This window comes from Nelumbo lutea, chromosome 1 (genome assembly GCF_056320005.1).
Source record: "Nelumbo lutea isolate HS-2025 chromosome 1, American lotus-T2T, whole genome shotgun sequence".
Classification (NCBI taxonomy): domain Eukaryota; kingdom Viridiplantae; phylum Streptophyta; class Magnoliopsida; order Proteales; family Nelumbonaceae; genus Nelumbo; species Nelumbo lutea.
In genome coordinates this window covers 178,150,113-178,222,201 of record NC_142684.1, presented here as the reverse complement: position 1 = coordinate 178,222,201, position 72,089 = coordinate 178,150,113, and the positions used below count along the sequence as shown (strand labels likewise).

General features: G+C 35.8%; 3 protein-coding genes across 5 annotated transcripts in view; 1 reads left to right on the top strand and 2 right to left on the bottom strand.

The window, feature by feature from the left end:
* Nucleotides 1-11,490: 11,490 nt before the first annotated feature.
* On the bottom strand, nt 11,491-20,086 carry LOC148879481 (disease resistance protein RUN1-like). 2 transcript variants are annotated; one of them, XM_088961019.1, is made up of 6 exons: nt 18,997-20,084; nt 17,435-18,533; nt 16,948-17,304; nt 15,417-16,808; nt 12,486-13,283; nt 11,491-12,049 (listed from the first exon to the last, which is right to left on the bottom strand). In XM_088961019.1, exons 1-6 carry the CDS (start codon nt 19,584-19,586, stop codon nt 11,594-11,596), a joined length of 4,692 nt encoding a protein of 1,563 aa, XP_088817145.1. In that variant the 5' UTR covers nt 19,587-20,084; the 3' UTR covers nt 11,491-11,593. The 2 variants fall into 2 exon arrangements, with proteins under 2 accessions (XP_088817145.1, XP_088817146.1); XM_088961020.1 differs by lacking the exon at nt 12,486-13,283 and having other exon boundaries at nt 18,997-20,086.
* A 7,194-nt stretch (nt 20,087-27,280) lies between these two features.
* LOC148879480 (uncharacterized) lies at nt 27,281-49,985 on the top strand. 2 transcript variants are annotated; one of them, XM_088961016.1, is made up of 6 exons: nt 27,281-28,542; nt 28,669-29,761; nt 30,713-31,033; nt 31,188-32,603; nt 40,726-41,397; nt 49,529-49,985. In XM_088961016.1, the coding sequence occupies exons 1-6, from the start codon at nt 28,046-28,048 to the stop codon at nt 49,811-49,813; spliced, it is 4,284 nt and encodes a 1,427-aa protein (XP_088817142.1). In that variant the 5' UTR covers nt 27,281-28,045; the 3' UTR covers nt 49,814-49,985. The 2 variants fall into 2 exon arrangements, with proteins under 2 accessions (XP_088817142.1, XP_088817143.1); XM_088961017.1 differs by having other exon boundaries at nt 27,369-28,542; nt 40,726-41,383.
* Nucleotides 49,986-66,552: 16,567 nt separating this feature from the next.
* The window catches only part of LOC148879479 (fatty acyl-CoA reductase 3-like), a 6,108-nt gene continuing 571 nt past the window's right edge, over nt 66,553-72,089 (bottom strand). The window contains exons 2-11 of the mRNA XM_088974504.1: nt 71,545-71,665; nt 71,305-71,408; nt 71,009-71,211; nt 70,526-70,626; nt 69,855-70,047; nt 68,706-68,867; nt 68,501-68,582; nt 68,149-68,418; nt 66,982-67,109; nt 66,553-66,827 (exon numbers count right to left, since the gene is read on the bottom strand). Of these exons, the coding sequence (XP_088830630.1) occupies nt 66,671-66,827; nt 66,982-67,109; nt 68,149-68,418; nt 68,501-68,582; nt 68,706-68,867; nt 69,855-70,047; nt 70,526-70,626; nt 71,009-71,211; nt 71,305-71,408; nt 71,545-71,665 (1,521 nt within the window). The 3' untranslated portion in view covers nt 66,553-66,670. The remainder of the gene's footprint in view (nt 66,828-66,981; nt 67,110-68,148; nt 68,419-68,500; nt 68,583-68,705; nt 68,868-69,854; nt 70,048-70,525; nt 70,627-71,008; nt 71,212-71,304; nt 71,409-71,544; nt 71,666-72,089) is intronic.

Sequence of the window (72,089 nt, the reverse complement as noted above, 5' to 3'; positions counted from 1 at the left end):
GCCTCCTTCATTAAATCTTCCCAGACCAGTTACAATCGTGGTTCTCCTCAGAAACCTCCCTTGAAATTGTGACGAGCCCAGACATCCCCTGCACGTCAATCAGGTCTAGGCCAGGACCTAGTAAGTATACCTTCTACTTTCTTCTATTGATTCCCTTCCTTCTTTGTTATATGTACACTTTGATAGTATGAAATGACCAAAGTCTAATAGTGAGTAGGGGAACTACCGGAACCGTCGATGAGATTTCATCATACTATTTCCGGTAGAACCTCTAAAGGGTGTTAAATTTTCATGTCTCCTACCTATGTTATTTTATTTTTGTTTCTTCTCAGGCTATTGTTTTTTATCGATTGGTTAAATAGAAAATAGTGTGTAGTTTTCTCGTATACCAGCTCTGTTCTTCACTACATTAATGTTAGCTATTCGTTTAAGTATTCTCGCCAATATTGCATTCCATCCTATGACTGACAATATGGTTGTCATATGATTACTCTGTTATGTTTTGTGTGAAGATTGAATGGAAATTGATGGCAGATTGGTAGTTTCAGTTTGTGATTTCAGTTTTTATGTATAGCTCATCTTGATCTATATGTTGTTATTCCTCGAAGATGTGGTGTGTTTTGGCGACTATTTAGAGGTTCAACTGCGTCATTTTTTTTTGTCTGCATCTTATTGTCTCGTTCCGTTCATGATCATCATCTTTCATGAAAAACGCCATTCTATCACCTAATTTTGTTTCATCGATCGTCGAGATTAGTATTCTACATGCTTTGTATTTCCTTTGTCTACACTTTAATCAAATAGCCTACTCTATGAATGAAAATAAAAATGGATTTCTCGGTAAGTTCGACTTCAATCAAGGCAAATTCCATTCGAGCAACCTTTCTTGGTGGGTTTCCTGGTTTATTCATGCTTTTAGTTTGGTTTTACTGATTATTAATTGCTCTTAGTTAGTCAATGAATTACTTGTTTTAATTTGACTATTTGGGATATCATGTGGACCCCACCTATTGGACCCAGGAGAGGGGTGCCTAATTCCTTCCCTCTCCCATCTGAGTCTTACCCGGACTAGTTGGATCAGTGCCTTGGGCTTTGGAGTCACTATTAAAACAAATATTTTAAAAATCACTCTCGAAGATCCTATCACCTCCGTTTCCTTTTTTTATGGGTGGCGACTCCATTTCTAGCCCAAGTGGCAAGTGAGTCATTTTTCCAACACTCACAATAGACATTCCATGTCATCATCTCATATAATTTTGGATGAAATTACCCCCAACTTTATAGACCTATAATTCTACAGGTTGTTATGTTACATCTAAAAGTTAACTCCTTTTCATTGTTCATGTCTTGTTCTTCGAAGCTAACTACAAATTGTTATGGTACATTTAAAATTAGGGTAAATTTCTTAAACTACCCTTATTGTTTGTGAAATTGACTAATTATACCTTTACTTTGTCTTATCCTACCCTTAGCTTCTAAAAATTGCCATTGCTGTTAGTGTTAACATAAAACAATGAAATGTCTAATTTGCTCTTCACTATTCCTCAAATTTCAAAATAAAACTCAAATGATGAATACTTGTGATGATGATGCTTAATCCCTTTTTCTGGTGAATTGTGTGTTTCACCGCGGAAGACGGTGGTAGCGGCGGCGGTATCGGAGCCACGGAGTAGTCCAACTCGGTGAAATTGTGGTATGTTCTGTTTCCTAAAGTTTTGAGTTTGACAAGGTATACATGGTGAGCAGGTGGGACCGAGGCTGAAGACTGACATAGAGAGGTTTTCTCTGAACAACGTCCTACTTATGCTGGCTGAGGCTGGTCTACTGTGAATGGGTCGGTCAGGTTTCAATGGTGGCGCCCCTTACGCAGCGAATATCATGGCTTCTTCGCTGTTGGTGTGCTATTCTAAGAAACCGGTTCTGGTGAGAACATTCCTTACATTGCTGAGATCTCTTCCCTTGGGTGTCCTCCCAACGCCTTCACACACAGAAAAAGAAAAAGAAGAAATCTGACTCCTCGCCATCTTCTTGTCGATCCATTTCATGGGGAGGTATCACCTCATCGTCATCTTCATCATCACTAGCGCAACATTACTTTCCCCATCATCATTAATAAAAGCATTACTGTAACTATAACTACCACCGTCAGCCCGTGAACCATCATTGCTGAAGCCATGGCCGCCGAACCCCTTTGAATTCTTCTTGTATGTCTTTGACTAGTCAGGAATGTTTACAAGTGTTTACTGCTGCTGGTGAGCTCTGGCATCGTGTGTGGCATTATTAGCTGCTCTCGGTATCATTCTTGAAGCAGTGGAAAACCGCCTTAGTGTTGGACTAGAAACAGAGGATTATTGATCTTTTGGTTTTCTAACCCTAGGACCGGTATCCTTTCTATCTTTCACAACCACCCAAGCATCTTCTTCCTCAAAACCTTCATTTCTGATTGATCTTCTACCACCATCCATGTTGAAAAAGTCATAACCATCTTCCATTAATGATTCACCTAAAGCCCTAAAGTGGCAGTTTCTGATCTCAAATGGGTACTATCTAAAATCCGCAACCTCAGAATATGGGGAACGGAGAGCTAGGTTGTTGTTATCAGGAAAAATATATAGACAGAAACGAAATTCCAGAATCTACGTTTCCTTTGTTTGAAAATCTCCCAAAACCGCAGGGTTGTGAAAGATTTTTCAAAAGGGTATGTTGCAGAGGCCAGACCCCAAATTTACACAGAGTAAAGTACAGAGAAATTGCAGCCGATTTTGCAGAAGGGTATGTTGCAGAACCCTTAGCCAAACAAAGGAAAGGAAATGGTTGTAAAATTCCAGGAAGCCGTTTAACCCAACCGGTTAATTCAAACCCTTTTGAGCAACAAATCTTCCCCTCATCGCAAATGACGGTGAATTTTAAGCAATCCAGTGGGTGTAAGCTTGTCGTATCAAGGGGTTAAGCAATCCAGTTGTGAGTTCTAGAAAGCTCATGCCAGGATCAAAGGGATGGAGTCGCACTCATTTTTTTTGAGGAAATTGGCCTTTATTTTCAAATTTGATACATTCAACTTAAAGTCATTTGCTAGTAACTCCATTCTCCATGCAGAAAGCACACAATAGAGATTTTGGGTCCCAAGGATTGGACGAAGGAAGGTATTAGGCACCCCTCTCTCCAATCTGCTATACCAACCCATTACGGGAGTTGTTTAAACCCAATTTCTTTTGAAAAAAAACATAAATAATTGCATGAATTTCTTAAATCTAGAGGAATATGCTTTCAACTTCTCTTAAGATCAATTTTGATGTGATGTCATTGGGTCTTAGGTACTGATTTCTCCAAGACCATCACCTATTTGCCTCTATTCTCAGTAAAAAAGAATTGAAAATAATGGTTCTCCAATATTTTTAAACCTCGAGTAACTCAGAAAAACTAAAAAATACATACCTTTCGTATGTACATTGTCAAAGGTTTTCCAGTAGTTAGAGATGAGATAAAATGAAGTTTAAATGGATTCTTAAGCTAAGGAGTGCTTCTGGTTGCAACAATTTCCGCTTGAAAATGGAAGAGGCAAGTTTGGAATCTAGGATTCAGAGTACCTCCAAATTTCGGGTGAACAGGAGAAAGTATATGGGCTAGGAGAAAGCTTTTTTCTTTCTTTGTCTCTCTCTCTCTCTCTCTCTCTCTCTCTCTCTGGGGGCCCTCAGGTTTCCTCCCTCTTCTCCTTCTTCTCCACTTTTGAGTTCAAATTATATCAGTATTTATATAGGAAGAGAGGTGGATCATGTCTAAATTTGTTCAACTACAATGCCTAAGACTCAGTAGAGGTTTTTTACACAAATAAGTAAAGATTTTTCAAATAAATAGATGCCCAATCAAGCTTTCATATTTGGTAACATTTTCTTTGATTTGGAGTGGTTTTCATGGGTTTTGTGCATGCAATGGGAGCTTGGGACATGCTTATCATGGCAGTCTCGTATTTGGGGCTATCAATGGCAGAAAATATAAAATTGATCAACTTTAAAATGTTATTTTGTCTTTTCTTGGCCTTAAGTATGGATATCTTGGGTTTTTTTTTTGGCTTTTTGGGACTATTAGGCTCTAAGTGTTCTAATGAGTCAATAATGGGCCTAACATCAACCATCGCCATTTTGAGGCTTTAGGTTGGGATAGATGATGTGGCAATTTAATCTGGTGCATCAAAATGGTATCTTTCTAGTTTAACTGTCAAATGGATGAGTTTAGTCATGAAATTTGGCATGTTAGGATTTTTTTTTTGGTCTTTGGGCACAGTTGTGAGGCCTGATCACAAAATTATGGTCAAGATGATTGAGATCTATGGCTGAGAAGTTTGGATCAACAAGATTTACTGAAATAAAATCTTTGTTTAATGAATAGTCAAATGGGGGAATTTTTGGATGAAATTTGGTGGGTTCGCACTCTTAAATGTCCCGAATCTGATGAAAGTGATGGGTATTTGGTCAGAGGTGTAGATTGATTGATTTAGTTCAGATCATGGTCGTAGCTTATGGTTTTCCAATCAACGATAAGGTTCAAAATGGAATCTTACTTTTTCAATGGTCAAATAGAGGTGTTTGGTTGTAAAATTTGGGTTTCCAAACATAGTGAGAATGTTTGGTTGGTCATATGAAATTGGGATCACAAATGGTAAGCTCTAATTAATGAGATTTGTTAAAATATGGTCTAGGCTTAATGGGGGTTAAATGGGGAAATTTTGAGATATAATTTGATGGGTAGGCATGGATTAAGGTGAAGATGGTTCTGATCTAATAAAGATAGGGTCCATCTTGGTAATCATTCAGGGCCATCAAAATAGAATCTTGATGTCTATGCGGTTGGCTGTCGTAGATTTGTGTTAAGATTTGTTAGCTGATTGTTTCCTAATGATTTTGAGCAGTCGGAGTTTGAATATTACACAGATTGAGGCCGTTAGAAAGAGAGTTGGCGTGATGAACGATGGATCTTTGGAGTTTAGTCATGAAAACTAAAGTGTAACTAAGTTATAGTTTTCCAAATCTGAGGATAATATTTTTAAGTTAATTTGGTTGTGCTTTCAAGCTTTTGGGGTCTAAGAGGAGGGTACTAAGAGGTTGGGTGAAGGGACTAAGCAAAATTTGGGTGCTAATAACTACCCCTCTTTGTTGGATGTAGCAAATTGTTGAACAATAAAAAAAAGAGAAGCACAAGAAGATTTTTGTGAGGGCCAGGAGTTTGGAAGAAGAGATTTCACTACTGGAATTTCAGTCAAGGTTGAAGTTGATGTAGTGCAAAACCTTTGCTTGGAAGGTGTTATACCATCCTAAGCCTTAGAAGGCAATTGCAATTGTCAAACAAACACGAGAAAAACATAGTGGTGTCATCCCAAAAATAGCTAGCATTAGTTGATATTTGATTTTTTTTATGTATGCATTGGTGATTGATGATTCAAAAGATTTGATAGGTTTTGGTATTGGATGAAGCAGGATAAGTTTTTTTTTATGGATTTCAAATTTGTTATTTGCTGGATGCTTATAGGTAGGATTTGATTTTTATATGTTGTGAAGTTCGAATTTGTGATTTGATGAAGGCTTATAAATTCTGATTTAAAAGATTGTTGAGTTTTTTATGGATTTAGGTTTTTGATAGTTGATGTTATGAAGTTTGAATTTGTTAATTGATTCAAATGTTTAATGGAATTTTACTAAGTTAAAACATATTTTGGTTTTTGACTTGAATTTTTTATAGGTCTTGATTATTTAGATATTTGATGGATTTTGAATTTGGATTTGAATTTTCACGGGTTTTGATTTTTGAAATTAGTTATTTGATTTAAATATATGAATTTTTGTGGGTTTTAGTTATTTGATTTAAATGGACTTTGGCTTTTGATTTAAATTTTTATGGGTTTGATTTTTGAAATTGGTTATTTGATTTGAACATTTAATGGATTTTGACTTTTGATTTTAATTTTTTAAATTGGTTGTTTGATTTGAATATTTGATGGACTTTGACTTTTGATTTAAATTTTTATGGGTTTTGATTAGTTACTTGATTTATGGATTTTAATTATTGATCTGAGTTTTACAAGTTTTAATTTTTGAAAATATTTGATGGATTTTTATTTTTGTTTTGCGTTTTACAAGTTCTTATTTTTGAAATCAGATATTTAAAATATTTGATGGAAGTTTACTAATTTAATATGGATTTTGACTTTTTATAGGTTTTGATTTTTGAAAATATTTGATGGAAGTTTAATATGGATTTTGATTTTTGTTTTTGGTTTTTATGGGTTTTGATTTTTGAAATCAGTTATTTAAAATATTTGATGGAAGTTTACTAATTTAATATTGATTTTCATTTTTTTATTTGAATTTTTACAAGTTTTGATTTTTGAAAATATTTGATGAAAGTTTAATATGGATTTTGATTTTTTGTTTTCAGTTTTTACGGGTTTGATTTTTTATGTTTGATGTTGAAATCATTTTAGAAAACCATTTTGAAAACTTTACAAAGGTCCTATGATTGCTATAGCGCATGTTGTCACTCTGATAAGTAATAGGATCCCTTTAGATAGGATTTACTTGCGCATTAAAACTTCGATAATTCAGGTGACAGATACTATACAGTTCATGGTGTACAATGTTAAAGTAAGTCTAATGCCCCTAGTAACGATTGAGATTTTATAAGGGTGGTTTCAGGATAAGGTGGTATAATCACAACTTATCAAGCTTTTTGTGCTTCTAGACATCATGCATTAGTGGCAAAAGATTTTTGAACTCCACAATTGATTTTAGGAATGCTCTAAGAGTGATTTACCCGAAGGTAGCTCACACGAGATTTTTTTTTTACTTGGGTTATGCCAAGTGAATTGATTCCAAGATTTTGAGCGAAGGCAAGCCACACAAAGTGATAGATTTTGATGGATTTCAATGGGTAATCGATTATTCCTGAAGGTAGATCGCACAAAATGAAAGATTTTGATGAATTTGGATGGATATTTGATTATACTCGAAGGCGTATCGCATGAAGTAAGAGATTCCGATGATTTTCAATGGGTATTCGATTATGCCCGAAGGCGGATCACACAAAGTAATAGATTTCGATGATTTTTTTATGGGTATTTGATTATACCCAAAGGCGAATCACACAAAGCGAGAGATTTCGATGTTTTTCGATGGGTACTCGATTATACCCAAAGGCGAATCACACAAAGCAAGAGATTTCGATGTTTTTCGATGGGTACTCGATTATACCCAAAGGCGGATTGCACGAAGTGAAAGTTTCAATGAATTTGGATGGGCATTTAATTATGTCCAAAGGTGAATCACATGAAGCGAGAGATTTCAATGATTTTTTTATGGGTATTCGATTATGAGTTGATGAATTCCGATGGGTATTTGATTATGAGAGATTTCGATGAATTTTGATGAATTTCAATGGGTAATCGATTATGAGAGGTTTCGATTATAAGTTGATGAATTTCGATGGATATTTGATTATGTTCGTAAGAAAATCACACGAAGTGAGAGATTTCGATGGATTTTGATTGATTTTATAAACTTTGGATGTTTTGGATGAAAGTCTGTTGGATGACTTTTGGATTTTGACAACTTAGATGAAGCAATTTGCACTGAAGGATTATGAAAAAGATTTTTAGGTGCCTTTGAATTCAAATAGATGATGCAAAGAACTTTGGATTATGTTCATGTCAAAATTTTGGATTTGATGAAAGATTTTTGGATAATGAATGATATTTGTATGAAAATTCTTGGATGGTTGAGATGGAAGATTTTTGAATGATTTTGGATTTTTTGGAAAACTTTTGGATAATGTGAAAACAAATTTTTGGATGCTTTACATGAAAGAAAAAGGATGTTGTTGAGCTTTTCGCTATGCCATGATGCGAGACAATATTAATTTCTTTGCCACAAGGGACTTTGATGTCGCAAGGGACTTTGATGCCACGAAAGGCTTTAATGCCACAGGGGACTTTAATGCCACAAGGGACTTTAGTGCCACGATAGACTTTAATGTCACAAGGGACTTTGATGTCGCGAGGAACTTTGACAATGCTGCGAAGGGCTTTGCTGTCACAAGGGATTTTTAATGCCATGAGAGACTTTTAATACCACAAGGGACTTTGATGCCACAAGAGATTTTTAATGCTACAAGGGACTTTTAAACAGATTTGATGATCAAACATTGATTTTTATGTCATAGTGCAAGAAATGATATGACTATCTAGAAGCTAGATGATTTTAAAAAGCATGGTAAATGGGTGAGGACCTTTTTCTTCTTTTCTTGTGATGATTGGCCATTTTGAGATATTTAGGCTGGAGCAGAGGATAATGTGTATGATGCCGATTGGGAAGATATTGCGTATATTGGAATTATCTAGGGGTGGGGTCAAAATGACAAGAGGTTGACAAGGATTAGGTGGATGGTCATGGCTTACTTTCGATAAAATAATGACATTCAAAAGAGTCTGTTTACCCTTAATGTGGTGTCAAATTTGATGATAACAACACTATTGGTTTCAGAGATATGTGCCTTAGAAATCTTATATTCCAATTTGAAATTCACTTCGAGAAAATGTTTGAGCAAGAGGTAGTTGCCCCTTCGTCTAGAGATTAAATTTTTACAACTTTGTTGAATCGAACTTCTTGTGCATTGATATGCTTGCCCCAAGTTTAAAATATATCATTCTCTTTTTCTTTTTCTTTTTTTTTTTTTGTTTTTTATCGCCCTTTTGCCCTTAGTTTAGTGTTCCTAGCCGGACTTATTTTTTCTTCTTTTTTTTTCTCATCTGGGGGCCTACACTTGACTCTATCATTATCAACGAAAAAATGTATGCCTAAGGTCAACTTGCTAATCTCTCAAAGATCGACGAGGGCTTATTAGATGAGACAAAACGTGGCTTAGGACAAGGTTCAGAATCAAAAGATAAGAGATTCAAATATTCTTTTAGCATAGGTTTCAGATGCTTTAATTGACAAATAGGGCTTTTAGCACATTTTTTTTTTTTGCTTTTTGTTTAGTCTTTATTCTCCTTAGATGAGAAATTCTTTTCATGTCTTTCAATGCCATGAGCCATGCATTTTTTTTTATCTAGGAATTTTTTGTTAGAGTGAAAGATGAAGTGAGGTTAGGATGAAATCAAAAATAGATGTTTAACTTAGCTGCCTCGTTTTTTTTCTCTTCTTTTTTCTTCAAAATTGTACTTTGCTAACTTAGTTTTTCTTTTTGACTTTATTCCCTTTTTTGACTTGTTATAATGGCATTTGGACATTTGACATATGTCTCCTGAGACAAGGGTTTAGTCAAAGAAAAGGTTCAGATGATTGATTAATGGATTAAAGATAAGGTGAAATAATTGATAGATGCCCCCCTTCATCTATTGATTGTATGTATGACTTATGAAATGAAATACATGTTAAACTTATCCCCAATTGATCATTCAAGGGAGAAGTATTACTCTTTGAAAATGTTGGGGCCCTTCAATAAACTTGCCCCTAGTTTTTCATAAAACTACATTTTCGTAAAATAACATTTTTTAAATTAAAAGATATAAAGGATTTGAAAGTTTATTTAAAATGCATTAAATAATTATTGAAAATTATTAGAATATTTTGAAAATTTTAGGAAAATTTATTACATTTGATAAATTTTGGAAAACCATTGAAAAATTATGTAATTTTCATTGCAATAATGACTATAGAAAACTATAATTTGAACAAATAATTACACAAATTATTAAAATAAATTAGTATAATATTGGAAAAGGGAAATTATTGGTTGGATTATATTAGAAATTATAAGATAAATCTGTATAATTCTGTAAGTAAACCATTTAAAAAGAAAATAAATTATTTAATAAAAAATTAAATAAATTTGAATAAATTTTCAAAATTACACAAGTATAATAAATTTTCCAAATTTTTCATAAAATTACATTTTTCAATATTAAAGACAATTTAGTGTACTTTTAGAAATTTACCATGTGGTTGATACTCAATATATCCTTTTGATCATTTCTATCATCAAATTAAATATTGGGCTGATGGGGACAGTGTTCTCAAAACTTGATCAAACCAAATGGTTAGACCAAAAAATTGGGAATCGGACACCGTTTCGCCTCAAAACCGCTTTTTGTCCAAAAACCGTTTATTTGGTTAGTGAACCGCTGACCCGGGTAGTCGAACCGTCAACCCGAACAACAGTTTTTTGCCATTTTTGTTTTTCTAATTTTTTATTTTTTTGTCAAAGTGGATCATCCGTTCGACAGACAGACCGTTCGACCCCAGAACGGTTCCCCATCTGGTCCAATTTTAAAAAACCTTGGATGGGGAGTGGGTGCTTTGCCTTGAGCTTGGCTTGGTGTGTGGCATGGCTTGGCCTATGGACCAGCCCGACCCACGGCACGGCACAGGCTCATACGGGCTCGAGCCATAGGTCGTGCCAAACCGACCCTCCAAATTATCCTAGAGGGAGGCATGACCTAGGATGCCTCGTGGGCCAGCACGAGACGACAAACACTTTATGCGGGCCACATGCACGTCATGTCATGCCAACTCAACATAACCCAATTTAAATCTCTACTTGAACCCGCCCAATCCTGAGAACGAGGTAGAAAAATTCGAGGATTCTCCATCCTTGATGAGGAATGGGGTGCCTTGCCCCTGAACTCACCCAACATTGAGGAGTGGTTACCTTGCTCTGAACTGCGTGACATTGGGGACAGGGCGGGGATGGGGTAGAGTGTCTTGACAATGAGGCAGGGAAAGGGATGGGGTGCCTTGCCCTGAACCCACTCCGTTGTCATTCCTGTATAATTGTTAATTATTAGTGAAATTAATAAAACTATTAGCTTTTATAATTATTTTTATTTATTTTAAAATTAATCAAAAATTCATTTTAAAAAATAAAATTTATTAAAATTACTACAAATTATTAATAAAACTAAATTTATTAAAAAAATATTTTGTTTATATTCAATTACCATTAATTATTTTTTATAAATCAACATTAAATGAAAAATAAAATTATTAAATTTTTAGATTTTTCCTTGCATCGCATAGGTCCCTGCTAGTGACCATAAAGAAGGGCAAACAAGTTGTTTCAGAATCTAAGTTAGTGCTCACACACCAATTTGGTCATTTCTCTGAAGTAATCTTATCAAAGAAACAGGTCCAATCTAATTAATGTGTTTTTACTGTCATATTATTTTTTCACTATTTTTCATAATCTGAAAAGTGAAAACAATGAAAACTTGTTATTTTTTATCTATTTTTATTTTGGGAAAATTATGGAAATATACGATTTTAATTTCCTATGCCAACTACAGTCCAAAAACACACTAAGTCCTAAATCTAGCATACCTAACTGACCTAGGGTGTTATTATTGATAATCTGAAGCATTCTGGAATGAACTAGGCGCAAGTTCATCCCACTCTACCTATAAGTAATGGCTTTAGGCTGTGCTTGGTTTGACAGAAAATAAGAGAATCAGAAAGTTGAGGGAGCCAAAGTTTGTTCATCCTTGTATCCCAAAAATGATACACTATTGTCACACCTTTAAATGAAGTTGAAATATGAAGAAGAAAGACTAATAAGAGCCACCACCATCGTCGTCATCACTATCATCATCACTGCTTGAAATATCCGGAAGGAAAATGCCAACACCATTGTCATCATCTGCAAAGAACTGTATCCGAGGACCCATATACTTCCTTAACTCAATCTCCTCATCTACCCGTTTCATATACTCCAGATCATCATGGTGGTACAACACAACTTGCAAGTCTCTAGATGGGTTCTCCTTGTACTCTCCTTGTTCTTCTGAATTCAGAATTTGTAAATAAGTGTGATTTATGATACCTGGGATCTCATAGTTCTCACCAATTGTCACCTGAATAATTGTGACATGACTATCAGTGACAACATTTTCCACCACTCTTCTGCAAGCCTTGCTTATTTCCAAATGAAGAATGGAGAGGCTTGGTCTGCAATCTTGAAGGAATAGTGCTTGTTCTTTTTTATATGTTGGTGCAATGAATTCACTCTGCACAACAACACAAGAGAGTTGGTGTCATCAGATAAACATTATTGCCCTGTGGTATTGTAAAAGACCAACAATGTCTGTTAAAGCTTAAAATGCCATGCTACTTGTTTTATACAAGGAAGATGACAATCATGGCATCCACCATTTTTCTGTACATTCAATTTTTTTTAATAAAAGTCGTTAATTGAATAGCATGGCTTCAGGCAACCCCCATTTGCTCACTGATAATGTTACATCCCCTTCAGGATGGGGAAACTACCCTGCCCACCTTATCCTACATTGGTTGAACATGTTCTTTGCCAGAAGTCCAAAACAATGTGGATATTGGATAGTCAATATGGTTAAATAATTTCATTCTTTGTTAAAAGTAGATCAGTTGATTTAAAGTTAAATAACTATTTGCATCTGAAACAGATATTGAGAACCATACTCTTACCCAAATTGGTAGTTCTACTAAAATGTGGGTTCGCATTATTCTGCAATTCGCAATGTCTAAAGCTTCAAAGTCCTTCATTTCTGCCATAGACTGGGATGAAATTAACTGGGTATTGATCTTCATGTCCAGACTATCGGGGACCTCTATTGCATCAACTAATAGTGGAAGGACCTCTCTTTGACAGTTTTCCATTCTCGTCTTTAGAAGTGTTGAATAGAAACTGTCCTCACACTCGGCAACAATGCTCAATGCTTCCTCCTTATCTTTTCTGAGTTCTTCAAAGAAATTTCTTTGAATAGCTTCTATATTTGACTCCTCTTCTATGGACAACATACGAACCCAACCTGATTTAAGGCTGATGTGGTATGAATTGCTTGAGATGTTGATTACTCGACCACTTTTCAGTTGTTCGCACAACCAAAAGTTACCACTGAATATACTAAAGTGCAAAGTCTCACCAACTTCAGCAGCAGGGTATTCATGCACCGGCAACATGGTTGTGGAGCCATCATCCAGGGATAGAACTATACTTCCTTCCCTCTGAAGTGGGGCATCCGTTTCACCAGAAGCATTTCTTTTCATATCATGAAGTGATATCATCAAATTTTTAATATCTTCATAGGAATCATGGGAAAGGAAGGCAATTATGACCCATGCATATGGAACAGTTGATTCTGGAAGCTCAAATGTGAGCTTAAGGTTGGAAGTTTGATTCATCTTCTTGAAATTCTTAAAAATCTCATGCTTGTTGATAACTGACTTGGTTGCAAAATGCATAGCAGGTGCATATATGTAATTCTACATTAAAAAGAAGTAACATATAAATGGTCCAATTAAGTCGAGTTATTTCAGACATTTCTATAATTAGTAACCTGTCAAGAACATGTATCTACTTATCTACTTATAAAAGTCAATTCATGACAAGGAGGTTCTTTTTTCCTTTCATAACACAAATACAAACACATACACAAACAGTTTGGCCTAGTGGCTATGTACACCTAGCTGCTAAGTGAAAAACATAAATTATCAAATATTGATACAAAATGAAATGTAGAGAAAGGCATACTTTAACATATACTGTAACCTTCAATACCATGTATCCAATCTTCAAAAATATCTGGGTTTTATCACCATAAAAGTCAAAAGCATCCAAATTTAATTCCCTTGCCAAATTCATACTTGTAGAGTTGTGTCCTGAAAAGGATGTCATAGCTGATATGCTTTCCTAGGAGCAGGGATGATCAGTTATAGGCCTGGAAGCCCAACCTAGACCATTATCACCCGTACCTAGGTGCAGCAATTTAACAGACCACCCTAGGCTACAAGAAATGATGTATTCTAGTTGGAACAAGTATGGACATAGAAGCCTCTGTTTATCTTTATGGCAGTTTTAACATCTTATATATCAGGCTTCTATGATTTTCTTTCTGAACTTACAATTGTTCCAAACTGACAACTGCAGTATTTAGTTGATCTATGGAACTTTTAGACTATCAAATTCTAAGACAAAATATTTAGTGTTGAGTTTAACATTGATCCCTAAAGTTTAAGACCCATAGCTCCAAGCCTCCAATACCAATTGACACCGGATAGGCATGCAAAGGATAAAATTGAGTTCTATTGATCAAAGTCGGATAATTGCATGACCAGGATGGAGTTTTGGGGTTTTTATAGCATATATAAGTAATAAGAATTCTTGAAAGAGAATGAGGTGAGAGAGAGAGAGAGATTAAAGGAACAGTACAAAAGAATCATGAAGAACAATAGAAGAGGATGGGAGAGAGAGAGAGAGAGAGAGAGAGAGAGAGAGAGAGAGAGAAATGATACTTGGAGCAAACTCACACAAGAACATTTTACTTTTACATAACTTTATTTTAATCCAACTTCTTTCCTTATTTATAGACCCCAAAACTGTTTCTTAATTGTAAGAGGAAGTTGAAGTTACCAGGAAGGTACCATAGGAAAGTCCTAATTAGAGTAAAACTTCCAAAGACTTGGTTCTTATAGCCAATTGATACCCTAACAATAAAATGCCAAAGCTCTGCCAAATCACATCAAGATTACAGGGTTGTGGTCCCTTGGTTAGGTACCTAACCCAGATACATGTACAAGGGTGCTATATTGTGTCAGGTATCTCGATTTTTAGTGTAAATTTCATATCTGATACCATATCCAGAAGTGCCCTTGCTGTATCCAGGTTACATAATTAGTTACAAAAAACAATATGTAGTATCACCAAAATCAAGTCAAACCAACAATTTTTGGACCATAAAAATCAGTCCATGAAAAAATATCTTTACAGCTTAAAATTTATAAAAAACTAACAACTTTCTAATATGAGTTCTTAAATTGATCAAAACCAATTCCTATGACAACAAAGGCTGAAAATTGACCAGGCATAGAAAAGAAAAATAAAATTATAGAACTGAAAACAAATGAGAGCAACAGGGAGAACAGTAAAATTTTCAACCTAGTAGGAAACTAGGGCCTAGTTAACTGTCCTCAGTCGTTTGGCCTTCATTAGGGGGTTCGACAGACTTTTCAGTGCTATCATGGATTTTGTTTATCTTAAGTTCAATGAGGATGTGGTCCCTGAATTTAGTGGCCCAATTGGGTAAGCAGGCTTGGGTGTAATAATAACAATAGAAAAGAGTGTCATACAGCATATGAATAAAATTAAAAATAAAGAGATTGGACCATTAAGTAAGAAGAAATGGATTCTATTAGGTCTCTTGATTTCAATTATGGAACTACTAGAATTCTACAAGCACCAAAACTTCTGAATGTAAAAGTGTTATAACTTATAGATAAATAAATATTTCAAATAACTTTTCTGATCAAATTTAGTGCAGTAAGATTTTCTGCAGATCTTGAATGCAATCAACATGGAGTAAGAAGAGGAACTAAAACTTGAAAGGAAAAAGAACTTACCTGCAGTTTCTGCAGCCACTCATCTCCATGATAATGGAAACCCCAGTATGTAATGAAGATATGAATTTCCTTCAGTGTCCTGACCAACTCCAAGCCTTGTATATAATTCAAGTTCACACAGCCCACTGTATCAATCTTTTCAAGATGCTGGAGCATATCAATGGACTGTATCACTGATAGCTCTGGGCATTGCCTCAGTTTGAGATTTCTTAACCACATTGTTGCTCTAGGAATATAAACAATCCTAAGTTGAAGGCAACTCACTATTTCTAGAACCCTGAGCTTTGGTAAGATTGTGACTTCAATTAAACTGTTGCAGGAGACTATGGAAAGGGATACAATATTGGGCAGTGCATATTCAGGAAATTTTATCAATGACATCTGAAGTCCCTGAAGTTTCATATTTGTCAAAGACAAAAGATAATTTGGTATCATAGAAAAACAATAGTCTAAGATGACACAAGCACCAAGTACAAGCTTATTGAGCAATGAAAGGTTCAGAAAGCTTTCATGTGACACATGGAGATTAGAGTTTCCTTCTAGTTCAAGTTTTAGCAATCTTGAAAGATGATTGATGCTAGATGGTAATTTTGTCAGGCTCCTGCAGTTCCTTATACATAATGTTTCTAGATTGCATAGTTCTCCGATCTCCTCAGGTAGCTCTACCAACCCACATGCAGATATATTCAGATTTTTCAGTCTTGTAAGTTCCCCAATGGCATAAACCAAACCTTTAAGATTATAACAACCGTCAAAGCAAAGATCTGTTAGTGCAAAAAGATCACCTAAAGAATAGGGTAGTTCCATTAGATGAGGGCCTTGTAAGTACAGAACAGTCAATGATGAGAGTTGACCACAACTATCTGGCAGCTTGGTGAAGCCATTGACTTGAAGCTTAAGCTCCTCCAGATCTTTCATTTCAGAAATATCAGAGAGTTGATCAATAGCTTCTGCATCTTTTGAGGATGCCGTAAGTTGCAGATGGAGATGACTACATCCAGAAAGATCCAAGTGTTTGAGTTGTGTTAAGTTTGCAAATGAGTATGGAAGTGTAATCAATTTCCGACAGCCATCCATAAAGAGGTAGTTCAGATTAACAAGTTCCCCTATAGATTCAGGAAGCCTTTGTATCTCTGAACAACCAGACAGAATCAGCATCTTCAAATTCTTAAGGTTTCCAATGTTTGGGGGAAGAAACTCCAAGGCGCTGCACCTTGACATTTCAAGACGGTATAGTGATTGACAGTTGCAGATCTCATCAGGAAGAGAAGTAATTGATTTGCAGTCTGTGAGGAAAACTGTTTGTAGGTTCATTAAACTCCCAATAGTTGCTGGAAGTGATCCAAGATTAGGGCATCCTTCAAGATAGAGGTGCCTTAACTGCAATGGGAGCTGCAACCATTAAGGTCAAATTAACCCCTTCTCATAACATGAAAAAAAGGAGAAAAGATAAGAAAACTCAGAACAATTGTCACATGTCAGGAAATGAACTCAAACAAGTCATTTAAAAATAAGTGTTATGAGAAGTAACCTTGGATGGTTCACTTGTATCCCACAAAGATGACAGTCTCGACCCATCTAATTTAAGAACCCGCAGGCTGCTAATAGGAAATTCTAAGGGAAGACAGTGATATGGAAAGGATTGCCACTGGAGCCAAAGAATTCTTTCAGGTAACATTCTTGTATCTCCACTAATGCAATCGTTTTCCAGCAACAGCAATTTCAGTTTATCCATTTTGTTGAAACACTCAGCCGGCCATGCATTGACAAAGTTATTCACATACTTGTTTGATGTCATGGTAAATTTAGAGACATCATTGAAATTTGGCAAAGATGAAAGTTCTGTTTTCTCTGCTACCAAATTCAAGTACTCAATGTCTGTGAAACCCTGCATCCACCAGCATTTCTATAAATCTCAGAAATTCATCCTCGCCAAAAATAAACACAAAGTACATAGGGAAAATGAAAAGATGAAAGAAATAAATAAATAGCTAGATCTGAGAAATCCTGAAGCATACATAAATATGCTGCAATGCCTTATGAACATCTGTAGGCTTCCAACAATGCTTTATATGCTGTCTGTCCCTTTTGTTCTCTTCATCAACAACTTTTAGAATAAATACCTTCATCAGTGAATTCATTGAAATGATTCCACCATCAAATATGATGGCGTCTTTTAGTATGAGATCTTTGAGCACATCTGCACCGGAAATTCCACAGGCATCCCAGAAGCTGGTAGCAAAGTGAGAACACTCATTCATGAAGAAACAGGCAATATCAACAAGCATATCCTTCTCAACCTGGTTAAGGGTCTCAAAAAACAAAATGAATCTCCTTGTAATCTCTTCTGGTAGCCTGTTAGATACTTTTTCTAAAGTATTCTTCCAATAATGTTTACTATTAATACCTGACAATGATCTACCGATCACTTCGAGTGACAGAGGTATTCCATCACAAATATCTAAATATTGTTCAACCAGGACATCAAGCTCTGGATGAATCAATTCTGGTTTCTTCATTGCATGCATAAGCAGAAGCTTCCTGCTATTGCATCTGTCTAACTTATTTATTCTATAGAGCCAGATATTTGGAAAATCTATCAATAATGTACAGTTTGTGGTAGTAATTAAAATAACACTTTGAGGACTTAGAACCTCCTGCACCATTAATGCTTGCAGTTGTACCACATCATCTACATCATCTAGAACTAAGAGAACCTCAGCCCCTTGAAGACGTTTTTTAAGAAGTTTAACTCCATAGCGGATATCATGAATGTCAACATCAAGCAAAACAAGTTCTTTTAGAAGCATTTGCTGTATGCTTGGAAGCCCAATGCTCCTTGCTTTCTGTTTAATACCATCAATAAAACATGCAGAAGTAAATGATGATTGGAACATGTTGAAATACTGCTTGGCAACTGTAGTTTTTCCGATCCCAGTCATCCCAATAATTCCAACAATGGAAGGAGTAGCATTCAGAGACTTGGCATTTTTTACCAAAATATCTAATTCATGGACCCTTTCATCAACAACAACAGGAAACTTTGGAGTCTCTAAGTCCACATTCTTTACTTTTCTGATAATATCTTTGACCACAGATTTCAAAAGCTTCTCTTTCCTAGTCAGTCACACCAACAGAAGCATCAGCAGTAGGTTTCACAATAATATGAAGAAATTATAACCAGAATATCCAAGTTAATCATACTAAAGTTGAAAAAATTTCCAGGGTAATAATCCAAACCAAATGAAGATATTAGCAAGGAAACTAGATGCAGACTATGTCAAATGACAACAAACAAACTGCACATGCAACAAAAGAAACATATAAGATTTCAAAGTGTTATGGAATTTGTTTTATACAACTTCCAAGAAGAACTAAATAGAACTTTCCTAAGCCCAAACGGAAAACATGATTATGTATCAAAGTCACAAGAGTAGATAATGACCCAAATTAGAACAACCTAGTAGATTGTTTAAAAATTTCATAAAACCACATAACAATCATGAATCAACTACATACCATATCCTAGTTCAGTGATAAATTGAAGAACACAGAAAAATGGATAAGAGAAGAGACTAACCCTTCAAAATCACTCAACCTTGGGCCCAAAACATTGGCAACTTCCTTCAGAGCCTCCTCCCATTTCCTGATCAACTCTGAACTGAATTCTTTCCCTTTCTTATGCATCTGGAAAGCCTTGCTAAAAGGTCCATGCCTAATGTCCCTTAAATCATCTGATTCAACACCGTAAAACACAGGAAGCAATACTGCACTGTTTCCCTCTTCCTTGACCTTATTCAGCATAAGCCTCAGCTCCTCCAAACACCATGCAGACTCTGCAAAGCCTTTGCTCAGTATAACCAGAAACACAGTGCAAGAGTTTATTGCTTCGACTATCACCGCACTGAGATTCTCTCCCTTGAGAATCCCCTCTGTGTCCAAGAAGCTCTTGACGCCCAACCTTTTCAAACTTTCATGGATTTTTCTTGCATAAATTTTCCCATCTGATCCCCTGTGGCTAATGAAGACATCGTACAAAACAACCCTCCCACGAATTTCCTCCGGAAGTAAGAGTTCATTAGGCAACCCAGAACGTGAACTGGAACCCACGGATTCAAGAACATTGGAATCACTTCTAACCAAAACCCAGTTCTTAATTCGTGACAACATTGAAGAAGCAACAACAGAAAAGACGAGGGGGAAGTGGAACAACTGAATTTCAGAAATTCCAACTACTATTACACACTTCTCTTAATTAGGAAAGAAAAGAAAAAGAAGACGTTCAAATTCTGACTGTCAATTCGATGCTAACTAAATTGCAGCTACTTACAAGATTAGGATCCTGAGAGTTAAAAAGCCTGGATACAGAGATTTAAAACATGAGAAATCCAAAAGCAAAACTAAACTCAATGTTCTGCAATTAAAAAAGTCCGGAAGGATTTCTTGCTATAAGATAACTTGGGTTGACATTTGAAACAGGTTTCTTGGTCAACTTTCATGGCTGGCAAAAAGGTTCATGCTAAAAGTCAAAATCAGAAAGATTATCATCTTACTATATATTAGAAACTGACACTGACCCACCTCGTTGGAAAGCCACTCCATTAATTAATTACGACTTTCTTTTCTGTTTTGAAATCCGATTTATCCAAAACGAATTCGCCCCAATCATCCCACTGATAGTGATCCGGAATTAGGGTGATCATGGCTCATGGGCCAGGTTGACCGTACTTTCAACCTGTGAACCAGAACCGACCCAATTGATTCAGGGTCCATTGGGTTCATTGGCCCAACCCCACCCATTGACAGCCTTAATCATTTACCGATAAGGTCATACCCGGACCTGCCCCAGTGCCCCACCCCAAAACTTGGGCAGGCTGAGGCTGGGGTTGGCTTTTTTCAAGGCTATGTTTGGTTTGAAAGAAAAAGGAGGGAAAGGAAGGAAAATGTAACGATCCCTTACCCACACAAATTTTGCTCACGCCTACCCACATAACATTACAGCTACACATGGAAAACATTTCATCCTCCTATATAATATTATGTAGGGGGAGATGTTCCCAATTCACGGGATAATGTGTTGTGGGTAGTTGTAGGCAGAATTCTCGTGGGCAAGTGATTCGGAGTTTGTTAATGTAGTGTAAATAATTGAAAGGCGGTATTCACTTTCATCCCATCCTAAATTCCTATTTAAGACATTCAACAGATAATTAGGATATGCTCTTCACACATGGCGCCTCACATATATCTTACTATGCATTAGAAACATCTCCCGTAAATAATAATATATAAGTATGAAAGATGTTTTTAATACATAGTGGAATATGCCTATGAAATCGGTGTGAGGCACCTTATGTGAGAAGCAAATTCGGTCTCATTCCCCGAAGACCTGAACCGAACCCTACAACATCGGGTATCGGGTCAAGGCAAAATAATCGTTCAACTCAACCCAATTTCATTGGGTACAGCCAGTCAAAGAAAACGTCCACACTGTGCTGACATTTATTAGACAGAAAACCCAGATCTGATACAAGCACAATGTGTACAATGGGTTGACCGTAAACTAAACTGTCTGTACATTGAATGGGATTATGGGAAGACGCCAGTATGCCTCTTGTTTTTGAATGATGGAATGCAATCGAATAGCCACAAAGGAACACGATTTCACACCGCAACAAACAGTGCAAAAACTCTAAATGGATTTTACTTGCATGAATATTCACATCTCATCCTACTGTCTTATGAACAAACTAGCGGGGACTCGTGCATGTTACGGGAAGATATGAAAGATTGAATAATTTTATGGGTTTGGAAGATGAGGGCAACTTTTTGCCCCGAATATTAATAAAAATAAAATAAAATAATTAAAATAAGATTGGAGTTTTGGAGAAAATATCAAGAAAGAACTTCTATGAGTCCTTGGAGATGAAGACTTAGACACTGCCGCTGGTTTGCTTTCTGGGATGTGAAGAGCATTTCCGGTGGAGTAGGGTTTTCGTCCGATCGTCTTTGAATCCAGGGGAGGAATTAGTGGAATTTGGATGCAAACTTTAGAGACTACCAAGCTCAAGACACCGAAGCTTACCTATGAATTCTCATATTTTCCATCGCCTTCTACCGTAAAAGAAGAGTTTCCCAACAGCAATAAGATCATGGAGTATTTTGATTTGTATGCTCGGGAGTTCGACCTTCTTCGCCATATCAAGTTCAATTCCAAAATCATCGGCATCGACTACAAGGGAGCTTTTTTGATATTTTTTTCCAAAAAGACCATCTTATTTTGGTTATTTTATAAAAATGTTATTTTCAATTGATATTTTGGGAAAAAAGTTGCACTTAATAATAAAATTTTGTTATTAATTAATTATAAATATTCAGTTATTGTTAATATTGAAATTTTAATAATTGTATTTTTATTTAATGTTGATTTATAAAAAATAATTATTGTGGTAATTTTAATAACTATTATTATTATTATTTATTTTTAAATGAAATTTTGATTTACTTTAATTAAATAAAAATAATTACAAAAGCTAACGTTCAATTTTATTAATTTCACTAATAATGAATAATTATATAGGAATGGCAACGGGGCGGGTTTGAGGCAGGTCACCTCCTCCTTATTCCCATCCCATAGTCAAGACAGTCTAACCCATTCTCGCTGTCCGGAGGGTTCAAGGCAAGGCACCCATTCCTCGTTTGGGACGGGGAATCCTCGAGTTTCTTTGCCTCATCCCCAGTGTTGGGTGGGTTCAAGGCAAGGCACCCATTCCCCATTTGGGACAGGGAATCCTCAAGTTTCTTTGCCTCATCCCCGGTGTTGGGTGGATTCAAGGCAATGCATCCACTCCCCATTAGGGGCAAGGAATCCTCAAATTTCCCTACCTTGTCCCTAGTATCAAGCGGATTTAGGGAAAGACACCCACTCCCTGTCAGGGATGGGGAATCCTCGAATTCCCCCCTCCCCCTCGTCCCTAATCTCGAATAGGTTCACAACAAGACACCCGCTCCCTGTCAGGGACGAGGAGTCCTCGAATTTCCCCGCCTCATCTCCAATGCCGGGTGGGTTCAGGGCAAGGCACCCACTCCCCATCAGGGATAGGGAATTCTTGAATTTTCTCTGCACCATCCTCAATGTTGGGCAGGTTTAGGGCAAGGCACCCCACTCTCTGTTTGGGATGGGCAATCCCTCGAATTTCCCTACCTCATCCCCAATGTCGGACAGGTTCAGGGCAAGGTACCCACTCCTCATCAGGGGTGGGGTATCCTTGAATTCCCCCCTCCCCATCCCTGTTCTTGGGCGGGTTCACAGTAAGGAACCCACTCCCCATCAAGGACAGGGAATCCTCAAATTTCCTTACCTTATCCCTAATGTAGGGGGGGTTCATGGCAAGGCACTCACTCCCCATCAGGGACAAGGAATCATCAAATTTTCCCTGCCCCATTATTAGGCAAGTTTAGGGTAAGGCACCCACTCCTCGTCAAGGATGGGAAATCCTCATAATTTCCCTGCCCCTGTCCTAGTGTTGGGTGGGTTTGCAGCAAGGCACCCACTCTTCGTCACTCCATCAGGGATGGGGAAACCCAATATTCAATTTGATGACAAAAATGACCAAATGGATATACTGAGTATCAACCAAATAGAAAATTTCCATAAGTATACTAAATTATCTTTAATTATCAAAAATGTAATTTTATGAAAATTTATTACATATGTGTAATTTTGAAAAGTTATTGAAATTTATTTTCAAATTGTTATTAAATAACTTATTTTCTTTTTTCAATGGTTTACTTACAAAAGTACACTAATTTATCTTATAGTTGACAATATAAACTAATCAATAACTTTGTTTTTCCAATATTATATTAATTTATCTTCATAAATTTTGTAATTTGGTTCAAATTACAATTTTCCCTTTCACATACTCTTTTAGCTTTAATAATTTTCAATAATTTACAATGAAAATTACACAAATTTTCAATAATTTTTCAAAACCTATCAGATGTAATAAAATTTCCTAAAAATTTCAAAATATTCCAATAACTTTCAACATTTTTCTAGAAGTACAACAATATATCTTTTTATTTTCCAACATAAATTAATTAATAATTTCATTTCCAATATTATAATATTTTATTTCCCCATCTGCATTTGGTTATTAACTATAATAATAGCAATAACTAAAACTTTATACTTTTTGATAGTTGTTAAATATAATTCTCAATTTTATAGAAATTAGTTAAAGAGATTTCAATTTCTATAAAATGTTGTTAATTAATATGAGTATAACATTATTTACCCAAAGTACATTAAAATTTCATGAATGGATTGTATTAAATATTAATCATATTTAACTATTTATTAATTAAATAAGAGATGTAGATTGGGGGGGTGGATTTTATGAATTGATTGGGGAGTGGGGTAACATGATACATTCCTAATGGCTTAGAGGAAATATCTTAGGAGAGAGATGCTATGAATATTTTTATGTAGTTGGGTTGGGAATAGAGAGAGAGTTTGGTGCTTCTTAGGAGTGGTGGAAATGGGAGTGGAGAGAGAGTCAAGGAGAATGGAGGGTGGGGGTAATGGAGCAAGGAAATGCATGGTAACGTGGACTGTCTTGCTATATATATAGACTAACGGGGACCTATGCGATGCACAGGAAAATCTTACTATTAATTAATTCATAGGTTAATAATCAAAATTTGTTGTTAATTAGCTAAAAGTATTCAAAGTTATTGTTAGTATTTAAAATTTTAATAATTGTAGTTTTCATTTAATGTTGATTTACATAAAATAATTATTGTTAATTTAATATGAACAAATATTTTTAATAAATTTAATTTTATTAATAATTGATAATAATTATTATTATTTTCATTATTTTTAAATGAAAATTTAATTGACTTTAAATAAATAAAAATAATTACAAAAGCTAACATTTTCATTAATTTCACTAATAATTAACAATTATGTAGGAATGACAACAGAGTGGGGCACTCCATCCCTATCCCTGCCCTGTAGTTAAGACACTCTACCCCATCCCTCAACCTGTCTCCAGTGTTAGGGGAGTTTAGGGCAAGACACCCACTCCCCATTAGGGACGAGGAATCATCGAATTTTCCCCGCCCCGTCCTTAGTATTGGATGGGTTTAGGGCAAGGCATCCACTCCCCGTCAACCCAATATTCAATTTGATGACAAAAATGATTAAAAAGATATATTGAGTATCAACCAAATGGTAAAATTCTAAATGTACACTAATTTGTCTTTAATTTTCAAAAATGTAATTTTATGAAAGTTTTGGAAAATTTGTTACATTTGTATAATTTTGAAACTTTATTTAAATTTATTTTTAAATTGTTATTAAATAATTTATTTTCTTTTTAAATGTTTTACTTACAAAATTACACTAATTTATCTTATACTTTTCAATATAAACTAATCGATAATTTCCTTTTTCCATTATTATACTAATTTATCTTAATAGTTTGTGTAATTATTGGTTCAAATTATAGTTTTCCCTTTCCCATACTCATTTATCTTTAATATTTTTCAATAATTTACAATGAAAATTACATAATTTTTGAATAGTTTTTCAAAACCTATCAAATGTAATAAATTTTCCTAAAATTTCCAATAATTTTTAATAATTATTTAATACATTTTAAATAAACTTTTAAAAATTTTATATCTTTTAATTTCCAAAATACTACTTTATGAAAATATAGTTTTATGAAAAAATTATTACATTTGTGTAATTATGGAGATTTATTGAAAATTATTTTAAATTGTTATTAAATATTTGTTTTTATTAGGTAGTTTACTAACAAAATTATACTAATTTATATTTTATTTTCCAATATAAATTAGTTATTAATTTTATTTTCCAGCATTATAGTATTTTATTCCCCCATCTACATTTGGTTATTAACTATAATAGTAGCAATAACTAAAATTTTATACTTTTTGATAATTGTTAAATATAATTCTCAATTTTATAGAGATTAGTTAAAGAGTTTTCAATATTTACAAAATATTGTTAATTAACATGAATATAACACTATTTACCCATAATACTTTAAAAAGTCATCATGAATTTGTTAATAACAATATTTGTTAATTTTTGGTAATTTACTAATCATATTTATTAACTTTTGGTAATAACACTATTTAATACTCATTGAATATGAGTTGGATAAAATATTAACTATAATACTATTTATTAATTAATTTGAATATTTTAAATGAAATAGAGTGGATATAGATTAGGGGGGGTGGAGAGATTTTAGGAATTGATTGGGGAGTGGGGTAACATGATAAGTTCCTAATGGGTGGGATGAGGTGCCTTAGGTGAGAGTAAATTTCTTAAACTACCCTTATGGTTTAGCTAATTGACTAAATGTACCCTTATTGTCTGAAAATTGACTAATGCCACCCCTACTGTTTCTGACAATTGACTAACACTATCCTTATTATCATTAACCTCCATCAAAACCCATGCAAAATGCCTAAACTACCATTTTATTGTCCAAAATATTCGGTTTTGCAATGGTTCAAGAGCCCTACGGCTTAAAAAATGCATAGCTCAAAGATGACCTTGTAACTCCCATCGCTGGGGTGGAGTTACAAGGCAATGCCGCGGTTGTCACCTAGAGGAAGAAGAGAGAGAGAAAGAGAGATCAGACAGAGGAAGAAGAGAGAAGAAAGAGAAATCAGAGTTCAAAGGGGATTACCGCTGTCGTCACCCAAAGGAAGAAGGAAGAAGAAAGTGAGAAAGAGAGAAAGAGAGATGGGAGTTTAGAGGGGGTTGCCGCCACCGCCACCCAGAGGAAGAAGAGAGAGAGAGATTGGACTTCAGAGGGGTTGCTGCCATCATCGCCTAAAGGAAGAGGAGAGAGAGGAAGAGAGATCAGACTTTAGAGGGGTTGCCATCATTGTTGCCCAGAGAGAGAGAGAGATAAAAACTTCTTTCTATTTTCCTCTCATCAAAACCCACAAGTAAACCTTAAAAATCTATGTTTGTCTCCTCTTTTTTCTGGATTTTGCAGAGAGAAAGATAGAACTGAACGTTATTCGTTGAATCTTCAATTTCAAGAACCCAAAATTCCTCCAACATCCCTGTAGTATATAAATCCAAATTGAATGGTATTCCTTAAAGTATACATATTTGTTCTGTTCATGTTGTTCCTATTAAAGCTTAAACAAATCATTTAGAACATCCCTATAGTTTTTTTTCCCTCCTCTTCAATGTATTTTCTTTTAGGTTCTTGATTGTGAAAAGATAGTTTCTTTTTGGTTCTGTTATAGAGTGCGAATATGGTACAGTTCTCTCTTGTAATCTGGCATTGACAGACTCTAGGAGGAAGATAGATGGAAGAGAGAGAGAGAGGGTCGAAGGAGGAAGGGTGTGCCGAGTCAGGAGGAATGGGATAAGGATAGCATTGGGTTTTAAAAAAATTTAAACGTCACGTAATGTCATATATGCATGGATTTTGATGGAATATTAATAGATGTTAACCGTAAGAGTAGAGTTAGGTAAGAATATCATTAGCGAATTTTCAAATAGTCAGTTAACTAAACTATAAGGGTAGTTTAAACAATCTACCCTTATAAAACTATTTTTAGATAATTGGGTTGAGAGTATGGAGTGATGGAAAGGAGAGAGGAAAGAGAGTCAAGGAGGATAAGGGAGGAAGGAAAGACAATGCTGAGTTGGACCTAATAGATAGATTGATGGTATAAAATAATCCAGAACGTGTAATCCAACCCATCGATTCAGAAACATTGGAATCACGTTTAACCAAACCCCGGTTCTTAATTCGTGAAATCATTTAATTTCCTGAAGCCATTGCAGCAGTTATGATTTTGGGGTCGTAGAGAGTAAGAAACCCAGATTCAATGTGAACACGATCCTCCCGAACTCTAAAAGTCTCTGCCTGCTGCGCATGAGACCAATTGAATTGTTCAAGCTTTCAAGCGATTTGTTATTGCAGGCGTTTACCGATGTGCACTAACCAGTAAGTCGTAATCCAACTGGGGTGGGTCTCGACTCTCGAGTGTTGAACATTGAGACTTGGGAAAGTGCTATTCAGTTGCGGTAGTCTTTTGTCTCTAACACGTTGGAAAAAGAGAGGAAGAAAAACATTTACGCAGATGAAGATGAACAATCGCTCATTGTGGCATTTTTACATATAATTTGTGTGCATATTATTTCTAAACGCCTCGTCAAATTGTTTATTGTCCACCTCATGTGCACTGTGTCCTCTGTCTCTGCACAGGATTTTCTTTCTCGGTCTTATCCAAGTAGGATCTTAACTCACTTCAGACGACTTCTTTGGCGTGTTCGGTGCAATGTATTGTTTTTTTTTTTTTTTTCTTGTTCAAAGGTGTTAGGGAGGGAGGGAGAGAGAGGGACAGAATGAAAGAGAAATACCAAAAGTCTTCCGTCCTTAAATTTCGTCCAGCCTACCCACCCACCATGAAAGGAAACAGAAAAATGAAAGTAAGACATAGGAAGCTTCAGCCATTCAATCGAAAACGAAAAAAGTTGATTAACAAAAGAGGATGAAGCATTCGTCTTTCTCTTCCACTTCTTACGGTTGTATGTTCAAACTCCGATAGAAACAGCAATGCCGAGAACTTCATTTATCTCCTGTATCGGGCAAACTCTCTCCTCCTGCATCAAACCCGTCTCTCATTCTCCTCCGGAAGAACGTCTTGCCGAAGTCCCCGCCAACTTTGATGTGCTAGTCCTCCACTCTGGTTCGCTCCCTGCAATAAAATCAATCGCTTCAGGTCTTTGTTCGCATCTGGAAAGGGTAGGAATCTCTGTTGGATTCTCCGGCAACGCAGAGATTGTTCGTGCGGATGTTTTCATTGTAATTCTGTCAAAAGACTTCGCGGATTCAACGGACCGGCTAGAGGAATTAAGGAGAGTTCATGAGAGCAAAGCGGATTTGATTCCAGTATTCCTTGACGTCAGGCCGTCCGAGGTTCGGAGGACCGGCAAAGGTGCATTCTGTGATGCGTTTAAAAGGATTAAAAATGACCCTGGATTTGAAGGTTGGAGAGTTTCCTTTGAGAAGACGGCTCTGATATCTGGCTGGAAATTGAGCGACTATGGAGGGTCAGTTGGCTTTGTCATTTTGAGACTTGAGACTACATTCACTGATTCTGTTTTAGGTTTCTCTATATTTTAGTCTCTGAGGCAACCAATCTGTTTTTCCTTTGCTTATGCTACTTTGTTTAACAGGAATTCGAGGAAACTCGTAAAAGTAGTGGTTGAGAATGTTATAAAAAAGGTGAATTCTTCTTCGTTACAAGTTGCAAAGCATCCAGTTGGCCTTACTGAGAAGATTGAGAAACTGGAAAGATTGCTCGAAGTTGGAGATGAATCAAGCAAGGCCAAGGTGTTGGGAATAGTCGGTATGGGTGGCATTGGCAAGACCACCTTGGCGAAAGAGTTCTTTAACATGAAAAGGACCCAATTCAAAGCATCTTGCTTTGTTGAAGACGTAAAGGGTAAGATTGAGAAATCTGGACTTGAAAGAGTCCAGAGTCTTCTTCTGAACAATTTGCTTCAGATCGACCACCAGATACATAGCACCAATCGTGGTAAATTTCTCCTTAAGACATGTCTTCCTCGATCTGAAGTGATTCTTGTTCTTGATAACATTGATGATTTGGACCACCTGGATTCTCTGTCTATTCCTGAACATGTTCATAGAAACAGCATAGTGTTGATCACAACCCGTGACAGGAGATTGCTAGAGTGTATCCCAGACTCCTTGATATATGATATGGAAGGGCTTGAAAAGAAATATGCAAGGGAGTTGTTTTGTTGGCATGCATTTCTAATGCCTCATCCTGCTCTTGGATTTGATATCTTGGTTGAGAAGTTTGTTACCTATTGTGATGGCTTGCCCCTTTCCTTAGAAACACTAGGGGGAAAGCTTTTTGGGGAAGAGCTAAACATGTGGGAGGAAACACTGAGAAATGTCTCTCAGAGCTTACCTGGTGATATCGAAAGACAAATCAGAGTCAGCTATGATGCTCTTGATTGGTTTGAGCAGCAGATATTCCTGGACATTGCGTTGTTTTTTATTGGAGAAGATAAGGACATGGCTGTTAGGATCTGGAATGCATTAGATTGGTTTGGCACTGTTGGTGTTCAGTCATTGCAGCAAAAATGCCTCATTAAGTTGCAGGATGGGCGGTTTCAAATGCATGATCAGTTGAAAGAAATGGCTGCAAAGATAATTGATGAAGAAGATATAGACAATCCTGGGCGTCGCAGCCGGCTTTGGCGTCCAAATGATGTCATGAAAGTTCTCATCTATGAATCGGTATCTAGTCTTCAACACTTAATTATTTTTTTGATGTTTTTTCTCTCGCTATATACATTGGAGATTTGAACCACCAACTAATTGGCCTGTAATAAAATCAGTGAGTTGGTAGGTCATATGCATGGTTTAGGGTTTCTTGGTGGCTTTGAATTTAATGCAGTTGGTTGGACCTTGAAGCATTCTGTGTCAATGTTGATATTCCTTCTGTATGTTGGTACTGTGATATATATAAGTAGTGATACTTTGATTTCTATGATACAGCTTTGTTCATGGATAGCTTTTCTCTTTGAAAAGTTTTTTTTGCAATTTTGATGTTATCTCGTTTCTTTTATGTTTTCTGCTACTCCCTTCCTGAGAAATATATATGTCCCAGATGCAAAGGGTTGGTGCTTACCATTTGTTGTTTTCCATGTTGAAGCTTTTCTGAGATGGGAATCAACACAATTGGATCTTGCTAAAAAAGTCCAATACTTAGATTCTTTGAGTGGTCAGGAAAACAATGTTCCAAATAGTCCAGAAAGAAAAGAAAGAGGAAATTCCAGAAGCATGATTAGGATAAAGAAATCAAGTTGAATTCTATTCTAGCAGATCAGCAATGTAGCACCTGCATAATGGTTTTCCTGGAATACCATACATGAATCCAATGTGTGGCAGATGTTGGAAAGATCCTTCTTCCACTCATCCAATCATGACCGAGAATCGTTCTTTAATCATATACCCTGATAATTGATTATTGAACAAATATTGAATTTTCTGCTACTGTTGAGTTACTTAAATGAAGTCATTCTATCTTTATCCTCCATATTGAACAATGATTAAATTAGTTGTTACTACTACAACTTAACTTTGACAAAGAAGAATATGCCATCTTGTATTTTGAATTTGAGCTAGGTCATGAAGTTGGCATTTTAGAGTCTGATTCTATTTCTGTTGTCTTATGGAGCTTTGTAGGGATCAGAAAATGTGGAGGGAATTACATTGACAACAAAACAAGTAGAAGATGAAAAACCACAAATCATAAGAAACTCATATGGAGGGCTTGGATCAGCTTGGTCTCTTCGTCCATTTGCTCCTATGAAGGAACTGCGTCTTCTAATTCTTGAAGATGCGTGTGTCAAAGGAGATTTCAGGCTCTTATCAAAAAAGATTCTATGGTTACGATGGAGACATTGTCCTAGTGGATCTTTTCCCTTGGGACTACCTGTTGAAAATCTACGTGTTTTAGACTTGTCAGGTGGCAAACTATCAAGCCTCTGGAGTGATAACAATCAGGTGAACATTTCTTTTTCTGGTATTAGTTGTCATGGGTGTTGACTTGTCAGAGTTCTTTCTTTGAAGTTTCTGTTGCCTGATTGCTCTGGCACAAACCATTTATCTTTGAAAGCTAATTACCTCTAATTATTAGCTCTTCCTTTCAATTTTATAGATTCCAGTGCATCTAGAAGAACTACACCTGCAAGGTTGCGGATCACTTCAAAGACTCCCCAAATCAATTAAATTTTTAAATGGCCTGGAAAAATTGGTTCTGAGCCATTGTGGGAATCTTGTTGACCTTCCCGATGAGTTGTGTGAAATCTATGCATTGAAACATGTGGATCTTTCTCACTGTACCAGCTTGCATTCTTTGCCAAATCGTCTAGGAAACTGGAAGCAATTGCGGTATTTCAATCTATCTGGTTGTAAGAGCCTGGAATCTTTGCCCTTATGCTTTGGAGAATTGGAAAAGTTGGAGCACCTGGATATTGAATTTTGTTCAGCATTAACTCAACTTCCATTGTCATTTTGCAAGTTGGTGGAAATAAGACACCTTAATCTAAACTGCTGTACCAACTTGGAGATTGAAGCAGATGTCATATGTGGTTTCAATAAACTGGAGTTCCTCACTACCCTTTTTTGTAAAAGTTTCTACTTGCCTCGTAGAATTTCATGCCAAAGTTGTATTAGGACTCTTCATTTATGTTGTTTGCGGTTAACAGAACTTCCTGGTTATCTTGGAGATCTTGAGAGTTTGGAGGTCCTTATCTTATATGGAGGCCTTGAAGTAAAATCACTGGAATCTGTTGTGTTTACCAAGTTAAATCATTTGAAATATCTGAACATTATTCGATTTCCAGTTCTTGAGGAATTGGGAAATTCCCTGGGCCATCTTAAACAGCTTCATTCACTTCATATTTCACAAAGTGGAATACTTAAGTTACCTGAGGAAATTGGGAATTTGGAAGCTCTAAATCATCTTAGAATTGATTTTTGTGAAAATCTGGACAGACTTCCCATGAGTATTAAAGAACTTTCGAGCCTATCCGTATGTGCATTCACTGGATGTTCTAGACTTCAGTTGGATCGTAGAGCATTCCCTGAAATATCAACTATAGAGACACTTCATCTTGGTAATTGCAAGGTTAGCGATGATTTCTTCCATTTCATTTGTAATGAAGGTGTATCCCTTAAGGAACTGAAGTTTGAGGATGTGTGGCTTCCCACTACAAAAGAAACTGGAAGAGGGCTAACTAAACTTGAATCATTATCTCTATTATCCTGTTCAAATTTGAGTCAATTTGACACTTTTACAGGGTTATCATCAGTTAAAATTCAAGCATGCCAAAGTCTGAAGAGGGTTACAGTGCCTCTTGTTGTTACTACTTTACAAACATTAAATCTGGAAGAATGCAAGAACCTTGTTGAGATATGTTCCATTGAGAACTTAAAAAATCTGAAAAACTTAAATATTAGTGGCTGTTTTGACCTGCATTCTATTTCAGGCCTTGACAAATTAAATAAAGTGACAGATCTCCGTTTGGCATTGTCTGACTGGTATCTTTTTTATGGTGATGGCTGGTTGGAGGTAAGATATTATTCAATTTCTCCTTTTTTTTATCAGCCATTCAATTTCTCTTTCTTTTGCTTCTGTTGCAACTTGCAAGAAATGAAGCCTATAAAAGTAGAAGAAAAACAGTCCTAAGGAATGAAAGGACTGATTTAAAAGTTGTGAAAAGATATTAGATATCAACAGAAAAGAGAAAAGGAGAGGAGAGAAGAAGAAGTTGGCGGCAAATAGGGTTTAGAGAGAAGACTGTCGAATATTTCTCTCTTCGCTAATCCTTTTCATTAAAACATAATTTACAAGTTTTGATATTTACAGAGAGGCCCTTAATCGGGTGATTAACTTAATTAAGCATAACATAAAAAAGGCCCATTAACAACATAAACAAAAAGCATAAAGAAATAAAAGCATCGTATGGGCCATTCAACCCATTCTCTCTACACTCCCCCTCAAGCTGAGAATAGATGTCAATCATGCCTAGCTTGCCAGTGTCATGTTGTAGTTTGGCCTTGGAGATTCCCTTGGTAAGAATGTCAACTAACTGTTCTTCAGATGTAATGAATGGTAGACAAACTTCTCTAGAAGCCACTCTTTCTCTAATAAAATGCCTGTCAACTTCAATGTGTTTAGTCCTATCATATTCACTGGATTGTGAGCAATGTTGATGGTGGCCTGATTATCACAATATAGCATCAATGGCTTATCATCTCAACACCTAGTTCCTCCATCAAGGATCGAAACCAAAGTAACTTAGAAACTCCATGAGACATAGTTCTATACTCGACCTTAGCTGAAGATTTGGCAACAATTTATTGTTTCTTGCTTCTCTAAGAAACAATATTACCTGCCACCATGTTACAATATCTAGAAGTTGACCTCCTATCGTCAATGTTTCCCGCCCAGTCAGCATCTATGTAAGCCTCCAGTTTCATATGACCATGCTTAGCAAAAAGAATTCCCTTCCCAAGAGTATTCTTCAAATAACATAAAATTCATTCTACTGCTGCCATATGAGTGTCCCTAGGAGCATGCATGAACTGGCTAATGCAGCTGATAGCATATGCAATGTTAGGCCGAGTCATGCAAAGATATAACAATTTCCCTAGTAACCTTTGAAACACTCCCTTATCCTTCAACAACTCTCCATCTGAGGCAAAAAGTTTGTGACTCATATCAATAGGAGTATCCATTGGTCTTGCACCCATCTTGTCTGTTTCAGTGAGTAAGTCTAAGTCTAGCGCATACTTTCGTTGAGAGATAAAAATTCTATCCTTAGACCGAGCCACTTCTATGCCAAGGAAATACCTCAACTCCCCTAGATCTTTTATCTCAGACTCTATATGAAGGAAAGATTTAAGATCATTAATCCTTGTCACATTAATACCAGTCACTACTATATCATCAACATAGACTATAAGATATACCACCAAGAGGGTATGATCGGACAGAGTCTGTATGTAACTAAAGTTAACAAGGGCAGCCTTAAACCTTTCAAACCATGTCCTAGGTGATTGTTTAAGTCCATAGAGAGACTTCTTTAGCTTGCACACTTTTACCTCCATATCTGTGCCATGCATCTCTAGTGGGAGAAACATATAGACCTCCTCATGTAATTCTCCATTCAAGAATGCATTTTCCACATCAAATTGATAGAGTGACCAATCTGAATGAGCAGCCAAAGATATTTGCCACTGGTACCACCTGGGATTAAAGAGGGGATGAGGAGGTAATGGAGGAGGAAATGGAACATTGGAAGGAACATGAGATGATTGTTCCTCCCTTGGCTCATTAAGAATAGAAGAAGGCACAAGAGGAGACTCAATAGGGACAGGAAGGGGGAGTGCAAACAACTGTGACAAGTTCTCCCCCTTTGAACAATGCTACCCCAAAGAAGAATCATAGAAAGGAGTGGAATCATCAAAGGTAACATCCATTGAAACATAACGATATCCGGTGTTTGGATCAAAACAACAATAACCCTTCTGTGGGAAGGCATAACCAAGGATTATGCACTTGTGGGCCTTTGGTTCAAACTTACGTCTTTGGGCACTGGGGATGTGTACATAACAAGTACAACCAAAGACATGAAAGGGAATAGGAAAAAGGTCCTTACCCGGATGAAGGAGGCTAAAGGGAGACTTAAAACCCAACACTCTGGATGGCATATGGTTAATTAGGTAGGTTGCAGTGAGAACAATATCCCCCCAAATTTTTGTAGGGACATGTGAGGCAAACATGATACTTTTTGCAACTTCAACTATGTCACGGTTCTTCCTCTCAGCAACTCCATTTTGTTTTGGAATACGAACACAGGAACTCTGATGTATAACCCCAAAATTAGTGAGATAAGAGGCTAGGTTTTTCTCAAAGTATTCATTTCCATTGTCAGATTTGAATATTTTGATTCTAGTGCCAAACATGGTAAGAACAAATTCATGGAACTGCCTTACAAGTTTGGGAACTTCATCTCGGGATTTCATAAAAAATAACCAAGTATATCGTGTGAAATTGTCAATGAATAAGATAAAATATCTATAGCCTCCCATAGAGGGTAAATGGTATGGCCCCTACACATCAGAGTGCACAATATGGAATGGAGAAGATGATCTTTAATTACTCAAAGGATAACTGTTTCTACAATGTTTTAACAACTCACAGGACTCACAATGAAGACTGGACAAGTTAATTCCCTTAAACAGTTCTGGGAATAGATGACTCAAAGCAGAAAAAGATAAATGACCCAAATGAAAATGACATGACACGATTAAAGGACTCTGAAGAGATAGATTCAAAAGCAGCTTTCCCAGGTTGTCAGTGGCTTTGTCTAGGAGTGTCCAATAGGTATATTCCATTTGCCTCATGGCCACTCCCAATCACTTTCTGAGACTTTAGGTCTTGAAAAACACAATTAGAAGGAAAGAATGTTACACTGCAGTTTAGGGACATGAAGAACATATAGAAGAGAAAGGGGGTCTATAGCCTTGATGGTTCCCTTGCCAAGAGATAGGAGCAAGTGAGCCATCAACTAGGGTAGTCTTATCAGGACCAGGAAGCAAATCATAAGAAATAAATAAAGTGGAAAGGCTGGTCATATGATCAGAGGCACTAGAATCAATAATCTAAGGAATCCTATGATTATTTGAGATACTTGCATGATTGGCAGTAGCACGTATACCTGAATGTGCAAATGCAGAAATAATTGAATTGCCTAGAGGGTTAGAGGAGGAGGCTGCACTCTCTAGGTGACTGATCATCCTTCCATACTTCTCATATTTTGCCTTCATAACTGCTAACTGTTCACTAGCAATCCTCTCATCAGTTACACACCTGTCATTATCTAGAACAGTGGCTTTGTTGGAACTTCCTATCTTCACATTATCAGCCTTCTTTTGGAAACGAGGTGGAAGGAGTTCCGGATGCAGTTTCCAACATTTATCTTTTGTATGTTTTAGTTTCTTGTAGTACTCACACACAACTTTCATTTTTCCTAAACCACTTGAATTGCCTGTAGTCAGCTTCAGTTTTAGCCCCATATTGGCAAAATGTTCACTTGGGATGGTCCCTTGAACCTGGACCAACTCCCTGCTCTCTTCACTACTCACCATGGCATAGGCCTGAGACAATGATACATTATCCTTGGGCTAAGATATTATGTCCGGTGATGTCAAACTTGGGATTCAGCCCTGTCAAGAATTCAAATACCTTGTTTCTCTCAACTAATTTTCTGTAAGTTTTAGCATCATTAGTACTTTCCCAGACAACGGTTTCCATTAGGTTTATCTCTTTCCACAGAGATTTCAGCATTGAGAAGTAAACGGCTAAAGGTCTCTCCCCCTACCTTAAATTATTCACATCACTCCTTAACTTATATGCCCTGACCACATTCAGTTTTTGTGAATAAGTTTCATCCACACAATCCCATATTTCCTTGGCTGAATTCATCCATAAATAATGTTGACTGATTTGTGGTTGCATTGAGTTCACTAATCATCCAATGATAGTATAATTCTCTTGCATCCATTTTTCATAAGATGGGTCATCTTCCGGAGGAGCTTTCTTGCTCCTGGAGATATACCCCCACTTGCCTCTATTGTAAACATGAATTTTTACTGACTATGCCCATGCTAGATAGTTGGTTCCATCCAGCTTGACTGTGGTCACAGCCAATAGAGAGTCAACGGGAGCTCTTGGAACCTGTCCGGATTCAGCCCCACACTTGTTTTCAACTCCCGAGATATCTATCTTCCTCAAACAACTCCAACAAAACTTCAAACAGCTTCAAGTGACAAGCAAGGAAGACAGGAAAAATAGACAGCAAGTACCAACCTCTGTGAAGTCAAATCTACCAGCTGCATCTCACCCAGAACACGGGAGAAATCAGAAAACAGCAGCCGCTCCCTGTAGGCTTTACAGAACACCACAAGACTTGAGTCGATCTTCAAGAAAAAGAGAAAGGACTCCTTCAATCACTGAGTGCCAAGGTGAAGCTCCCTATGGGGCCCGCAAACAGAATTCTCCAGTTGATTAGGTTTTTGGGCAAAAAACTCCAGGGACTGTCAGAATGATGACCAAGACAGCATCCTTTTCTCCAAAAATCCACTAACAACTTGGCTGAAAAATTTCTCCAATCACTCATTCGGTTCAGCTCTCCATACACGCTATGTATGGGAAAAAAAGAGATAAAAAGAAAGAAGGAGAGCCCACTCTGATACCAAGAAGAAAAACAGTCCTAAGGAATGAAATGACTGATTTCAAAGTTGTGAAAAGATGTCAGATATCAGCAGAAAAGAGAAAAGGAGAGGAGAGAAGAAGTTGACGACAAATAGGGTTTAGAGAGAAGACTGTCGAATCTTTTCTCTCTTCCCTAATCCTTTTCATTAAAACATAATTTACAAGTTTTGATATTTACAGAGAGGCCCTTAATTGGGCAATTAACTTAATTAAGCATAACATAAAAAAGGTCCATTAGTAATTAGTTAGAAGGCCCATTAACAACATAAACAAATAAAAGCATCCTATGGGCCGTTCGGCCCATTCTCTCTACAAGAGTGAATTGAGGATGCCCTCTCTACTTATTACATGTTGGTTATTCTATAACTGTACATAATTTTGACCCAAAAACAAGTAACCACCTCATTGTTGTTTTGAAAAAAATACTCCCATCAGAGGGGAATTCATCCATTACACCAGTAGGAAGTGTCTGTAAAGAATTAGCATATTAACCCAATTGATAAGGAAGGACAAATCCTGAATAGAACCTAACTCTGTGGGCTAGCAGCTTTAGGGATCATTGGAAGAGCATTGTATTTGATGTCTCTTAGTATTTGTTGGAGTTCCTTTTGATGTACAGATTCAGGGGAAATGTGGTTAAATATGATATAGAATATATACTACACTTTATTGAATATGTATTTTGAGGGAATCTCTCTCCTCTTAGCATGAAATTAGTCCAATTCAATTGCTATTGTTCATTTTCATTAAATTAGAGGTGGAATGTTGAAATGAATGCATTTACCAAGCAAATCTGGAATCCTTAGAGGTGGTAACATCAATATGAAGTCCTTTTAGGAGAATTAAAAAAGTATTGTGGCATTTAATTTCACTCCACAGCTTGATCCAAAGCCGGCGTTTCTTTGAAACTAAATAAATACCAAATTTTATGACATTTAATAATTTAATGTAATTGCTAACCTTTACTTCTAAGGAAAGGCCAAATTTTTAATTCCCAGTGAATTGTCAAGGATAAGGACTGCTGCAAATGTATACTTTCGTTTGCTAGTTTGGATTGTAAAGGCCCAAGGAACTTGTCATGTTCACTCACTAAAATCTGAGACCAATTGACCATGACTATGGCTTTTAAGGGTTGACTAACAGATCAAATAAATATATGCCAAATTACATACCATTTTCATAGCACTTGATAAATAAATGATGGATAGGCACTGGACAGAAAGGAATGGCAAAACAAGATTCATGTAGCCAACCCCATTATAGTTGGGACTTAGGACAATGTGTAAATGATAATGATGATAATTCATAGCACTTGATACATAGTAATGCAGTATATTTTTCTAGTTTTCATTCATTTTGTTCACTTGCCAAAGGAAACTATATATTTTGTCATTGTTTACTTACCAATTAAGGAAATTTGAAGTTATCCTGAGGCTAATATATTGCCTAACCTCTAAATCTTTATAGTGAATGGTATTTCACAATCTCCACAGCTCTATGTGCCTGTGGATATACATGCATGCGCTGAGTGTACACATGTCTGTTCCCTTTGATATTCAGGCTCTTCTTTTAACATGCCTTACCTACAAATGAATCTACAATTTTCATCTACTTCTTGTATGTCACAATGGCCTAAAAGATGGATAAATAAGATAATTCTAACATTATTAACAAAATATCCTTTTGCTGAAATAAATGGTCAGACCACATAAATGGTGCAACATAAGGGGAAAGAATGAAACAACCTAGGACAGGAGGTATTCTAAAATTTAGTCATGGACAATTAGATGATAGAATGAAGAATTTTAAAAGGGAAAGTAGGTTTACAAGTGCTTTTTTAACAGTGGAGAGCTTTTGAAGTGCTAATGGAATTCAAAGGACTATGTAGAGGAACAGAAAATGGATAAAATTGAGGTAGCATGAGGGGGATAAGTGGGGAAGACCAATTAGGAATTAAATAAAGGGGAGTAGAGTTGGGGAAACAAGAGATAGGATTGGGGTTGAAGAAACTATCTTTTGGATGTCTAGAAGGGACTTGTTCTGTTGGTTTCTGTTTCTCATAGGCTTTTTAACTGTTTGAGTTATGAAGTTTCTTCTGGATGTACTCTTTAAGGTTTTCTTGGATGTGGACAACAATAATGTGAGAAACACAACAACAAATTTATTTGTTATTATTCAATCCAAAGGTCTAGAGATCTTTTTTATTGGTTTTTTGAGAAAGTGTAAAGTATTTAATTATAGCATCAAGCATATACACATGAACCTTTCTCAACAGGACACTGAGCATAGGACCTGTACATTCCTTCTATTCTCAAGATACATAAAGTGTATTATTATCAAAATATACATTGTATTATCCTTGAAGCATTCATCGAGAAGCAGCTGAAGAAACTATTTTCCCCATAAATTCTTCACCACTGTTTCCTCTGTTTCTTAAGGCTGCATTTGGAATCGGAGTAAAATGTCATTGGTGTAAAAGTACACTGATGACTTTTTACACAGAACCGTGAGGAAGTGACCATTTCACTTTGAAAAGCGTGATATGAAAAGTGTGTAAACGTTTGGTGAGGTTTTAAATCGACTCACGACATAAAACTCCACTCCATCCAAACACACGCAAAACTGAACCAGAGTGGAGTTTTACCTCAATCATGATTACACACTCCTTCCAAACACCGACAAAATCGAACCAGTGTATATATTTACACCGATAATGTTTTACATCGGTTCCAAACGCAGCCTAAGAGTGTTAAAAAATTCTTTTATTTCTTTCCATCCATGTAGTCCACTCGGTATACAACTTTTCCTTGTCTAACTCCATATGAAACCTTCCAGAGATCTTTCAATTAGCAATAAGAGTTCAGACACCAACAATAACTTGTAACAACACAAAAGCAAGAGAATAAAAGAGAGTAGAAGGGAAGAGAGAAAAGAATAGAACTTACCTAGTTTCTCTCTAGGGTTAAGAAGTAACAAACCAATAATAGCAGAAAAGATTCTATGTTATTTTATAGGAAAAGTTCTCAAATTCCATTAATCAACCATCAAATTTAGAGACAAAACAATATATTTAGATACCTTGAAATCCAAATCTAATTAACATGCAAATATACAATATGACCCTAAAAAGACTTAAATGACCATAATAGCCTACACATTTAAGAATTAATTTGAGTAATTTAATGACAATAAAAAGAAGCCCTCTGCTACTAAAAAAGTGAAAGAGAAGTTTGGTTAGCTTGGTACGTGTCCATCATAGATGGAAAAGAATACAGTTGATGATAGTAAGCCTTATTAAAGACTAATATTCTAGGTTAATTGCTGTTATTTTTTGTCTTTTCTTATGACCATGTTTTGACTTGTTGCAGATTAATGAACCTTTTGTAATTAATACCTCTTGTATTTTCTGCAGAAAGCTCTAAAGGCAATAAAAATTCCTAAGGTCACACATCTGTTTGTAAAAGTTGAATTAGAAAAATTGGCGTTCAACCTTCCTGCATGTTTCCAACAAATTCCACAATATTCCTCATCAGAAATTAGATTCAAGGTTCCTCACAGCCACAGGACCACATTCTGTGGGGTTATTATATGCTTTGTTTCAGACAGTAATGTGATACTAATGCCCAATTCATTAATGGGTCATCTCAATCGAACTCTATATCTCAAGCATATTAATGGTGCTAATTGCATTGAGATATGCCAGTACAGAATTCCCTTGACAGGCAGCTACTTTCATGTTGGTATATATATGGATGAATTTCTGTTTTCAGAAACTTCTGCAGCTGGAAGCAACTTGGTCCTTTCCTCGGAATTTAATGATCTTATTTGTGGAGCATGGATTTATCCAGTTTCTGCAGAAGAGAAGCACTCGGTTGGCCAACTGGCTTGCAAATTGGTTGAAAGTTTCAGGGAATATGAATCACTGGTTAGGCATTATGTTCCATGGAAAGAGTTGGAGACACAGAAATTGGAGAAAGAATTCAGAAAGATGGTGATTGATATGGACTTTAATGGTATCCATGCTCTTGGAATCTCAAACTTCTTCATTCAACGAACTTACATAATCACAGGTGTTGCAATCTCTGTAAGTATACTTTACATATTGTGCAATTGTTATGGTGAAACTGTGAAACACTTGTATTTATCTTAAAAGTACATATATGTATAAAAGATCAAAATATTCATAAGTCATAACCGTGACCTTGTGGTGTGCATCCAGTACACCTAAGACAAAAGGCCAATTGTCGAAAAGAATCCCTCGTATTATACTTACTGAATACTATTTAACACTGTGGTCCAATCCAAGACCCAAAATCAGTCAATAATTGGACAAATGGATTCTCAAATTCCTCAAAAAAAGTATATATTATCTCCTTCTAAATGCTTTAGCATAGTGCATAGGAATCATGTTTTGGAGGTAAAGATTCCTACATCTCAGACAGATGAGATAATGAGTGAAAGACTAAACATATTGGAGAATACATCTTAATATGCATCAAAAAAGATAACAAGAAGCCGCAAGCCAGAGGTCTCAGAACAGTGGAGGAAAAGATGTTCCATGGATTCCTCCAAACCTTGCACGTAAAAGCATCTATTTGGGATCTAAAGGCCTTAGGGTTAAAACGGTGCACTATGAGCACCTTTCTGAGGAAAACCATGTGAAGTGATTTAAAAGGCACACCTGAGGCCCGCCTAGGTGCATGGGAGAGGTGCATTTTAAGGTATGCACCTTACCTAGCCCCCAGGCGCATACTTGGTGCGCCTTGGCGTGTGCTGGCTGCACTTTGTGCTGCAGCCAGGCATGCACCGTTTGAAAATTTGTGCATTTTTTATTTATTCTGTTTTTATGCCTACAGATGGGCTGAGGGCTCCCAGACCCCCAACCAAGCCCCTTATACCTTGGACACAAAATGCCCCTTGCACTTTTTTGTGCCTTGTGCTTTTAAAACACTGAGGTTTCTTCCCTAAAAGGAAAGTACCACCCTTATGCTTCCCTAAAAAAATGCTTTTTCAACCCAAACATGTTAGACCACACCTGATATTTAGATTTGGTTAGGCTTGTGATATAGGATGGGGTAGGGGTCCTACTAATTTAGGATCTGGTGGTGGGCTTTGAGTGCTGAATAAGAGGCTGTGGGTGATTGGAGATGAAGGATGTGGATGGAGAAGTGCGGTGACAAGTGATGGTTCTAACCATTACAAGAGCTGTGACAAGTGACAAATGATATTTGTGACCCTCTAGTGGATTGAAACCAAGAGGGAAAGTGATGATTAGTTCAGATCAGTACTGTGAAGTGAAAAGATTTCTTGTGATTCAGTGATGGGATTAATTCTGTGATGAGACTAAGGTTGTGAAGTGACTTTCAATGACATAATATGTGTTTGTGAACTGTGAATGTGATCAGGTTGGTGAGATTTAGTTGTTCATTTTTTATTGTGAGAAGAGTGAGATACAATGGAGATAAAATCAAATGTTATGGGCCCCACAACCTTTATGTTGATTACCATTAAGTTAAATGGCAGCGTAAACTATGTTGTTTGGGCAAAATCAGTAGAGGTTTTACTTACTAAGTTGGAAAATTGAAGTATCTCACTGACAAGAAATCCGGGACTGATAATTCCAAGTATTTGAGAAGATGCACAGATTAAAACATGGCTGTGGATCTCTATGGAGGCAAAAATCAGCAATACTCTGATTAGTCTAATATTTCTTGATAGTTCAAAGCATATCTGGGAACAAATAAAAGGTAAAGAGGATATACTTGGGGAGTAATAATATTACTAGAATATTACCAGTTATTTTAATCAATTTTCAACTTACAATAGGGAGATAAGTTTCTTAAAGATTATTACTCAGATGTGATAAGCATTTGTGAGGAGCTTAATATATACCATCTTGTTATCAGTGATGCAACTATTATGGAAAAACAGAAGGAATTGTATGTAGCTAAATTTCTTTCAGGAATCAAACCTGAATACGAATCAGTAAGAGCTCAGATTTTGGGCAGTTCAGAGATACCTGACATGGATGGCGTATTTTCCTGGCTACAGAGGGACAAACTATCTAAATCTACAACCCAGACATCTGATCGAGCAACATTGGTTGTATCTGAAACTAATGGATATGGGGTTGTGGTACTTATGGAGGAGGGCATGGCAGTGGTGGTCGTTGTTCTCCTAGACTTCCAAGTGGTAGAGTGATAAACTGATAATGGTATTTGGGGTGGTTGTGGATGGGTTGGAAGGACATACAATCGGCTATTGTAGAGATATATATGGGTTTGGTTCTGCTCACACTGTCATCGTTAGGGACATACTATGAAGTATTGTTGACAGTTGAAGAAACTAGAAAGTAATGTTAACCAGGTCACCTGTCCAGAAGATGTATCACTATCCCAACCGCATACGGTAACTACAAACAATCAACCAGAAGGGGAGATGATGACTATTTCTAAGGAAGAGTAGTATAATCGAATGGTTGCAGCCTCATATTCCTCCACTACTACTCTTGCCCAAACATCAGGTATTGGCTCCACTTGTCTTCTCTCTACCTTATTATCTCCATGGGTCATTGATTCAGGAGCTATTGATCGCATGTCAAGTACTTAATCCACTTTTTCTTAATTAATTCCTTTGTCTTCTTCTGCCCAACATGTTACTCATGCTAATAGATATAAATCTCCAGTATCTGGAATAGAACATGTGAACCCAACATCCCAACTATCTTTATCATTTGTTCTTTATGTTCCTCACTTTACTTTCAATCTTATGTTTGTGAGTAAGCTTACAAAATACTAAATTGTTTGGTTACAAAATCAGAATAGTCCTCTCTTCTCTTCTCTTCTTTCTTCCTTTCTATTTCAGTCTAGATTGTCTATGCTTCTGTAATACCATATTTTTGCACTTTCATATATTAGATAAAGGGTAACTAAATTAGATGTACTTAGATGATCTGGAAAGTTTTGCCAACTTGACAAGTGGCCAAGTAAGTCGGTTATGTAATCTTGTAAATACCTTTGAGCAATGCATTTTTAATTAGTTTTTTGCCAAACTCTGTACCATTTCACATGGTATTAGAGCATGATCCTCTTCTCTATGCTTCTGCAAGTTTAATTTTCTCCTGAGTTCGCTACAATGGTGACTGATACAGATCCAACTTCACCTTATTACCTCCATCCCTCAAACAATCCTTGAGCCATTCTTGTGTTGTGTCCTCTCAATGGAGAGAACTTTCTAACTTGGAAAAGAGTGATGAAGAATGCTCTGTGTGCCAAGAGAAAGTATTGGTTTGTTGATGGAATGGTAGCACAACCAGCTAGGGCTTCAACGAAGGAGCAAGCATGGATAAAGTGTAACTCCATGGTAATTGCGTAGTTCTTCAATTCGTTTGCAAAGGAGTTGCATGATAGTGTAGCCTATCTAGATACAACTTACAAAATCTGGAAAGATTTAGAAGAGCAATTTTCACAAGGGAGTGCACTGCGAATCCACCAACTTAATCCAAATCTTGTGTTGCTTAGACAAGGTAATCTCTTGGTGGTGACCTACTTTACAAAGTTGAAGGGCCATTGGGACAAGTTGAGTGTTATCAATCCAGTGCCATATTGTACCTATGGTGCAATATGGCACCATACGTACAAAGGTTCAATTTGGAAGCCAAGTTGGTGAAGTTGGGGTGGAAAAGAGAAAAAGGAAGGCTGTAGAGGATGTGGGGAGAGATAGTAAGAAGGATTTGGTTTATAAAGAGGGAATCAACTCTGGTTTGGAAGGGGAAGCGAGGGAAGTAGAGGAGCGAAGTTGCTCTTCAGAGGATCAACAGGGAGGGGAGAGAACGATAGGAGGGGTAAGAAGGCAAAGGGATCAAAGGGCTTTGGAAGGGGCAGCCAAGGGTGATGTAGACATAAATGCTTTAGTAGAAAAGGAAGTTTTAGTGGGGAAGTCGCTGAGTTTATTTTTCTGGGGAGGGGAAGATTTTGCAAGGAAGGCTTTTGAACAATTTGAGAAAGCCAGAAGAGAAGAGAAGAGCAAGAAAGTGGAAGACCATTGGAAGAACAGTAACTGAGTTGAAGAAGGCGGGTGGGGGGGAGGACGAGTTTCTGTGGGTGGATTTATGAGAAGTTGGGCCCTAGTCTCGTATAAGGGTTAGGCAGGATCTTCAGGTTGAGGATTCTGAGTTGGAATGTTAGGGGTCTAAGAGAGAAGAGCAAAAGAGAAGTGGTCAGGAATGTGATATGATGTTTTAATCCTGAGATTGTACTTCTTTAGGGAACAAAGTTAGAGACTTTCAGCTTGATTATGGAGGAAGAGATTTGGGGGAAAGGGAGCGGAGAGTGGCTGAATTTGGATGCTGAGGGGCTGTCAGGGGGGTTATTATTTTGTGGGATCTCGGTGTCTACAAGAAAATAGGGGAAAAGGTGGGCAGGTTCTCAGTCTTAGTGTGCCTAGAGGAGATGAATGGGGATTGGAGATGGAGGTGATAAGTGTGTACGGGCTGAACATAGAAGGGGAGAGAGCTAACTTTTGGGCTGAATTAAGAAGCTTGAGGAGGATGTGGGAGGGCCATTGGTGCATTGGAGGGGATTTTAATGTGGTTAGGAGGGGAGAGATGAAGGGGGAAGGGACAGAAGGCTAAGTGTAGGGATGAGAAGGTTTGGCGGTTCTATTAATGGGTGTGGCTTCATCGATCCACCACTGCTTAGGGGCAGATTCACCTGGTAGAATGGACAAGTCCTGGCAAATCTCAGAAGATTAGACAGAAAGATTAGTTTGGAGCTGCATTCCTTTTGTCGTGTGCTGGGTCATTTGGAAGGAAAGGAATAGGATACTATTTGAAGACAAATCCAAAAAGATAGAGGTGCTGGTGGCATCAGTAGGTCATCATGTCTTGGAGTGGGTTCTACTGCTACCTGAGTTTGAAAATAATAAGACAAATTTGGGGGAAAATTTTTGGAATGTACTGGAGATCTAGAATTGTAGCAGTCTTTAATTTTGTCTTGTTGTTTCAGTCGATGTGCCATCTTGTTACCTCTTTTTGTAATCCTTTTATTTTAATAAAACTTTTTTATTACTCTTCAAAAAAAAGACACTTGCAAGAAAAGGGGTTTATTTGAATTGACCATAACTTTTATTGTTTACACCCAAAAAACAAAAGAAACTAATATAAGAGAGATTAGAAAAATGCCCTTATTTGGGTGCCCAAATCTAAAAAGAGGGTAAAGACAAAAAAATAAAAGTAAAACCCCTCACAATACAATGTATTCTCAACACTCCCCCTCAAGCTGAGCATAGATATCTATCACGCCCAACTTGCCTAAATTACTGTCAAACTTTGGTTTGTGGACTCCCTTGGTACCAGAGGATGCTACACATTAAGCTCATTACAGAGGTTCCTCATGCTTGCATAATATTTTTCTAGGCTTTGATTACCCTACTTCAGGTTAAAGTACTCTTGGTAAAGTTGATACACTCAAGTGGTATTATCTTGGCCAGAATATAATTTCTTAGCATGGTCCCAAATTTCCTTAGCTGTATCAAGGAACATAAAATTTACACTAATTTTAGGCTCCATGCTATTCCACAACTAGGTCATAATCTGAGCATCCTCCTGTTCCCAATCACTAAACCCTAGAGAATTAGAAGAGGGTTTCTCCTTTATCACATGTTTCACCTTTTTCTTGGCTCTTAAAAACACTTCTATAGATTTAGCCCATGGCACATAGTTCTCACCATTTAATTTGATAGAGGCCATTTGAACATTTAGATAACCAGGGGGAACCATAACACTAGACTTGTGTTCAATACTATCTCCCATATCTGATTTTTTTTTTCTTTTCTTCACTCACCTGTCTATCCCACCACAAAACCCTAATTCACTTTCAGCACCACAAACTCCTTCAAATGCACATCACACACCTAGTACTTGATCTGCAGCCAATCAGCCATCAAATCGAACACTTGTACTGCACACAACAAACCAGACCTTTACTCGACTGAACAGTGCACCACCCGAACCTGCTCTCTTCGTACTATCAAATAGAGAGCTTCCTACCAATTGCCACAAACAGCCACCGCACCACAAACTAGAGGCATGAAGGCCTCCTAAAGAGAAAAGTGATCACTCCTTTGCAGCATTTCCCTTAAATCTCCAAGGAATTCTTGAGAAATCTGCAAAACCCTAGAGAAATTGGCGATAAAAAAAATTGGGCAGATTTGAACTTGTTATACTTGTTCTGATACCATGTGAATAGATCGATTAGCGTTAGATTGGTTCTAGGTAAGAAGAAGAAGAAGAAAGGGTTCAGTCTAGGAGAAGAAAAGTCACTTCACCCAGCCGGCCCACTTTGTATTTATACTCTATGTGTTGGATTACAAAAGACAATATTGTCCCTCATTAAGTTTGGGACACACAACTTAAACTCAGACATAACAGACCATTCAACTTTAATTAGATAGACAAATGACTTAACTACCCTTGTACTGTCAATCCTAACACTGTCAATAACTTACTTTCTCAATTGTTTTTGTTTAATTAGTTTGCTAGGAGAAGTTGTTAGAGTAGTAGTTTATTTCTTATTTTCAAGTTGTAAGCACCAACCGCCCTATTAAGGGTATACTTGTCTTTGTACATGCTTTTTATTTTAGGTATAGAAGTTAATGAGAGGGGGTGGCCAGAATTGATTGGCTTCTCTAGTTTTCTTCTCTTCTCTCACAAATTCTCTCTTCCTTTCTTCTGTTTTTATATTTGTTTTATTTTTCTGTTGATTTCTACATGACGCTTGTCATCAATTGAAGCAGACAGACACATGCACCATTTCCCCTAAGCAATAACAAAGCATTAGGTTCCTTTCACTTGATTCTCTTTGACATTTGGGGGCATTTCATACGCTTACTCATTTTGGTGCTAGGTTTTTTCTTACTACTGTTTTTTTTTTTTTTTTTTTTTTTTTTTTTTTTTTTTTTATGAATGCTTTTTCTTACTACTGTTGATGACTACTTATGTTGACACCCTGCAACAAAGAGGTGTTGCTAAGTGTAAACACTATCACCTTTTAGAGGTGTGGCCTGGACCTTGTGTTTTCAAGCCCCTTGTCCCTCTCCTTCTAGGGGGAACGTGTACAGACTAGGGGTGCAAGTTGGGCAGGTTGGGGTGGGTTTGAGATCAACCCAGGCACAACCCTAAGAATTGGGCCTAAGGCCTGAGCCTCGCTCAAGACTTAGGTCAAGCCCAAACTATCCAACCTGGGCCCATCCCAAACTGAAATTTTATGCACTTGAGTTGGGATTGGGCCCAGGCCAGGCTTGGGTTGGTCAATCAGTCCCAATTAAATTTAGTTGTGTGTGTATATATGGTTTGTCGATCAAATGATGCATATATGTCCATACATAGGTAGATCAGGCTCGGGTTAGGATAAGGTAGGGCCGGGTTTGAACTCTCTAAGGACTAGGCCTAGGCCCAGCCCGAAAAATAAAAAGGCCTGAATTTTTTTGACCCAGGCCCAGCCTAAGGCCCTAAAATCCAAGGCTAGCCCTTGAATAATTGCAGGCTTGGTTGATCCAGGCTCTGATTGGGCCCGCCCAAGTTGCACCCTAAGTACAGATTGCAGCCTACCTCATTAACTATTTGCCATCCTCTTTGCTCTCTGGAAAGACACTATTTGAAGTTCTCTTTGATCGTCCATCTAATGACCAACATCTACATGGAAGCCTATGCTATGCTCAAGATTGCTCCAAACTCTGTACCATTTCAGATCATAATCAGTAAAATCGTCTGGCTATGACTGATTCTCATGTTGAAATATAGTGGAATATTGAATAGCCATCAATTTGCAAAGGTAGCAAGTAGTGTCAATCCATTTTCATTACTATGGTTTCTAATAGTAATTAATGTTGTACTAATACCAATTAACGAGGATGCCTGTGGGGTCTAGTATATATTAAAATCTGACTACTTATGTATCGTTTTTTCTGATTGTTATATGCTTTCCCTCGGCTTTAGCCCCCCCCCCCCCCCCCCCCCCCCCCCCCCAAACAAAGAAAAGAGAACAAAGCTAGCAGAAATAACACTTTTTGCTATTGTCTAATCAATGAAAACAAGCTTCCAGCCTTGTTATTATATTTATATATTGCATGTTTCAATATAAAGCGCACTTATTCAAACAGGCCTAATTTGCAATAGCACAAGTTCAATCAAATTTGTTGTCATCTCTCTAATGCAGGTTGAATGGATTGGACCCTCGAAGTGGGTTAAGCGGCAGCAGCTTCTTTTTGAGGGTGTTCGCAAGTTTCAGCATCTAGACCTAGAGTTGAGCTATGCATGCAGGGGTTTGGTTGAAAATCCTAGTGCCTTCCACTTTGAGGCATATGTTTCTATCTTGACACCCAAAAGATCAAAAACCCACAAAGTTAAGGAGCTTAGATACTATGTTGATGGATCCTACCAGAACTACGACTTTTTGGAAAAGATAGTTTTGTCACATAAAACTGTATTTCCAACTATATGATTCTCTTATTGGAGTCTGGACTGGTATTGGGGTAGTAGGGTTGGCATAGGGATGCCAGTTGGGTTACCCAAATCAAATTTGTATTCTTTGGATGATTGACCAATTAAGCATGTATTTCTATTGCCTTAGACACTTTTTTTTATCAATAAATTTGCCTTGATGCTTTCAGACAGTTTTAGAAAAAAAAAAAAAAATTTCAGCACATCATCATCATCATCATTCAACTTGCAGTAGATCACTTGCTCCTAACTCTTTTAATCCCTTCAACTTGCAGTAGATCACTTCTACTAACCTGTATATCTATTGACGTGATCAAATCACCTCAATCTACTTTCTCTCAATTTATCACTTGTTGGAGCTACTATAAGATTCCTTTGGATGACTTAACTTTTAACCTTATCCTTTGTAGTTTTACCACTTATCTAATTGTTAACATCCAAATCCAGAATAGTCAGATTCAAAGTCTAATTGGGCATCCGGTTTTTAGAGTCCATTGACAACCCCAATGGAAATAATGGATATAGACAAAAGATAGAAAAATAATGTATGGCAAAATTGATAAAAAATATTAGATTGTTGATCAAATCAGCTTTTTTTTTTTTTTTTTTGCAACAAAGTGATGTAGGTCGAAATATTGCTCAAGAATTTGTTTATATGACAGGTCAATCAATCTTTTAGGTTCACTTACAAGTTGGAAACATTGATATAACTTATAAGTGGGTTGATTCAAAGCTAGGTCTATATAGGTTATAAGTAGGAGTGTCAATTGGACTGGATTTCATCCAATCCAATCCAGTCCAATGTGAGTCCATTATAAATGGACCAGGTCCAATCCAATCCAATGAATATTTTGGATCATTTTGGACCTGTCCGGTTCAATGTCTGGACTGTCCAATCTGTTCAAATTCATTTTGATTTAGATTAGTTTCAACACAAACTCGGTTCATTAACACCTATATTCTTATATGAATGGACCAAATATTAACTTAATCCAACCCAATCCAATATAAATTTATTACGGATGAATCAGGTCCAATCCAATCTAATAAATATTTTGGATCGGATTGGTCCAATCCAATGTGTCTTGTTGGTCTGTCCAATCCATCCAAATTGATTTTGGACTGGACATGGTTCAATTCAAAACAAGTCCATTGACACCCTTAGTTATAAGGCAATAAATCCACCATCAGACCATGCTTCAATTACTTGTATTTGTTACACGGGTTCTAATGAGGTGGCTTAACAGTCACCTCATCTCTTTCCATGTGTTTTTGGGTTGAAGCTCGAGACTTCAGCTTTTCTTAGTAATAGATTTCCCACTCTAATTCTCGGTGGTTTATCTCATTACAAGAAGCTTTTTCATCATCCCCTAGATTATACCTTTCTATGAATATTTGGCTGCCCTTGTTATCCCTTCTTATGTGCTTCCAATACAATAAACACAAGATGGAGTATTGATCATCTTCTCTATGCTGCACTTGTTACCCCTTCTATTGAATCGTGTTCCCTTTCATGATGTTGCCACCTCAGCCACCATCTCATCTTCATTAGATCGTGGCCTGCCCTCACCCACCCCATCCAATTTTTACTTCACGTAAAGCTTCAAAGTATCAATCTATTTAGGAGCCCTATTACTCATCCTCTTGGTTCTCACTTTTAAGCCAGTAGCACTTTCTTCAGTTGATTCTCATACTTCAACAGTAAGTCAGAATGCTATGGTGACAAGATCTATGGATGATACTGATAGTCCTAAGGCTCAATTGGCAACTAAATACCCCTTGCCAATGCAAATGTTTTGCTATTGGGGAGTAACAGCCGGGCTCATCATCATTTGGAATAAGAGAAAGAAGTGTTGGGAATGATCCCTATGTTTTTTCCTTGTGCAAATCAAAGAGATTTTAACAAAAAATAGTAGATATGCTGTAATGAAACAAACAATCGAACATAAAGAAAGCAACAGCAGTAGACACCAAGATTTATATGAAAAATCCCTCAATGTGAGGGTAAAAACCATGGGACCGAAATCCAAATCATCCACTATCAACATTGAAAATGGAATACAATGTTTTTCTATTTAGTCAGAACTAGATGATGAACATCAAGAAAGTTCTTGGATTCCAATAACAAAGACATCAACAAAATAGATAACAAACAAGATGTTTCTCACCAAGAGTAGAAGTACAACATGGAGGCAAGAAGAGATGATGAAACCAGATTTGTCTTCTTCGTTTCAGCCCTTGTAAATCTTATTCTTTTTAAAACCTTCTTCTCAAACCCCTTTTCTTTATCTAAATATTTTTCTTAGAGAGTTGTTAGAGTGAGTGAGTAGTAAGTGAGCTATCCCAATTCATTGGGTAGTAAAAGACGTATTGGCTTGCAAGACAAGCCAAAAAATAAAGACCCTTTTTCTTGATTTCCTTTTTTTGTCCTTTCCACTTTTTCTTTGAAAAGAAATTCTATGTTGTTTACTAGCAAAACAATGAAGACATGAATTTAAATGCATACCTTTCAAGCCTGGAAGGAATTGTTTCTTGGCAAGAACTTGAAGTCCTTTCTCACTCATGTGACCAAGCTACTTAAGCCATAGGTTGGAGGAGTCTTTTTCTATAACATTTAGTTACCCTTTGCATAACTGAGTTTTCATTTTGTAAAGGGTATGCCATCTTCTCCCTTTGCCACTACAAGAGATCCTTTGGTGAGCTTCCGTTTTCTTTCACCAAAACGGTTGTTGTAGCCTTCTTTATCTAATTTCCTACGTGCCTCACATCCTTGAGAACCAATTTACAACCAACATCGGTCTCTATTTGTACATCACCTAACCCCACAATTTTTTATGTATAGTTGTTACTTATTTTTACAACACCAAAATCACCTGATTTATAAGTAGCAAAGAGTTCATTGTGTGGAGTAACATGGTATTACACACCAGTGTCAATAATCCAATCTGTGTCTTGGCATGTGAGGTTAAAACAAGATATTCACATCCTTCTTTCTTTTCACTTTTTTCTTTCTTTTTGTTACTTTTTAATTTTCTACATTCTCTCTTGAAGTGTCCCGACTTATTGCAATAATGTTAAGTAATATCTTTTCTTGACTTGAACTTACTTCTAGACTTGTCATGGTAGTATGGACCCCAGCTTTGACTTTTACCCCGACTTTCTGTAAGAAATGCATTTGATTTACTAGTGTCCAATGATTTCTTTCTAATTTCCTCATTGAGCAAACTGCTTCTTACCATACTCATTGTGACTTTTCCTTCAGGTGTAGAATTGTTAAGAGACACCACAAGTGTCTCTCAACTTTCTGACAATGAACTCAATAACACTAAGTCTTGGAACTCATCATTTAACACCATTTTCATTGAAGCCAACCGATTTACAACATCTTGCATTTGTTTCAAGTGTTCGGTAATGGACGATCCCTCCATGTACTTCAAATTTACGAGCTTTCTTATTAAGAAAGCCTTATTTCTGGCGATTTTCATCTCATACAACTCTTCCAACTTGTTCCAAAGATGAACAATTGAAGTTTCATTTGCCACAAGATGATAAATATTATCATCCAACCATTGTTGAATGCATGTAACGACTTTCAAGTCAATAATTTCCCATTGGTCACTTGACATATCCTTGGGCTTGCCTTGTTCACCTTTCAATTGTGCATACAAGTCTTTGGGGAGCAACACATTTTTCATCTTTGATTTCCAAAGAGACCAATTGCTTCCATTCAATGAAATCATCATAATAACCGAATTTTGCATAAGAACCAAGCTCTGATACCACTTGTTGTGCCTTGAGGGGGGTCATTGACCATGAGGAGTCGCCAAAACTAGGGGCTCGTACACGTATCTGCGTGTAAGACTTGTATACAAGAGGTGAACACCAATTATAACCCAAAAGCCTAAGCTATTGTGATATAGGCCACTCTTGTATATTAGTCCCTTGCACTTCTTGTGTCTTTCCAATGTGGGACTATCTTTCACTCATTCCATACACCTACTCACATGTGAGTTTCTTTAACCACTTCCCCTTGAACAGAAGTCAATCACCAAGCTTGACATACTACACTACATGCACAACACCAAGAGCCCTTGCTCAAGCTGTAGGGAGCCTACTACCTACTACTACCTATTCGAGCACACAATCACCATGGATGGCATCACGGGGACCACATACATACTCTTGAAAAACGCTCACCAATTGCTCTACTCGACCATGGGGAAAGGGAACAAAGCCATGGGAATCATCATGTTCATACGTCAACGCTTGCACCTAGCCAAACCTTCGGCTTTGATACCACTTTGTTGGGAATGGTCCCTATGTTTTTTCCTTGTGCAAATCAAAGAGATTTTAACAACAAATAACACGTATGCAGTAATAGAACAAACAATCAAACACAAAGCAAGCAACAATAGTAGACACCAAGGTTTACATGGAAAACCCCTCAATGTGAGGGTAGAAACCACAGAACCAAAACCCAAATCATCCACTATCAATAATGAAAATGGGATACAATGTTTTTCTATCTAATTACAGCTAGATGATGAACATCAAGAAGGTTATTGGATTCCAATAACAAAGACATCAACAAAATGGATAGCAAACAAGATGTTTCTCACCAAGAGTAAAAGCACAACAAGAAGACAAGAAGAGATGCTAAAAATGGATTTGTCTTCTTTGTTTTGGCCTTGCAAATCTTCTTCTTCTTAAGACCTTCTCAAAACCCCATTTCTTTCTCTAAATATTTTTCTTAAAGAGATGTTAGAGTGAATGAGTTGTAAGTGAGCTATCCCAATTAGTTGTGTAGCAAAAGACTTTAACTTGCAAGACAAGCCAAAAAATACATAAGACCCTTTTCCTTGATATCCCTTTTTGTCGTTTTCCACTTTTTCTTCATTTTATCTTTATTCAATTTGTGGGTCCCACCTCATGAGGAGTACAACCCAACAAGAAGAGCAGTAGGTATGGGGAATCCATGGCCCTAAAATTCAATGGATTGATTAAGAATGGGACTTGGTCCACCTCATGATGGTATGGAATATTACATGCTTTGTTGCATAAGGTTTTAAGTAGTTTCTTAGTGTTGATTTTTCAGATATTTTTAGCCTAGTTGTCAAACTATTTATTATCAGGCTTTATTCTTGTTCTCATTGTCTCTCTTAATTGTCCTATACATCAAATGGATGCTAATAATGCTTTTCTTCATGAATTGTCTGTGAAGACACTTACGGTTTATGCCATGCAAGTTCCTAGAGGTTTGCTAGATTGAGTTCCAAATTTGTTGAATTTGGTTTTCAACTTCTTATGTGATCCTTCTCTTTTCATTTTACATGGAGGTGTTGCTAGCTCTATTTTTTGTGGATGACTTAAACAGATTTGGGACCCCTTCCACATTTTCTTGGGCATTAAAGCCACTTTAATGAGAAGGGGCTTCATCTCAAGGCATCGCTAAACTTAATGGCTTAAGCTGTTGGGTGAAGTCCCTGAACTCATCCCCTCATGCAAAAGCCCATTGGACTTGAAGTGTGGACAAGCACCAGGCCACTCATACCTTGTGCTAAAATATTAATTAATTATAATGGGGGTGACGATGATTAAACACTAGACCACTTGGTCAAACAATCTCTGATACCATCTCAAGGCACCATTCAACCTAACAACTTTCCTAAACAAGCTTTGATACTGAGGGAGTTAAGCTAATGGATACTACTATGCCTTTTACCACCAAGTTCTCTAAGCTAATCGATGCACCTTCGTTTGATCCAACTAAGTATTGTAGAGTTGTTGGTGCCTTATACAATATGTTGCTCTCACCAGACTTGATATCTTATTTGTCATCAATAAAGTTTGCTAGTTTTTACATTCATGATCATTGGATAGTTGTAAAGCAAATGCTTCGATTACTTTAAGTTTACTCTCGACTATGGCCTCTTCTTGTCTTGTTCCTCCTCTCTTGCTCTCTAGTTAAGGCTGTAAATGGATTGGATTCAAATTTAATTGGGCAAAATCCAAACCTGATTTGATTATTGAAAGTTCGCACCTGAATCGGATTAGATTTGAAGGCCTTAGGTTCAAATTTGAATCCTAATGTACTTAGACCATATTAGAATTTAATCTTACTCCAGTTTAATTTTTTAAAGTACAAATAAATAAAAAGTTAAAATACTTTTCAACTTCTATATATAATAAAGTAATATAAATATAGCATACTGAATATATTATATATATAATTCATATATAATATATAAAAATAAATTTGTATAATTTCAAAAATAACTATATAGATTTTATATATCAAAATCAATAATATTATAATATAACTGGATTCAGATTTTAGTTTATTCAAATGGAGTTAAATCCAAATCTGATCTGACTACATAAATACATTATCTGAATCCAAAACAATCGAATTTCAGAGTTTTAGAGTCCGTTGACAACCCTACTCACAACCAATTCAAATGTTGACTGGGCCGATTGCCCAGATTAGGAAGTATATTGATGGTTATGGCATTTCCTCGAATTCTTCTCTCATTAGTTGGACATACATGCACACATATGTCTAACCATGTGTATAACCAGTTTGGTTTAAAACAGTTAGGCCTAATTTCTGAAATCTCAAAAAAAAAAAACCAAACTGTGAACTTCGGTTGGGTTTGGTGTGGTTTGAAACTCTAGACCATATAAAGAAGACCCCTAGTTCCATTAGCGTCACCACCAATATTGTGGTGTGATAATGTAGGTGCAACTTACATTGTCACCCATCCTATGTTTCAGGCTCGTACCTGGCATGTGGAGGTAGATTCTCATTTCCTATAAGATCTCATTCTCCAGAAGAGAGGCTTGATATTCAGTACCTACCTTCAGTAGATGATCAGACACTGGGCATTTTCACCAAAGCCGTTGCCTAGAGCTCGTTATACCCTTCTTCATTCCAAGCTTTAATTCATGTAGTCTCTCCTGAAACATTTCAGTTGAAGGAGGTTGTTAGTGACCATCTGAGCTGTGGCTCTCCAGTCAAGTGCATATACACGACCCTATTGAGTCCCAAGGTTTAAAATTACATTGTTCATGTATATCGAATTTCCTTTCTCTTTCATGTTTGTATATATTAGAAAACAATCACCCAATTAAGGTGGTTGGCTCCTATATATTGTAATTTTGTTTCTCAACTTATTATAAATACATGATATTGTAATTAAGGTGGTTTAGCACTTTAATTCTCAGATACTTCCCTAATAATTAAAAACCAAGAGCAAGAAAAGCAGAAAAGAAACTCGGACACGCACAAAGCTGTGAGAAAGAACCTCACATTCAAAAATGCGAAATTAAGGAAGATTCACATGCAGAGGTGCGAGAGGAAAGGCCATTGTGGCTATCAATCTTGCTTTTTAGGCTGGAGGGAACTGAAGTGTATATCAGCAAACAACGACACAACTGAGAATAGCTAGAGTATGTTTTAACTTCAGGGTGCAGGACTCTCAGGAAGAAGAGACCACTACTCCATTTTTCAAATTAATCAAGTGGAAAACAATTCTTAAATGAAGTGAGACTAAGCTAAGGGGGACGTTTATTGCTTTGTTTTTTAAGTGAATAAGCCATCAAGGAGGTTATATGAGCTCTCTCTAATGGCCAAGTATATGGAAATTTGGGTAACTGGGTTGATGACTACATCTTTAAATTCATATGTTATTATAATATATATATATATATATAATTTTATTCATTGAAAGACAAATAAGCAACAGACCATTCAGTTCAACTACATCCGCCATTATCTAACTGCTAGATTTGATAGCGTATTTTAGGGAACCAGGGATGTGAATGTTCATAAAAAAGTCTTCCCACTCAATGCATTTTAGATCGAAACAAAATGTCTTTGCTTCAACAGCATTCTTGAACAAGGCCATTCGGAGCTTCTCTAAATTCATATCATCAAAGCTGATGCATATGTACATGATAACAAAGATTACAGTTAATAAAAGTACATAATATTACATAGATTTTTTTTTTCATTTCAACCAACATGAAATTCTGAGAGGATTTAAGAGAAATATCAGCTTCAAAAGTTACAAGTAGAGAAGGGAGAGAGGAAGATAGGAAGACAAACATATATGTATATACATTCCTTTAAAGTATAAGAATGGCTGGTAAAGTTTCAAAAGAAACATTGAGGCTTTGATCTTCCGATTGAGGTCCTTGTATCAGTGTTGGAGATGTTGACAATGTTGATTTTTAATGTCATTAGAGATTAAATCCAATGGGGTTTGATTGATCAATTACATGACAAAATACACCTGCATACATGTTTTGAAAAATAGTTTTTCTCTTACAAAAGATGAGAAGATGAGAGTATGGAAAATTATAATATTATTTTGGGTTTTTTTAATAGGAACCAATTTACACTCCTTAAATACAGAAGATGAGTATGGAGTCTTGCTACCGCGCAACGCATGTGCATGCGTGTGCGGTGCAATGAGGCAATTTAGAGGTGTAATTTGCTTGCACCCGCGTAGTTCATGAAGGGCGGCTTTGTCTTTTTGGTAAGATGCCTGACCGTTGATGTGATCAACGGCCACGATTTGATCAGACGTGATCAAGAGGCACAATTCAAAGTTAACAGTCATTAACTGTTAACTACCTTTTAAACAGTCACAATGTTTGAAATTGTGACTGTTCAATGTGCCTTTCTTTGAACGAGCACCTTCATCTTCTTCATATCTCTTCAGAAACTATTTAATGACCACGAATCAAACATTTCATACACAACTTCGAAAATCACTTTCTCTCTCTCTTTCTCATAGTCTGGTCTGCTACTGTCTCACAGAAGATTTCTTTGGAGACTCTTCAACTTTGTTGGTTATAGATTCTCGCTTAAGGTTTTACTGTATCCTGGGAATGGATTTACCTATAACACAATAACAAATTTAGTGAAACTGAGTAGGGGCAAATAACGTTCTAAAGACAGTGTCTTCAGACACACTTCAGAGCTTCTCCTCCAATTTTCAAAGACCCCATTTCCCAATAGACAAAATGCTATGTTCAGAACTTACAAAGCCTAAAAGGAAAAAATAAAACAGAAATAAGAATGAGATATTACTTACATGCATGGAAGATATCCAAACAATTAGTCTGATGTTGGTTTATACTAAATCTAGCAGCAAATTAAGGATTAATGCCCAATTTAGCAAGTAGTTTTCACGTTTTAGCTTGACATGTTAAAATTTTCTTTATGCTTGATCATATCCAATCCCATCCAGTTAGTTATACATATGCACACTTTTTAGAATTTAAATTTAATGTATTTTGAGAATTGAATCAAGCATATTCATATTGAGCATTGAATCAAACTGGATAACCTAATTCAAGTCCACATTTTACTTCTATATTGGATATCAATTTTAATTCAAAACTCTTATATTCTTATCAGATTGATTCATATTTTACCTCTATCCAAATTTGATCCAAACCATTTGCAGCAGGCAATGCAGAACTGTCACATATGACCTATATACCAAGTTTTGATTTATTGAATGATTAATGGTGTTGAAAAAAAAAATCTTTATTAAGTATGAATTTTATAATAAGAAATGGCTTAAAAACCCATAATTTAAGAATGGATATGACATTGAATAGAACGAAATGGAATGAAAAATATGATGATGAATAGTACGATTTTGAGATCTAATCATCAATGGATTTCTTTGTGATTTTTTAAGTATATTTCTTCTATGGCATAAACCAAGAAAACACAGACTTGGTTTCTTCTTTTAATAACTTAATTGCTTTTATACAACTCAGGCATCTGGTAGTAAAAGAAAAGAAGCTGATTATGCCATAGAAAGCTTGGGGGAGGATTTACTGTGGAAGAAGAAGACAAAGAAGAAGAGATGGGACGGAGATATAGCTAATTATCGTTGCTGTTGAATGGTTGCTAGAGCTCACAGGTGGGGAACTCAAAACATCTTATATATATACACACCAAAGGGGTGGTCTCTCCTTTCACCACATGGCAGCAGTAATTTAATTATTACCAACCGCCCCATCAGTATTATAAATAATTAATTATAAGATTAGTGATTATAATTAATAATTATTATTATTATAAATATTGTTAATAAATAGATATTTATTTTAATTCTACTTTAAATTAAAATTATAAATATTGTTATTAATAAATACTGTTAATAAATTCAGTAATTAAAAATGTTATTTAAATATTGTTACTGATTATTTAATAAAATATTATAATTACTGACTATTACTGATAAATACTATTAATTTAATTTAATTTTGGTAATTGTTAATTTAATGAATATTGTTAATAAATCCTACTGATAAATTTAATAATTACTGTTATTTTAAAAATAACTTAAATAATATTATTGATAAGTGCTGTTAATAATTAAATATTTAATATTTAATAAATAATGTTAACAAAAATAATGTTTGTCTTTTTGCTTATTGAATTTCTTTGGTTTAAATTTTTGGGATTTGTGATTTGAAGATTGTTACATAATGTTAGTTAAAAATGCTATTTGCATTTAGCTTAACGAATTGCTTCAAGGTTCTAAATATCGACACGAGTCGATATGCCCTGTGTCTGTGCTTTTTTTATGTTTTACTTATTATTATTTTTGAAATCGATTCAAAGGGGCCGATTTAAGGCAAGGATACCCTCTAAACCAGTGGCTGACCCGACTGTTATTTGAATTTTTTTTTGAAATTTGATAACTGTTATACCTAAAATTGTTAAATAATGTAACAATAACAATTGTCAAATAATTAAAAAAAAATTATCAAATATAAATTAAAAGAAATTACCATTATTAGACATAAATTACCAATATTTACAAAAATTACTAAAAATAAATCGAAAGAAATTGTCACAAATTAGTAGACTTTAGGATGATAATTACTTGAAATTATCAAATAATATAATCCTAAATACATTAAAGTAATTTTCCAAAAATCATCCTAAATTAGTAGAAATGTCCAAAAATAGCCACTAAATTCCATAAAATTGATAAATTACTAGAATTTACCAATAAACTATCATATAATAAATATAATACATTAGTATATATTTATCAAGAAATTAGTATATAATAGAAATTACCAGAAATTAGTAGAACTTAGCCAAAAATAACCATTAATTTCCATAAAATATTATATTTACCAAGAATTATCATAAATTATTATATAATAGAAATTACCAAAAATTAATAAAACTTAAAATGATAATTACTTCAAATTATCAAATAATATAAACCTAAATAAATTACACTAATTTATCAAAAGTTGTATTTCATTTTCCCATGAATCGCACGGATCCTGGTAGTGTTAAATTAAATTGAAATGTTCTTTGAATCTAAGACTCTCATCAGTTTTCAAGTAAAGGGGGCTGGGCTGCGTGGAGGTTTTCTATTGGCTCTCCCCTCTCTCTCTCTCTCTCTCTCCTTTTCCTCATGCTTTCGCTCTCTCTAGCACCGAACATAGTTTTATGCCATTGCAATTTTTGGTTTAATTAATTATTTCGTGGACCCCACCTAATTAATCTCCATGTCTCTCTTTAATTCCTTGACAAGGAGAGCTCTCGTTGATTAAATTCATTGCCGATGGCCAACTTTCAGCAATAGGGCGTGGGGCCCATGGTCCACGCGGCAGTTCTTACTGACGATCTATTGTAATTTTGGCCACACCACCCAAGCAACAGCTTCCCTTGCATTTTTAGCCATTTATTTTGGATATCAACTCTTCCAGAAATCTTGGGCTGTAACTTGCAACGACACTAATCTACTGAGTTGCCTGATGGTACAAGTCAGGAACAACACATTGAAACCTCCTCCGAAACCACAAAAGAAGTGGCTCCAAATCATTAGATCCGATGGCTTTAACATTACGGACCAGCAATATAATTTGACATTCTTCAGTCAATTCCCTCCTTTCTCCAAAAATGTTGTCATCCTTGTAAACCTTTTATGTTGTATTAATTCTTCTATTGATAACTTTCATCAAATCATCAAATAGTTGTAAGTAGTGACGGATGTATGTAGAAGTCAGTGTGGGTAATTGTCTCCAAAAATTTTGAAAATGTTTTATATATATATAAATATGTATATGTATCAATTTATATATATTTTTTTACAATTACCCCTACTCAAATAAAAAAAGTAGGGGTCAAATAAAAATTGACTTGTTAAATGAGGTCTTTTTTTTCTTTGTTTTAACAGGCATTAAGACATAAGGTCAGAGATGTGTCCCCACTGATCAAAAAGGTCTTGGATGCGCCACTGGTTGTAAGAAGCCACTGTCTCCTGACAGTCTCTGTTGAGAAGGGACGAATTGAAGAGGGTTTTCAGAGACAATAATTAATGAAGAAATATTTCTTTTATTTGCTTTTGAAATTGTGGAAAATGAGAGAGGAGTTTGCATTAGATGGATTAGTAACATAAGGTTGACTTATTATTCAAGAGGCAGTTTAGTCATTAAAATTGCATTTATAGACAGCTTCTGTCAATGTACAGTAACATACTTTAACGGATGGTGAGTTTTGAAAAACAAAAAACTCATTAACATGGGGTTTACTGGACGTTTTGGAAAGCTATGGTGAGTTTGAAAGAAAGGCCAAAAAGTCAGAGAGTTTTAAACAATTTCCCAAAGGAAAAAAAAAAACAAATTTACAAGGAAAGAAGAAAAAATCATTAAATCCAAGTGGCAATATTGAATTATAGATCCCTTCTGGTGGGAGTACAGAGAATGTAAGTCATAGAGAGTTTACAACACTAATGTAAAACGGAAAGAAGATATACAAATCTATACTACTTCAAAAAGCATGAATGGCCTCAAGAATATTTATGGAATTTTCTAAGGACAAAATTTACCCCTCTATATTTAAATTTATTGATAAAAAAATGAGGGCAAATTGGGTAATCGGTTCTTCATATTAAATGAGTTGAAGAAAGGTAATTTAAATATATTCATTGCATTTAATTCTCTCTCATTAAATCCAACATTTAAGTGATTAACTTGCATTTATGTTCATTGAATCATATAAGTCATTTTTGTTTATTCTCATCATTAAGTTCTATTAATTAAATCCATACTTAATAAATTAATAATTCCAATAACATAAAAGCTTATACTACTAAAATCTAATAGCAAAAATAGTGTTTTCATCTACATGGTGGTAAGAAATTAAATCATTTTTTTGTCAAATGGGTTAAATCATGTTGCCACAATTAAATAACAAAATAAAAAAAATAGATAAAATGAAAAAAAAATGGGAACATTTTTAACATACATATTAAACAATAATAAATATGATAAATAAGAAATGTTTTTATTAATGGTGGAAATGGAATGTAAAATTTAAAACCAATTGGAAATAAAAATATATTCCTATTCTTTCTCACTAAATCCTATATTTAAGATATATTTTTCTCATCATTAAATTCTCATCATTAAATCCGCAATATTAATTTTAATAGTACAAAATTAAATATTTTGAAAACAAAACCATTTTCTTCCCTCTTGGTGGTGGGTAAGCAATGTAAGAAGTATCTTTATTAATGATGAAAACGGAATGTCAATTTCAAAAACCACCTAGAAATGAAATGATGTCATAGTCAAATAATAAATTTTTTAATAATAGAAAATACAAAGAATCACAAAATAAAAAAAAAGATAAAGAAAATTTTGGGCACATATCTAATGTTATATATTTATAAAAAAAATAAAATATTGGGTGCATCTATAATATTGTGCATTCATTATATTGAACAAAAATAAGTTTTATAAATAAGAAATAATTTTATCAATGATGAGAATGTAATACAAAAAATGTCAACCTAGAAATTAAACAATTTTTATTTTTAGATGGTGGGTTAGTGGTTTGAGTCAAATGATGCCATAGACAACAAAAATTAAGTGTGACAAGTAAAAAATATTTTATATAATATAAATGAAATATATAATTTAAAGGAAAAATTATAATCAAAGTCGGTTGTACATTTAAAATTAGGTTGCAGGTTGGTCCAGAAACCAACAAAACTTTGACAATCAATTCTACATTTCAAATTATAAAAACCCCCACCATGTCTAGGGGTGGCAAATGAGTGGGCTGGGCTGGATTGGGTAAGGGTTGAATATCAACCCACCCATATTGACTCACCAACCCACCATGACCCATAATCAATCCTAGTTAAAGGGTCATAACCAACCCTAACCCTAACCCACCCTGACCCATTCATATTGACCCACTTGACCCATCCATATTGACCTTTAACCACCTTCACCCATACTAACCCACCTACCCTCACCTATAAATACAAAAAAGGGTCAGGATGACACGTATTTGCAAAATAATAAATTTTGAGAGAATAATCTCTCTCAAGACTACCGCGTGATGAAAATGAGTCAGGTAAACCTGTATACCCAAAAATGCAAAAAATTGTAGATAAATGCAGAAAATTGAAGAAAATTTGCAGAAATGCAAAAAAAAAAAAAAAAACAAACAAACTAGAAAATTGTAGAAAATACCAAAAATACCTAAAATTATGAAAAATACTAAAAAAATATAGAAATTTTAGAACTTTTATAGAAAAATCAGAAAATATGCAAAAAGATACCAAAAATTATAGGAAATGCATGAAAAACACAAAAAAAAATGCAAAACATTATGCAAAAAAGCACCAAAAATTTGTAGAAGATGCAAAAAAATACGAAAAATTGCAAAAATGCAACAAAATACAAAAAAATGCAGAAAATAACAAGAAAATTGCAGAAAAGACAAAAAAATGCATAACTTTTATAAAAGTGCTTTCGCAAAAGTACTTTTATGAATTTATAAAAATGCTTTCATAAAAGTAGTTTTATAAAAGTGTTTTTGTGTAAAAGTGCTTTTGTAAAAGTACTTTTGTAAAAGTACTTTTATAAAAGTGCTTTTATGCTTTCATAAAAGTGTTTTCATAAAAGTACTTTAATAAAAGTGCTTTAATGTAAAATTACTTTTGTAAAAGTACTTTTATGCCTTCATAAGTGTTTTCGTAAAAGTACTTTAATAAAAGTGCTTTCATATAAAAGTACTTTTGCAAAAGTGCTTTCATAAAAGTATTTTTATGAAAGTGCTTTATGCTTTCATACAAGTGTTTTCGTAAAAGTACTTTCACAAAGTGTTTTTGTAAAAGTACTTTCATGTAAAAGTGCTTTTATAAGTCTTTTATAAAATTGCATGTGAACACGAAAGTTAATAAAATCCATTTTATTTCACTTTTATTATCAAAATCAAATGTGGCATAGTGGTTTGGAAGTGTAATGAGATGTTGGCATAGTAGGAGGGCTTGAATTCATATCACTACAACTTCTAGTTTTTGCGATTTGGCGAGTATAAGTAGAGTTGACTTTGACCCAACCCATCTTGACACGCGCGACCCAACCCATCTTGACCCTAATGGGTACCCTCGACCCAACCCACCCTAACCCTTTTCCACTGACCCTAATGGGTTGCTCGACCCATATTGACCCACTAGTAGATTGGGTGGGTTCCAAGGTGTGGGTTGGGGTCAAGATTGCTAGCCCTAGCCATGTCATCGGAGGCTTATATGGCTGTTGCCAACATGAGACTCTTAGTCCATGTTGGATACAACAAAAAACCTATACCAAAAATAGGTTTTCAATTTCTCTTCCACTCCCCCTATCTCTCAATCTCCCTCCCTTCTCTCTCACTCTCAGAATCATATTTCGATTTCTTGCTCCCTTTGTCTCCCACTCTCTCAGTTTTAGTCTATAGCCAAATCAAAAGCTCTCTTTCCCTCCCTCTCTCTCTCTCTATTGTTCTCCTCACTCTCCCTCTTGGTCAATATCTCATTCTCCCTCAATATCTATCATTCTCTAGTTGGTGTAAAATTCATAGCCAAGAGCTTCTTGTGAATTTTTATCAAATTGATGTAATAATTTTTTAACCATACCAAGTTGGTCTCATATTCTTTTATACGATTTGATTAATATCATATAAGTGTGTAAGAAAATAAAAAAAAAATGAGAGAGGGAGTGAGAGAGAAACTGAGGGAGAATGATAGAAATTAAAGGAGAATGAAAAATCGACCGAGAAAGAGAATAAGAGAGATTGAGGGAGAATGATAGGTAGAGAGAGAAAATGAGAGAAATTAATATAGAAAACGTAAATATAGAAACTAAAAATCAATTATATTTATTCTCAAATCACATAGTCGTTGAGCATATAAAGATGACTATGAAGAGTGTGAGGGAGAGAGAGAGAGAGAGAGAGAGAGAGAGAGAGAGAGAGAGAGAGACTAAAAACCTTTTTTTTTTCCAATCACCCAACATTAAATGGCAATTTTAATATAAACTTTTTGTTGTGTCCAATATGGATTAAGAGTCCCATGTTGGCAACAACCACAAAAGCCTCTGATGATATGGTAAGGTTTTTATAATTTGAAATATAGAGTTGGTTGTCAAAGTTTTGTTGGTTTATACATCAACTTATAGCCTAATTTTAAATTTACAGTCAGCTCTGTCTATAATTTTCCCTAATTTGAAAATAATTCAAAAGCGAAGCTATTTTCTTATCTAGATGATGGGTCAATGGTCTAACTTTTCAAAGAAACCCATGATGTCATAATTGAATAATAAATATTTAAATTTATTTTCAATCATATGATATGTCTAAAATTCAAATAATTAATATGAAGAAAAATTCTCACGTACACAAATGTGCTTAAATTACTAGTACTAAACAAAATAGCAGAAATCCTATTAAAATTGAAACGATACTAAGTTTTTATTCCATTACAATGTATTCACGCTATTGGTTGAATTTACTTGAAGCCCAAAACCATGACTATGATTTGATGGCATATTTTAGGGCACCAGGGATGTGAATGTTCATCAAATAGTCTTCCCACTCAATGCATTTTGGATCAAAGCAAAATGTGTTTGCTTCAGCAGCATTCTTGAAGGTGGCCATTCGGAGCTTCTCTAAATTTGTATCATCAAAGCTGCATATGTACATACATGACAACAAAAATTACAGTTAATATATCACAGAACCTTTTTTTTTTTTCATTTCAATCAACATGAATTTCTGAAAGGATTTGAGAGAAATATCAGTTATAGAAATTGCAAGTAGAGAACATGGAGAGAGATACATACATTCCTTTAAAGAATAAGAATGGCTGGTAAAGCTTCATCAGAAACATTAAATATTTGATTTTCCGATTGAGATCCTTGTATCGGTGTTGGAGAAGCAGACAAGATGCTATGTTCAGAACTTGCAAACCCTAAATGAAAAAACAAGGACAAAAACAAAACAGAAATAAGAAAGAGATATTACTTACATGGAAGATCCAAACAATTGATCTGATGAAGGTTTAAACGAAATCGAGCAGCAGATTAAAGATTAGTGCCCAATTTAATAAGTAGTACTTTTCATATTTTAACTTGGCATGTTAAAATTTTCTTTGGACGATATTGAGATTTATATCCTTTATTAAGTTACATGTATAATTTAGCTTGGCATATTAAAAATTTTCTTCATGCTTGATCCTATCCCATCCCATCCAGTTATACATACATATGTACACTTTTTAGAATATTAAGTTGAAGTTTTTTGAGAGTGTCTATTTAAATTTATAGATATATTCTAGTAATATACATATTCATTGATTGAGTATTGAATCAAACTGGTAATCAAATTCAAATCCACATTTTACTTGGATATTAATTTTAATTCAAAAATATCAGATTAGTTCAGATTTACCCATACTCAAATCTTTTCCAACTCATTTGAAGCTTTAGGCAATACAGGGAGCCTTTGTGTACATCTTTGATTCAATGGTTTTGAAAACCAATATAATTTTTGTTAGAAGAAATGATTTAAGCATCCATAATTTGACAATGAATATAGCCAAGGCTTTAAAAACCGATGTGAAACTGGAACTATTCTGGTGGTCATTGGTTTTTGGGTTGACGACTCGATTGTCTGGTTCGAATGGATGGTCCGTTCTAACTTAAAATTTAAAAAATAATTAAAATAAAAAACAATAAAAAACTGTTGATGTTGAACTGTCTGGGTCAGAGGATCGCTGACCAATTCAATAGTTTTTGGCCAAAAAAGGATCGAGTTTAAGGTAAAATAGAACCGATTGCCTAAACGGTTTCTGGGCCGAATAGTCCAACCATCAAAGTCAATGGTAGTTTAAAAACACTAGATATAACATTGAACAGAACAGAATAGCGAGACAGAATTCATGATGAAGCCGACCCATATAATTGGGACAAGAGGCTTAGATGATGATTAATATGGTTTTGAGATCTAACCTTCAATGGCAGCATGTATCGCGTAGCCATGTACCTCTGCAATGCATGCTTACTGGTTAGAACTGCATACTTGCGAATCTTGATGGGGTTTCCTTTCTTGTCAACGAATGGATTATTGATAGAGAAGTAGCGGTGAACGTATTCATGAAGTCTGCTGCCTTTGATGGGATTACTTGTAGAGGAACCCACTTGGTAAATGAACTCTTTGGGCTGATTGGCATGGGCAACCATGGCTGCAACCATGGAATTCACCACCATGTCTCCTGGGATCTGTGAAATCTTGCATCTTATATTGCAATTACTTACTGACAACACTAACAAATTATAAATATATTTGAAAAATTTAACATACCAAGTCAATAATCATCTCCAGACCACAAGCCCAGAACGTCATTTTGGCTTTGGCGTATGCAGTCATCATTGCATCAACAGTTCTATAACCCAGAAAAACATTAAGCGATGAAAATGCTTTTTAACATCCGAAGATTATGCAGGAAAGGTTGTATGTTTTAATTGAAAGAGAAGCTAATATAATTCATTAAGGTTGTGTAGATTACCTAAAACCTTCAATCCAACCTGGGAATGGTTCTCTGTAAGTGCTTGTCACAACAGTTGGACGCATGATGACGAGGGGAACATTCTCTCTCATTTGCCCCAGAAGCATCTCACCCATTGCCTTTGTAAACACATAGGTGTTTGGCCACCCATGAAGTCTTGCTCTGACAGAAAGAAAATGAAATGAATTCATTTACATATAAAACAATAGAATGATGGACATAACGCTGTTCAAATTTTGTAAAAAATAATGACAAGAATTAGTATCTAGTTATCTACTACCTACTGGGTTTTATGCTCTGCCTTTTGTTTTGTTTTGTTTTTTGACTCCTTTTCTTATCCAATCCAATCTGCCCAGCCCAGGTCTAGCCTCGCCAAAGAAAAAGTAGGATGGGCTGAGTCTGGACTTCAAAACTCAAGGCCCGGAAGGCCCATATTTACAAGGTCGAGTTAGGAGATTCATTAAACGAATCCATCCATTTTTGCCAATTCTGTACATTTCAGCCCAAAGCATTTGGGACATCTGGTAAATCCGGAGTCTCCCCTATGCAGTGGAAGGTATGGATCTGTTACATCAACCCTCCCCGTGGCTGAAAAGATGTAGATTATGTATGTATTTTGTATGGTTTTTGTTTATTAAATAAATGTTTGTATTTGATTTGTTTTAAAAATTGAGAAAAGTATTTAATAAATGTTTATTGATAATTAGGCATCACATCAGCAGAATAGTGGATAAATGCTCATTCCTTGGGGGGAAGTGTTAAAATGAAACTTTCCCCAACAGTGTATTTATAAATCAAAACCCACTTTTGTGAAATCACAGACTGTACATATTACTATGACCCCACCTTAGGCCAACAATAATTTGAAGGCCATGATCGATTCACGGTTTAGCCCTAAGTTAAAAACCATATATGGACTCACCAACTACATACTCTACATTGTCCATTGGATTTGCAACATGTTTAATGTAAAACTTAGGATGTGTTTAATGTAAGATTGTTTGGCCTTTTTGCTCAAAACAAACTGACTACAAGGAGGGTCTACAGCTGATATGGGTTGCTGGTGTGTGGGTGAAAGAGAGAGAGAGAAGCATAACTAAGTGTTTCATATATATATATAGAGAGAGAGAGAGAGATTCTCAAACTAACCTTTGAAGTCCCAACTCTTTCATTGCAAGTTTCTCTTCATCTTTTGTTGCTCGCTTTGCCCACAGATCCTGCAAACCTTGTTCGACTATCTTTAGCTCTTTCATGATGTCTAAACTCAACTTCCCATTGAGCGTTTCTCCCATTTTAAATGGTTTTTCTAATATGATTCCCGGTTTTTCACCAGCCGTATAAGCTACAAAACCATGCATTCTCTTGATTTGTCAAAACCCAACCTCATAAATAAAATGATAAATAAAAGGGAGAATGATTGTTCAGCACATTGTAACAATTCTTAACCCCACAGTAGAGTTAGGGTAGGTGCCATCTTGGAATTAATGATGATACACAGGTGGATATTGGTATTTTAGGGTGAAGGTATATACAGTATGGTGCAATATACTTTTCCGTAAATAAAATAAGGAGATAATTAGACTATATTCCACCTTAGAATTCTGAATTAAATTGTAAACCTATAACATTTAAAAATTTTAAACATCACCTATAACACCTATACCTGTCTTTGAATTGGCATCAATTCCGACTTAACACCTACCCTAAATATATGGTGGAGCTAGAATTTCAAAGGGTGGACTGAACAGTAACAACCCTTAAAATCAGAGGAAAGAAAAACAACTATAAGTAGGAAGAATTAATTGTGTATTTGTACGAACCAGTTGATACATGTATAAGCGTCTGCAATTTAACACATCTTTTTGCAAAGTCCAAGACATGCTTAGCTCCTAAGACATTGATATTCAGTGCTGTATCATACCTGCAAAAAAGGGAAGAATAAACTTGTTTTTCTTCATTTTCTCACTTTTATTATTTAGGCTCTGTTTGCTGTGCTAATTTCAATTCAGATGCTATAAATTTTGGAGTGCAAATAGGCTGAATGTAGATTATAGTTTTCTTTTTTGCTTCAGAAGCCGTCTTATTTGTTTACTGGGAGAAGTGAAATAATATGCAGAAGAAAGGTCATTTGTTTGAGTGCATGATGAGGATCAGGATAGGAGGAAGGTGGTGCAAATTTTGCATCAGTATTTTAATTAAAATTTGCACTGCTAATGGGTATGTATATATATACCCAAGTCCCAAATAGAGTCTTAATAAGTTTCTTAAACTAATTTAATGATCCCCAGGCTTTATTAAATTACCTCTCATCAAACTTGGTAGTGGCAGCTGAGTGAACGATGAAGTCGACTTCTCTCCAAATTTCTTCGAGCAAATTAGAATCACTAATCCCCAAGTTCTCCCAAGTGACATCCCCAGCAACCGGAGTCACCTTGTCTGAAATGAAGGAATCCATACATTCACCATGTTTCTGTCTTAGAACCCGAAATAACTCTTTCCCCACAACCTACAATATATAATAAATTCACGAGTTATTATTTACAAATTTCACCTCTCTCTCTCTCTCTCTCAAAGTCAAGAACCCCACTTAGGCACTTACCTCATTAGACAGTCGCTCTTGGGCTGACTTGGCATCTGCAACTCTCAAAAGTAGGAAAAGCCTCTTAACATTAGGCTGAATACGTAGCACTTTCTCCACAAAAACTACGTACACATGATCAGAAGAAGCAGAGAGTTAACATTTGAAGTTATTAAAACATGCTCTCTGTGTGCCAATGAGAGCATGTGAATAGCAAAATTATTTCTTAGAAAAAGACTGAAACATAATGTTTTGGAGTACTCTTTGCTAGAAAGCCAGTAGAGCCGGTGACTAAGATGGACTTGTTCTCCAGAGAGGCAAGCAATTCCAGGTAATTGATCCATTGGAAATTGAAAGAGAACGTAACAGACGAAACCCAAGGCTGAAGAGACTCTATCACTCCTTAGGTATTTATATAACTATATGGTGAAAGGATCCTCATTAATGGACGAGCTATAACAGAGAGTAAATGTCATGTGCGTCGTGATCTGACTGCTCAGAACCAGAGACATCAAGTTAATATGACACCAGTCCACAGCATCACTTTTAAAGATATATGGGTGAGAAGCTACACAACATTTAGTATTTTATTTTGATGCTTTCGGCGTGTATGGATAAGTTTTTTCTTGCACTCGGATTTCTTATTAACTTTTCCTACCCACACTCTACTCGCCGTGAATTGGATCCATACATCTCTATTATGAATTGAGAGATGTGTAGTTGCATTTTACAGCGGATAGAGAGTGGGTAGGAAAAGTTAATAGGAAATCTAGGCTTTTTTTTTTTTGAGTTGGCCACGCGTTACA

Excerpts from the sequence above, each read along its gene's own strand:
- LOC148879481 (XM_088961019.1), bottom strand. The coding sequence starts at position 19,586 with ATGTTGTCACGAATTAAGAACTGGGTTTTGGTTAGAAGTGATTCCAAT. Across the intron at positions 16,809-16,947 it reads ATACAAGTGAACCATCCAAG|CTCCCATTGCAGTTAAGGCA; the intron begins GTTACTTCTCAT and ends TAATGGTTGCAG. Across the intron at positions 12,050-12,485 it reads TAGTAGAACTACCAATTTGG|AGTGAATTCATTGCACCAAC; the intron begins GTAAGAGTATGG and ends GTTGTTGTGCAG.
- LOC148879480 (XM_088961016.1), top strand. The coding sequence starts at position 28,046 with ATGCCGAGAACTTCATTTATCTCCTGTATCGGGCAAACTCTCTCCTCC. Across the intron at positions 31,034-31,187 it reads TCTGGAGTGATAACAATCAG|ATTCCAGTGCATCTAGAAGA; the intron begins GTGAACATTTCT and ends TCAATTTTATAG. Across the intron at positions 32,604-40,725 it reads ATGGTGATGGCTGGTTGGAG|AAAGCTCTAAAGGCAATAAA; the intron begins GTAAGATATTAT and ends TATTTTCTGCAG.